The sequence below is a fragment of the Lactuca saligna genome, chromosome 9 (genome assembly GCF_052625555.1).
Source record: "Lactuca saligna cultivar CGN05327 chromosome 9, ASM5262555v1, whole genome shotgun sequence".
Taxonomy (NCBI): Eukaryota; Viridiplantae; Streptophyta; class Magnoliopsida; order Asterales; family Asteraceae; genus Lactuca; species Lactuca saligna.
The window spans coordinates 48729506-48801594 of NC_136425.1; the positions used below are offsets into that span (position 1 = coordinate 48729506).

Sequence of the window (72089 nt, forward strand, 5' to 3'; positions counted from 1 at the left end):
TATCTTGGTTTACTCCAAGACGCAGGAGCAACATGCGGAGCAACTGCGAGAGGACTTGGATACTCTGAGGACGGAGAGCGTGTACGCCAAGTTCTCCAAGTGTGAGTTCTGGTTGCGTGAGGTGCAGTTTCTTGGGCACCTTGTCAATTAGAATGGGATTCTGGTCGACCCGGCCAAGGTGAAGGTCGTGATGAGATGGGAGGTTTCGAAGTCTCCATCTGAGATTCGGAGTTTTCTGGGATTAGCCGGCTACTATCGGAGATTCATCCAGGATTTCTCCAAGATAGTTGTGCCTTTGACTCGGCTTACGAAGAAGGCCGTAGTTTTCCGTTGGGGACCCAAGCAACAGGCTGCATCCGAGACTCTAAGACAGATGTTGTGCGAGGCGCCGATCCTAACCTTGCCTGAGGGCGTAGAGGATTTCGTGGTATACTGTAACGCGTCTATTGCGGGTTTGGGTGCGGTTTTGATGCAGAGAGGGCACGTTATTGCATATGCTTCGAGGCAGCTGAAGCCTCACGATGCGAATTATCCGACACATGATTTAGAACTGGGGGCTATTGTTTTCGCCCTCAAGATTTTGCGTCATTACCTCTATGGGGTTCGTTGTACCATTTACACGGACCACAAGAGCCTGGGGTATCTCATGGATCAGCCAAATCTGAACATGAGGCAGCGTCAGTGGTTGGACGTGGTGAAGGATTATTATTGTGATATCCTTTACCACCCGGAGAAGGCCAACGTGGTGGTCGATGCGCTTAGCCACAAGGCAGCACCAATCAGAGATATCTTCATGCATATGACAGTAGTGACCCCGTTATTGGAGCAGATCCGAGATGCCCAGCAGGAGGGTATGAATGAGGAACATCGAAAGAGTGAGCATATAGTGGGTCAGGTTTCCTCCTTCGACTATGACAGCAGGGGATTATTGACACTACACCGCAGGGTGTGGGTTCCATATCTCGGAGGCATGCGCCAGGTTTTGATGGAGGAGGCGCACAAATCCCGATTCTCCATTTATCCTGGGGCGACGAAGATGTATAGGGATCTTCGTCTTGATTATTGGTGGCCCTGCATAAAGCATGATGTAGCATTGTATGTGGAGCGGTGCTTGACCTGCAGGAATGTCAAGGCCGAGCACCAGAGGCCACACGGCAAGATGTAACCGTTGGATATTCCCCTGTGGAAGTGGGAAGATATTACTATGGATTTCATCACCAAGCTTCCCAGGACCGCACAAGGAGTGGATTCCATATGGGTCATCGTGGATGGGTTGACCAAGAGTGCCCATTTTATACCGATCCAGGAGAGCATATCGGCCGAGAAGCTGGCCGATATCTATATTTGAGAGGTGGTGGCTCGACACGGGGTGCCGGTCTCTGTAATTTTTAACAAGGATGTTCGGTTCACTTCCAGGTTTTGGAAGAAATTCCACGACGAGTTGGGTACTCGTCTGCATCTCAGCACCGCATTTCATCCGCAGAAAGATGGCCAGAGCGAGCGGACCATCCAGACTCTGGAATATATGTTGCGGACGTGTGTGTTAGATTTTGGTGGTAGTTGGGATACTTACCTTCCGTTGGCTGAGTTCTCCTACAACAAAAGCTACCATGCGAGTATCGATTGTCCTCCCTTTGAGATGTTATACGGGAAGAAGTGTAGGACTCCGATATGTTGGGGCGAGGTTGGCCAAAGGGTCATGGGGAGAACCGATGTAGTGCTCAATATGACAGAAAGGATTCAGCAGGTCAGGAGCAGACTTCAGACTACACAGAGTCAGCAGAAAAGTTATGCTGATAAGCGTTGTTCAGACCTGGAGTTCCAGGTCGGGGATATGGTTCTCCTGAAGGTGTCGCCTTGGAAAGGCGTCATCTAATTCAGGAAGTGGGGCAAGTTGGGCCCCAGGTAAATTGGACCTTTCAAGGTCATAGCCCGGGTGGGCAGGGTGGCGTACCGGCTGGACCTGCCAGCCGAACTCAGTCAGATTCATAGTACCTTCCACATCTCCCAACTACGGAAATGCTTGGTGGATAACTCGGCTGTGGTGCCCCTAGAGGATATTCAGGTTGATGATAGCCTGAACTACATTGAGCGGCCTGTGGCGATCCTCGACCAGAAGTCGAAGGATCTGAGAAACAAAAAGGTCGAGTTGGTGAAGGTGCAATGGCAGCATCGGAAGGGCTTGGAATGGACTTGGGAGCCAGTAGACGAGATGATGGAGCATTATCCAAAACTCTTTCAGGATCGAACAGTTGACTTCGAGGACGAAGTCTAAAATAAGCAGGGGAGACTTGTAGCACCTGGTTCCTCGTATGTATTTCATTCTAGTACTTTGCATTTTGGCCTTAGACTCGGCGAGTTGAGGTCCAACTGGTCGAGTCGGAGCGTATTGGACGCAGAAGTTTAATAACCTACTCGACGAGCCCGCGTCCGGACTCGACGAGTAGGCGTTGTCCGGAAAAAACCCTAGATGAGGGTTTGCACCCTATTTAAACCACTATTCAGCCTCCATTTCGTCCCCAATGCTTCCAGGACTCCCCATAGCAAACCCTAGTAATTTTTTAGAAGAACTAAGGCGTTTTTTTATGGATCTTGCTAGTTGTTACCATAAGGAGGAAGGTGAAAGACTTGAGGAAACAAGTGGAGACCAGGAGAACCCAAGTTTGTGCATCTTCCACAGTTCATTGGAGGTATAAAGTTGTTACCTTGCTCTTTCATTTGATAGATCCCTTTTGGGGAGATTTAGGGCTTTTATAAGCCATTTTTGGAAACCAAACATGATTGCAAACATGTAAGGATTCAGAATCAGGTCATTAAGGGTGTCACAAGGCAGTTGAGGGCTACTTTTGCACCCATGTAAGGTCCCATGCATCATAAGAGCTTATTTTATGTCCTTTTGAGCTCAAAGTCCCATGCATGCACGTAAAATTTGTAACTTTATGTGCTAGAACGATTGAAAGAGCTTAGATCTATCTTTTGGTCAAGAGTTGTACGCTGGAAATTGAGAAATAACACTTGAACATGCTCGAATCGACGAGTCGTTCTTAGGACTCGGCGAGTACGAAGAAAAACTCCCCTTTGTTGTTAGGGTTTGAAGGAACCTAGTTGAGCACTAGAAGGGTTTTTAGAGGATCCAAGGGAGTGACCCGACGTATGGGACTTAGCCTTAAACCTGGAGTTCATGGAACTCGACGAGTGCTAGAACAGACTCGACGAGTCCAAGGAAATCTCCTTACAGTTGAAGATGAGCTCAACGAGTTGTTCATACAACTCGGCGAGTCAAGGACAGGACTTGGTTATCAGATGAAGGTAAAATCGACGAGTTGTTCATCAACTCTGCGAGTCGAATGAAGGTTCATTCAATGTTCATATAGAAGGGGAAATCGTCGAGTCGTTGCTAAACTCGACGAGTAGAGTCATGGATAAGGACGGGTAAAGGATTAGGGACTCGACGAGTTGGCGGCCCAACTCGGCAAGTCGGGTCAACTGGATGTTAACTTTGACTTGGATTTGGTTAAGGGTAAAATAGCCATTTTACTCTAAGAGTAGATATCAGATTCTAACTGAGTGTTTTGTGGGGATTATAGCCGGAGGATTACCGGAGCAGCAGTCAGACAGTTGCCGAGCAGTTTTCCAGCAGTCATCCTTACGAGGTGAGTTTACCTTCCAGAAGCGGTGGGTCTAAGGCCACAATGTCGGGCTACCAGTAGGAGTCGTATGTTAGGTGATTATCTTTGTGATATTCACCTAGAATAAATATTACCTGATATGTTTATATGCTAGCATGATATGTGTTTATGTGGTAGCAGTAGGGGTGAAATAGTCCCTGGTAGTCGGATGAAATAGATCGACGGGTACGTCAAGCACCCCAAAATGGATTGACCTGGGTACATCAAACACCCTAGAATGGTTTGACTTGGGTAAGTCAGGCGCCCCAGAATTGCCTGACAGTATATTGTATGGTATGTGGCACTGTGGGGGAACTCACTAAGCTTCGTGCTTATGGTTTTCAGTTTTGTTTTAGGTACCTCTTCAGTGAAGGGGAAGGAGTCGGTGCGGTAGCTGCACATCATACACACACCTCAGATTCCACACTATAAGATTCCTTGGGATTGTACTCTGACATTATCACTACTTTACATTTTGGGTTTTCAGACATTATGCATAGTTTTATGAGATGTTATGATTCGACAATATCTTCTACGAAATGTTTATTTAAATTAAGTAATTAAAATGAAATTTTTGGACGTGAAAATTGGGTCGTTACATAGTATTTTCTAAGTTTTAGAATTTATTCTTCCTCTTCTCTCGCCCTTTAAGCATCATGGACCCCGCTCAGAAACATAATAGGCTCTACCTAACATACATACAAAAGTCACACAGGCAGTCTATCATCCTACATAGTACAGTGAGAAGACTCACCTCACAAATACGATCGAAAGTACCAAAGCTCTCACTGATGGAAAGCTGGTACTACAGACCACCTAATGAACACACAAGGTTAAGCTTTAGTCTATCGTCTAAAACTACCCAGATTTCCAAATGTCAAGCAAGTCAAAAAGTCACAGTTAATAGTCATCACGCCATGGCCACAATGTGGCATCTAAATGACAATACCGCTATGAAATGCTCCTTCAGCACATCGTGGCGAGCACCTTGACACGTCGTGGTTTCTGCACTTGGACAACTTAATAGATTAAGCCCTTATCTCAAACTTTCCAGAATGCATATTTGGACCTAAAAGTTTCATAAAATCTGAACTTTATGGACATTCATGACACTAAAACTTCACAAGAGTTCAAATCTAAAACATATAAGGCATTTGGGACTCCTAAGACCCATAAAGGTTCAAGCTTTAGGGTAACCAACCATTCAATCTCACCAAATGGACCAAAAGTGCTTAAATCTAAAGTCTACAACAAACCAACCATTTATATCCATAATATATAGAAGACTTACAAAGGTATCGAAGTTGCTCAAATGGAATCCCTAAGCTTTCTAAGAGGTTCGCTTCACCATAAAGTTATTCTTCCTTCAAAGATCACTAAGAACACCAAAATGATCTTAAATAAGGAGTCAAGGGATTCAGGATTGATTTATAGACTTGGAGGGTGATGGAGGATGAGGGTTGATGAAACCCTAGCCATCACATCCTTTAAATAAGGCCTTAAGCCTGAAATATTAGGTTTTGATCATGGGACGTCACCACATCGTAGCCAATACATGACCATGTCGTGGCTACTTAAAATGATCGCGACCTAAAAGTGGTTTCCACATTGTGGTGACCCTCCCTACCAGGTCATGGCCACCAAAATTCCACAAGATTTTAGAATAAAATTCACACCTAAAAAACCGGGTGTTACAACTCTGCTCCACTTGAATCAAATTTCGTCCTCGAAAAATCCATTGCTACAAATAACTAGGGGTAGTGCTCTGTCATCTCCAACTCGAGTTCTCAAGTCCAATCAGAACCTTCTAGTGCTGCCATTGCACCTTCACCAAACCTACCACTTTATTGTGCAAGGTCTTCGTCTTCCTATCGATAATGGAAATCAACGGTTCTACATAATTCAGGTGCTCATCACCCTAAATGTTATCCAAGGGTACCACTGTGGAATCATGAAAGGTTTTGTGGATCTAACTAAGCTCCATAGTATGATCTTATCGATAAGTTGATAAGTTATGAGCATAACTACAAATCCTATGTATTCATGCAACCCTAAAATTTAGGATCTAGGTTTTCGCTAGTTGAACATGCAAACTTGAATACAAAAGAGAAAACCCTAGAAAGCTAGTATATAAGTCGAAATGTATACAAAATAGGGTTTAGATGTGTACCTTACTTGTTATGTAGTAATAACAAGAAAAACTTGTAGATCTTTAGCTCTTGAAAGCAAGTGCCTCAAATGTGACACCTCTAATGGCTTATAAACACTTTTTGCTAGAGGATGAGAGGAAAGAGGAAGGATTGCTCTTAGAAATTCGGCTCTACTAGGATTGTTCTTAGGTAGCCAAAAATCACAAGGCTAAGCCTCCTTATATATTGTAGGTTGCTTAGTCCCAAAGCTAGGGTTTATAGGTAGAAACCCTAAATCCTTGCTTAAGGCCTAAGAAACCCATGGATTCCTCTTCTAGAAGGCCTTGGAAGAATACTTATAGGGCCACCCTATAATTTTCATCCACTCCTATCCAAGGAGTCCAAGATCCCAATTTCACAACTATCAATGATTTGCAAAACAGGCCTTGTACTTTTAATTAATTCTTTTAATCCCAAAATCAATTCCAAATTAATTTCTGATTAAATATTAATTAAATAACATGATTTCTAATTAATATATTATTTTCATAACATATTAATAAATCATTTATATCATTTTATTATTCCAAATAATAAATTCAACTTCTCTCCAAAAGTCATCCTGTCAAGTTGCAAGAGTGAAGAAAACCCAAAAGGATTTATGCTTCTATCAATTCAAGTATATACCCATTATAGTTATGGGCTTAGACACTTAATCAAATAGTCTCCCACTTGGATAAGTTTAATAACTATAATTGCAAGTACAACTTCAAAAATTAACCTGCACATTGTAGCTTTCAAAAGTTGTTGTCAAACACTGACCTAGTCAGTAACGTGTCCTTAGATAATGGATCATATAATTCTCCATTCTACAAGATATCATGTGGACAAATGACATGGAATATAATCATTCTCGTTGCCCAACAGTTTGTTTCCCGGTTTTAGATTTGTAATGACAGAGAACTTAATTGAAGACATCAATTTAGTCCTGACTGAGCCCGACACATAACTCAACACCAAATCATCGAGGGGCCCAAGATATAATTTTTCCCCTTAGGGTAAAAGGAACAAATAAACTTTGACGTATATGCTTGTACTATTCACTCTTCAAATCACACACAATAATAGATTTTATAACATCAAGTTACTGATGCGTTTACGCATTATCAATGTACAACCAACTCATAAACAACTCGTATATCTCGGTTTAAAGACGATACAATATTATCGTCTCATAATTACTCGTGATAAATTCCATGAAGTAATTCTATGAGTGTGGGTTTAATCCAATACTTAAATCCCTATTTCAAAAGTACTCAACAACGTTGCAGCAAACCATTGCTATGTCTAAACACTTAGACAATCTACAAGCCAATTCATGACAGTCTTAATTCACTACTTACTTCCAAAGTATGATCGACTGTGGATGTTTTTAATAATCTGATTATTTGGGAAGTAAAACATGCAAAGTTGAAAAACAAAGATAAACAACTGACAAAAGGTAGTAGACAATACTCATAAACAAATCTCCATTATTTAATCATCAAATGTCAATTACACTTATCTGTTACAAGTCTCTAAATATTTATATAATAACTAAAATTAATATCATCTTTCAGACCAATGCTCCTCGCATGCTGAACATGCTTAATCCTACTCAGACCCTTCGTGAGGGGATCAGTAGGATTCTCTTCTGATGATACCCTCTTAACGACAAGGTGTCCTTCTTCAACTCGATGTATGACGAAATGGTATTTCATATTGATGTGTCTAGATCTACGATGATCTCTTGGTTCTTTGGTCAAGGCAACCGCTCCTTCATTATCGTAGAAAATCTCCATCAGCTCTTTAATGGCTGGCACAACTCCAAGGTCTCCAATGAAGTTCTTCAACCATATAACCTCCTTTGGCGCTTCGCGCATAACTATATATTCCGATTCACATGTTGAATCAGCTACGGTCTCATTCTTGGAACTTTTCCAAGTTAGTGATCCTACATTAAGGGTAAACACCCAGCCCGGCCGAGAATGGAAGTTATCTTTGTCTATCTGGAAGTTGGCATCGTTATAACCAGTAACTCTTAAGTCATCACTTCCACTAAGCATAAGGACACAGTCCTTCATCCTTCGCAGATACTTAAGAATGTTCTTAACCGCTATCCAGTGAGCTTTACTCGGATTTCCCTAATATCGACTAACCATGCCCAAAGCAAAAGCCACGTCAGGGAGAGTACATGTCATAGCGTACATGATTGAGCTAATGGTGGAAGCATATGGAACTCGACTCATTTCCGCTATCTCGGCATCCGTACCCAGACTCGTCTTACTCAGCTTGGTATTACTCTGGATAGACAACTCTCCTTTCTTGGAATTCTCCATGCTAAAACGCTTTAGCACCTTAGACAAATACTACTTTGACTGAGTCCAATCAGTCTTCTACCCCTATTTCTCAAAATCCTTATTCCTAGAATATAGGCAGCCTCTCCTAGATCCTTCATAGCGAAACACTTTCCAAGCCAGGACTTAAATTCCTGCAAGGTTGGAACGTCATTTCCTATAAGTAGTATGTCATCAACATACAGTACCTGGAAGGTGACTATACTCCGACTAGATTTTGACATATATACAGGACTCATCCTCACTCCTAGGGAGACCCAACTCATTGACTTTCTCATCAAAGCAAAGATTCCATCTGCAAGAAGCTTGTTTTAATCCATAGAATGATTCCTCAAGCTTACACACTCTATTGAGGTACATAGCATCCACAAAACCCTCTGGCTGATTCATGTAAACATCCTCAGCCAACTTTCCATTAAGGAAAGCGGTTTTGACATCCATATGCCATATTTCATAATCATTAAATGTTGCTATGGTTAACATTACCCTAATAGATTTAATCTTAACCACTGGTGAGAAGGTCATCATAGTCAACCCCTGGGGTTTGAGTAAATCCCTTCGCAAACAGTTGAGCCTTGAATGTGTGTACCTTTCCATCCATGTAAGTCTTCTTGTTGAAGATCCATTTGCACCCAACTATCTTATGACCTGGTACATTGTCAACCAAATTCCAAACTTGGTTGTCATACATGGACTTGATCTCCAGGCCCATTGCCTCTTTCCACTTGCCAGACTTAGGTACCGCGATGGATTCTTTGTAGTTAGCAGGTTCATCCAAATGGATGTGCATCCCTTATGGTAGATCTGAAGGGACCACACACATCCATGTGTATAAGATCCAACAATCCCTCACCTCTTTCACATGAATCCGTGAAAGGTGATTTAGTCATATTTCCATGCAAACAATACTCACATGTATCATCTGACCTTAAGTTAAATGATTCCAACACTCCATCTTCTTGGAGTTGGGCAATGTGCTTCTTGTTGACATGTCCAAGAAGACAATGCCACAAGCATGCTTTGTCTAAACCATTAGTCGCATAATTTTGTAACACACTCTTTCCTAAATTGTCTACTACCATCATAGTTTCATATACACCATTACAAGGTAATGCATCAAAATAAAATACACCATTATAATAAGCATTAATAGAACCATTAATACCTAAAACCTTGTCTGTACAAACCATGAAATGAAATAATACTCCTTGTCATTTCTGACGAGTAGCAACAATTATTTAAATCTAAACTTAACCCACTACTAAGCACTAGAGGGTAAATCTTAATCTTGGTAAAAAACGACGATCTCCTATTTCCCATAATTAGGTTCATCATCCCATTCTCCACATCCTCACTTCTTCTTAGTCCCTTCAAGTCTGAGCAAATGTGAAAACCACCTCCTGTATCAAGGACCCAAGAATTAGAATGTGATGAGTTTTTAGATTGAATAGTGTAAATACCTACCGAGGGCATCTTCTCTTCCAATGCCCCTTGCCATGGCAGTAGAAGCAGGCAGCCTCTTTTGGACCAGAGGAAGGGGCTTCGGAACTAGACTTGCCTTTAGGGCCATTACTTGACGACCCAAATTGAGACTTTCCCTTCCAGTTCTATTTTGAGGGAGCTTTCCTCTTCTTCCCATTCCCTTACCCAATGGCCAAGATGGGAGCAGCGGTAGTAGGAGTGGAGTCAATACTCTTTGTCTTCAATCCACTCTCAGCGATTCTTAGCAATCCTTGAAGTTGACTCAACGTGACTTCCTCTTTGTTCAAATGACAAGTCATTTTGAACTGATCATAACAAGGAGGTTAAGAGTGCAAGATTATGTCAATAGCCATCTCCTCATCGAATTTCACATTAAGTTTCAGCAATGGATCCACATAGCGATGTATGCGTTGCAGGTGGGTCGTGACGGACTCTACGTCCTTCATCTTGGTGGTTATGAATGAATTGACTATCTCATACCTTTCTTGAAGTGCTCTTTTATGGTACTTCTCCATCAAGTCCTTACACGCCTCATAAGGCCAATAGTCCTCATATAATCGTTGTAGCTTAGGATTCATATTTGCCACCATGATACATGACACTTTGGTCGCATCTTTGCAGTGAGCCATATATCAACTATTTCTTCATGAATAGCTTTTGTTTCATCTATCTCGTTCAGATCTTTGTTAAGGACATATTCCTTGTCCTTGAATCTCAAGGTCATCCTAATGTTGTGCATCCAATCATTAAAGTTGGAGCCATCGAACGTGACCTTGGCACAAATGCTCAAGAGCGAGAAGGTGTTCCTGGAGTTGTTGTTGGAGGAACCGCAAGCGTTGTTGGAAGTTGACATCTACAAAAGAAGAAAGACAATTTTGATTAGATAAGGAAATTCTTGATTTAACACCCAAACGAAATATTAAGGCTAGGACCCAACACAATAATTCACAATTCAAAAAAGGGATGTCGTAATCCAATTGTAAATTATTTGAAGGTATGTATGACGATTTACCAATTTCACCATGAAAAACGAAATTTAAATGAATTAGGTTTTTAAATGATTCCTTGCTCTTTTGAGATTCATTGAACTATTCAATGTGTGTTTAATCTCGATAATGCCCTTTCCACTTATGACTAGGATACCGAGGATCACAAACAAGGTATGTATAACCATGCAAATTAGTTTGGTACTCTCGATGTCATTTACCACATAATCATTGTGTCGGTTAACCACACACGCTCCATTGATCAATGATAATTTACAAGCTTCCCATTTCTACCCTTTATTAGTCCATATTAGTATGTCGGTTAACCACACACACTCCACTAACGACTTTTATAAAGTACAATGTGCAATTTCATGGATTAGTATCAAATTCACATTTTCCTAAAGCAACTAAGGTTGGGAATTTTATAAAAATATTTAGTTACTTTATTTACTTTAATATACTTATTAATGAGAGTTTAATGTCCTATCAAAACCGTTCGGATAACGACCATCCACTAGTCAAGAGAGCGGTGGGTAAGAATGGATACCCAATGGCGGTCATTTTATAGGCCGCTTCCTTAAACTCATCTTATAGACCAGCTTCATGAATGAGGCCTACTAACGGTAAGACTGACCTTTCTTATACATATATATAAACATTAACTTTTAATTTTACTATATATATATATATATATATATATATATATATATATATATATATATATATATATATATATATAAGGGTGTATTTAAACTTTTAAAATACTAGGGTTCTAAAATTTAACATTTCAAAATTAAACATACAATATCGTCGGTATCTTTCAACCGGTAACTTCCATTGGTATCTTTCAACCGGTAATCATCATCTGTATCTTTCAACCGGTAACTGTCATCGGTATCTTTCAACCGGTAACTGGGGACTATTCCACCCCCTACCACTAGCATGCAACATCAAGATATAAACATACAGTGAGGCATATCCGGGTACTGACCTACCCTTCGGTCCTAAGGACCACTGTTAGGGAAACTGATCCATACTATACACATAACATATCATACAGATAAATCTCATGACCAAAGCACATAACCAGACCAAGATAATTATCACAAAAACAATCATCTTCTAAATACCCCTCTTTGGTGGGCCGACATTGTGACCTTAGACCCACCCCTACTGGAAGGTAACTCACCTTAATGTTGTGTAGTGTTTGAACTATCCTCGGCGTACAAGTCGACTCCCTTCGACTCCTCGATCCCTACACGACAACCTTCAAGTCAGCACACAGAACGTGCAACCCTAAAAAAGGTAGATCAAGTCCAATCAAAGTCGACTTCAAGTTGACCCGACTCGCCAAGTTAGGTCGTCAACTCGTCGAGTCCCTAACCTTTTACCCGTCCTTATCCATGACTTGACGAGTTCCTTTTCTTTACGAGCATCGAATGAACCTTCATCCGACTCGCCGCATTGTATGAACAACTCGTCGAGTTCATCTTCATCTAATGAACAAGTCCTGACCTTGACTCGCCGAGTTGTATGAACAACTCGTCGAGTTCATCTTCAACCATAAGAAGATTGTCGTGGACTCGCCAAGTCTGTTCTAGCACTCATCGAGTCCCATGAACTCCAGGTCTAAAACTAAGTCCAATACGTTGGGTCACTCCTTCTGACCTGCTACAACCCTTCTAACACCCAACTGAGTTCTCTTGACCCTCAACAGATATGGGACTTAATGCCTTGGACTCGTCGAGCCCCAAGAACGGACTCGCCGAGTCGATAACGTCCACACCTTAAATTCTCGATTTCTGATGTACAATACTTGTCCAAATGATATATCCAAGCCCCTAAGTTCGATCTAGCACGTAAAGCTACGAACTTTACGTGCATGCATGATACTTTTGAGCCTAAAAGGCCCTAAAACGGTTCTTATAATGCATGGGACCTTCCTGGAGTGCAAAAGCAACTCCAATCTGCCTTGTGACTCTTCCCAATTGCTAGATCCGAAGTCTTGACCCCCAACCATGTTTGCAAATCATGGTTGGTCACCTTATATGGCTTAAAAGCCCTAAATCTTCCCCAAAAAGAGATCTAACAAACAATCAAGCAAGGTACAGACTTTATACCTTTCTAAGACTGCAAATGATAAACCAAACTCGAATCCTTTAGTCTCCTCTTGATCCTTCTATGCTCTTCCTTCTTCCTTGAGGTCAAAACCCACAAAAATCACTCAAAAGCCTTAGCTCTTGCACCAAAACACTTAGGGTTTGCTATGGAGGGTCTTTGGGAGCAATAGGGACAAGTAGTAGCTGAAAGAGATGATTAAATAGAGTGCAAACCCTCGGATTAGGGTTTTTGTCCAATCAGAGCCTACTCATCGAGTCTAGTCGCCGACTCGATGAGTCCGCCACTTAAGTCCCGTGTCCAAACCCACTCCTACTCGACAAGTTGGGCCTTCAACTCGCCGAGTCCCAGGCCATGAAAGCAAAATACATTAAATAAAATACATACCAGGAACCGGGTGCTACATTATGCTTACAGTGTTATGTGATATGTGTTTCAGGTACTAGCGATGATCGCGGGAAAACGCCAACATGATCCGTACACATTGGCAGAAGATTTATTTTATGATCTTGGGATTTGTTTTATCATGATAGCATTCGTTAAATTTGAAATTTAAGAATATTGAATGAGTTTTATGTTATTTAAAAAACGAAAAATTGTTTTGAAAATTCACGTTGTTACACATACATGAAGAGTTATGCTTTCACGATGACACCGTTATAAAAGCATACTTCATGCCATTTATTTACCATCTACTTAAAACTACAATGAAAAAGGACATCCAAACACCCCATTTGGTCACAAAGGTAAAAGAACAAACACAACACCTATAATTTCCCAAAAGAAAAGGCTTTGTTCAAGAAGAGTTGCAGCCACACACAAACAATGACACTTCCAATTTTTTTTTCTAAGACTACAAGATCCCTAGACTTTCACCCATTGAAAATCAGGATCAAGAACAATGAACAATAACAAAAACGACACCAACACATAACACCATACACTTTAGCCAATGTGTTTACACAATGATAGGCCTTGTTAACCTAACAAGAATGGTGTAGCTGATTCCAATGCATGCTGGAAACCTATTCCAGCATCGGGTGGCAATTTCTTTGACCCTTGTGACACTGGTAGAGTGAAAGAGGACCAAATGGGACACATTTGGATTTTGTAAGGAAGACACAATTCGCATCTTCATGGGATTTCCTTGAACATGATTTCTCTGGTAAAAATGACCTACAAAATATCGACCAAATCTGCTTTTAGTACAAAAAAAATGCAGTATTATCAAGCATATATGTTTAAAGATCCATAAAGATACTACCTTTAATCCTAAAATGTACAAGATTAAGCTTTATTTTAGAACTTTCTATATTATGTTTGATTCTTTTCGTTCTTTAAAACAAAAAGGTTGGTTTTTATTTGTGGAAGTCGGGGCCCCATCCCCCATGTGTGAAGGCTAAGAACCACAAGAACATTAGAAAATGCAAACAAGTAGTCCCCTCCCCTCCCCCCCTACCCCTACCCTACCCAACCACCACCACCACAAAATATCATATTCAACAAAGTCCACTCATGAAAAAATTGCCCCACCTGTGACACTACTGTAAAGGTCATAAAAAAAATCGAATCTCTGTTATAAAAGATCTTGTTGTCTATCTGTTTCATTGTTTCTAGAGGCTGAAACCAAAGTCAAAAATAGTGTTTCTTTTTTCTCATCAAGTCTTGTATGGGTAAAATGGCAGAATATCCAGATAAAGTGTTGTATACACAAGATCTGTTTCTTTAATTCCTTTCAAGACTGAATAAATGATCTGAATGAGACTACATGACCATTTTGTCCTTACATTCCATTTTATTCTTGGTGTTTTATTACATTAAGCCAGGTTTTCTGACTTAACCTATTAAGCCATTCTGTCCAGATCAAGTAAAAAAGAAACAACAATATATAACTGTCCAGATTAAGTTATTAAGCCCATTTAAGTCAAAAAGAAACATCCCCTAAAGGATCTTTCTCTTGTTGCCCAGTTTTTCAAATTTGTTAAAATTTAAAAAACTCATATCTTTTAATGGAATATTTGAAGAAAAAGAACATTAGAACATGGCACATCATGAAAGGCTTTACAGGCTTCATGGGCCCTAGTAAATTCTTCTTTTCATAAAGCAAACTCATGAGTTCTCCTCAATTATGAGGGCCAAACTGTATATAAACTCGTCCCCACTGTTCATATTAAGGGGAACACATGTATCATTGGCTAGATCTTTATCCAAAAGCTAATAACCTAATACGGGTAATTATCTTTATTTGAGACTACCAAAAGGCAAACAGAATCAAGTCTTTCATAAAGCAAACTCATGTGCTCTCTTTCTCTTGTTTAAAGAACTTCAAAGAAAACAAAAGACTCCTATAGGTATACTTCTATGTGATCAAAGAACCTTTTTTTAGGGTTCTACTGCAAATTCAAGGGCACATAAAACACAAAGTAAAAAAAAAAAAAAAAAAATTGCATTTTTTAATGAATATGAAACCAAGTGTATACCTCTAGAATGCAAAACGAATAATTTGCAAGGCTAGATTTGAAGCCCGCCACTCAAGTAGCAGTACTACCGTTCTTAGTCCTGCTGCAATCTAAGGATACCTGCAAAAAATTATCAAGAAAACATTACAAGTAGAAAACTGTTTCTTTTTTACTTAATGGGCTTAATGATTTAACTAGAGTAAATTACACGAATGGTCCCTATGGTTTGGGGTAATTTGTGGGTTTGGTCCCTAACTTATTTTTTTTATTTCAGAAGGTCCTTACTGTTTGTTTTTGTTATGTGTTTGGTCTCTATTGTTTGTTTTTGTTCCCATTTGGTCCCTGACTTACCTAATAAGATTATTATTTAAATATGGAAAAATGATAGGGTAGGTAAGGTAAGGTGACAGGGTGGGGTTGGGGGTGTGTTTATTTAAATAAATTAAAAAATCAATGGCAAAAGAGTCTTTTTAAATAAGACAGAGACCAAGCACGTAACAATATCAAACAATAGGGACCTTCCGAGTTAAAAAAAATAAGTTAGGTACCAAACATGCAAATTATCCTAAACCATAGGGACCATTCGTGTAATTTACTCATTTAATTACTTAATCTGGACAGCGATATATTGATGTTGACTTGTTTCATTTTGACTTAATGTTGGGCACAAAACTTACTAACTTAGGAGTTGTTTCTTTTTTACTTAATCTGGACAATTGACTTAATGGGTTAAGTCAAAAAAACTGATTTAATGTATTAGGACACTAACTCTTTACCTATTAGTCCTTCCTCTTTTTTCCTCCCGGATTCTCTCACGTAAAAATTATTGCATATTGTTAGAATTGATGAATATTGTGAAATTTGGTTTTTGGAATGTAAGGGTAAAATGGTCATTTAGTCTCAACTCTCATAACCGAACTCACACATACAGTACTTTATCCAAACAGAAATTATTACCCATTCAGACACTTTATCCCTTAATCTCATAAGCTATCTGTGAGTGTTTAATTTTGACATGATTAATAGAGAAAGTCAGGGAAATGAGGGTTTCCCCATAAAGTCCTAACTTTTTACAGTTTTCCCGAATTCATTTTTCCCTTTTATTTGGCAAGTATACAATCATTTTGTCATTTAATATTTAAACATCATTGATCCAAACAGTAATACTACTTGCCTTTTAATCAGACCTTCATCCTGAATTTTGGTCAGAAGCACCACCACCTTGCATGATCTGGGATGATGGAGCAGGGATTACAAATTGCTGTCCTTGAACAGGTGCTACAACACCTGATAACACCAAAAAAAAAAAAAAAAAAAAAAAAAAAAAAAAAAACTTTTTTACACGGATAATAATATTTCATATTTTAAAAAAGAATCTTTTGAAAAGAAAACACTGCCTGTTGGATATGCTGCTTGAATTGACCGAATGGATGAAGTAGTAGTAGCTGCATTTACATTTGGCCCACCGAATTGCACAATTTGATGACCTGGTAATGTATTATAACCTGGATAGGCCGTGTAACCATGACCACTTGGAGCTATTTGACCCATTTGATTGTATGGATACATGCTGGGCGGGTTAACTGCTCCGTATACTTGAAGATACTGCTGACTTGAATACGGATTGTATACGCCCTATTAATAAGTAAATAACTTGTTAAATTTGAATAAACTTCCTTTTGTCAGGAGCTTTGGAAGACTGAAGACTATTGAGTTTAACCTGTGGATAGACATATTCTGGACTATACGTTCCATACCTGCTACAAAAAGAACAACATTATCTCCTTAAACCCTAATTGCAAGAAATAGCAATGTACTTTCATCCTACTTTCAGTTTTTTTTTTCTTTTTAAGGCATCGTATTTTGACATTGCTATAATTCATCTACTCTTTTCAATATTTTCAATGATTTCATAACAAATTACCAATTCAATGAGAATGTTAGCATGTAAAATTCAAAAATGTAACTTACGGGTATGAGGGATACATTAATCCTTGTCTGTAGCCATAAAAAAGTGGTGGTTGTTGTTGGTAGCCATAGCTTCCTATAGAAGGCACACGAGCAGTTTGCACACCTCCTGCATAAGATATTGTTGGTGATACACGTCCTGAACATGAATAAAATCAATTTCAGCCATGATTCATGTAACAAAATTCAATTTTTTTTTTTAAAAAAAAGAATTAATACCAAAAGAAAGTGCAGGACGAGGGCGTCCAAGTGAAGCTAAATTACAATTCGCCCGTCTACCATCAATGACCGGAGCTGGATCTACACATGCTTTTGAAGCAGATTCAGGATCACGGAAAGTCACCTAAACCCTCCATGAAAACACCATCATCCAAAACAAGTCACTTCACGATAATATCATAAATTAAAACGAAGTGAATATGTATAAATGATTATAGATAAAGATGACACTCACGAAACCATAACCCTTGGATCGGCCGGTGTTTTTATCAGTGATCACAACAGCTTCAAGAATCTCTCCAAATTGCTCGAAGTATTGACGCATGGTTTCACTCTGAGTCTCCCAAGCAAGCCCACCAACGAACACTTTGGTGAAAGTCGTATCACCGAAAGGGGACTGAAACCCAGAACTCGAACTCGATCCCGAGCTCGGACCTGCAGGAATCGACGCCATGGACAAGACCCTTATGCTCTCTTTCTTTCTTTTCTTCTTAAATCGAATTGGGTTCAAGCATAAGGGTCGGAACCGAAAAGAAATAGAAGAAAGGAACGATTTTTTCACAAAATAATTGAAATTAAACAAAACTCTGTACAGAAATGGCGAAATTCTTTCGAGATTTACGAAATTGGGAAGATTATAGCACCCTAGAAGTTGAGGTGAAAAGGGGTAGTGGTGGGTGGAACAATTCGTTGTATAAACTACCCACAAAATGTCATTTTCGTGGGGTTATGGGGAAGAAATTTAAAGGGATTTCGAAGTTGAAGTTCTTTTACTTTCATGGGGTAATCGAAGAACAAGATTCTTCATTTAAACGACGATGAAAATGGATTTTCACCAAATCAAATAAATACACACAGTAAACTTCTTGTGGCATGATGATGATGACAGCGAAGGAGGAGAAAAAGTCGAATGGGGGCGAGCTGGCAAAGGGACGGTTTATCACAAACAAGAAACGGCAGTCAGAGAAGGGGAGAAAAGAAAATCGAAAACGGCTTTCTTTCGGTCCTTTTTCCAGGGCCTAGATTGATAAACGACAGTTAGAGATACAACTCTTAATGGATGATGTACATGCTGCAAATGCAATTGTGGTTTGGATTTAATACTTCTCTGGACTTTGGATTCTTTCACTTTTCCACCTCGTTGTTTCCAAGGTTGTCCCAATGATTTCGGAGAATTTTTATCAAATATATTTGAAAAAACAAAAAATATATCCTATTTTTAGAAAAAATTATATTTTAAGTATATAACTATTTTATAATTTAGTTTATTTTTTGATTTTTTTTTTAAATTATTAACAAATGAACAAAAAAACAAATAATTTTTTTAAATTATTAGATTTACATTTCAACAAACTTATTTAATTTTTTTTTTTTGAAATATATTATTATTAATGCTAAATATAACTAAATCTTTTATATATTATTTTATATATTTTAGATCATTTATCTTAGATTTTATTTTTATCAACTATTAGCTAATTTTTCAATTAGTTCGTCAAATATACATTAAATAAAGTGCAAAAACTTAAAACTAAAAAAATATAGTTATAGTGAGAGGGTTTGATTGTGGTTTAGACTATCCTCATTAACAACTCAAACAAATTTTTTATATAAAAATTATTTTATATTTTTTCCACTTATACAACTCAACCCAATTTAATTATTCACGCACAAGCAATCCAATCCAATTATATATATATATATATATATATATATATATATATATATATATATATATATATATATATATATATTGGTTTGTTTTGTAGAGAAAAATAAATTACATATTTCAGTATATGTTATTTGATTTCTTACCAAATATAAAGTGTGGTTTTTAACAAAATTAGATTTAATTATAAAAAATAATTTAAATCCATCTATCTAAAAAAACACCTGACTGTATAAAATAATAAAAAAGAAGTACTGCTTTGGTGAGGGCTTGTTGTGATAGCCTAGATCACCAAATATGTTTTATTTTTCCTTTTTTAAGGTGAGCATATCCCAAGAGATCATCAATGGGGATGGTTTTAGGTCCCTAGTAGGGGTGAGCGTGATACGGTTTTGGGATAAAATCGCATTACAAACTACATGTGTTGATTTTTGTAATCTTAAAACGTGATGCTGGGCTTTTTAAGTGGTGCTCTTTTGTAGTTTTTCTAACGGTATGATTTTAGTTTCAAACCTCACAATGAAATGTTGTGGTCCTTTTATGGTTGTGTGATTTTAAAACAACAAGAGACCATTCAAAGTTATTAAAAAAAAATTAGACATTAACAATTTCAGAGACAAAGACTTAAAAAACATTGATTTAATTGTAACAAAGAATGAAATAATCAAATTAAAATATATAATAATGGGCAACTATTATAACTTTTTTTGTCCGGGAAAAGGATAAAGGAACATGTAGAGTCTTAGGTGTGCATATGTAGTTTGGTCTCATCAATGAAGCTTGTATTGATTAATCATAAAATGAAGCATGTATGGTTTGGTCTTGTTATTGCAGAAGCATAATTGATGGCACGACAATATCTCTTTCGTAGAATCTGTAATGACGAATTTGAGACGGTGGCCCAGTAAGAGTGCGGCAACTTGACAAGCATTATGATAATGTTTCGTCTTCGAATCGAAAGAAAAAAAAGAATTTAATTATTCTGCTTCAGTTTAGTCAACGACAAATGAATATTCATAAACGAACAATATAATAAATCATATATTATTTATATAAATATTTAATATTTTAATATATAGTTATAGTGGTACAGTTCGGATTCTGAGGGTTAGATTGTAAGCTAAAACCATATTGAACATATTTTGATCGATTTTCTCAAATCAAAAACCACGTCGAAGGGTTTTGTATTCTGTTTTTGTTTGTTGTGGTGTTGGATTTTTTTTTATTAATTCGGTTTTTTCTCACCCATAGCTTAACTTTAACATTTGTTTGTTTTAATCTGCTAATTGTCTTAAGATAACACTTTTACCCTTCTTTGTAAAATTTATTAATTATTAAATTTTGTTATTATTTTAATAGGATTAAAAGAAACCCTAAGAGGTTCAGACACACTCATGTCCTCATAATTTCTCTCTTGTTATCTGATCTTTGTATCGTTCCCTCCCTCCAGTTTGTCACCGACGTGAGTGATGAGTTCAACACACAAGAACTTTCCTATGTGCTCATGCAAACCCTAATACTTGGATCTAGGTTTCTCTATTGTACATGCAATTCATCCAAGATTTGAAACCCTAGATCTAGCATACATAAATCAAAATTAACATAAAATATCATATCTAGATGATTACATATTCAAGAATGCTTGATCTTTCTTCTTCATTGAGCTTAGAGTTACAAGTGTAACTCCTCTAATGGCTTACAAACTTCAAGAAGCAAAAAGGCTATTATGAGAGAGGGAGGAGGCTCTAAATTTCGACCCTAGGGTTTCCAGATCAACAAGTACTGAAAACTGAAACCCAAGGGTTAAGTTTCCTACTAAACCCATTAAGGACTTAATCCATTAAGTCCAATATTGGTTATACTAATTTTTGCCAATGATTATTATTTAATATTTCAAGTTATTAAATAATTTTCGTGTGTCCCGATTAATCCCCCAAATTAGGGTTTCATTGCATTGGGGTTTCCCAAACCCATATTATTTCCAACCCATATTAGCCCATTATCAATTTGTTGGGCTTTTAGGTCAATTAGGGTTTTATTGGGCCTATTAGGCCCACTAGAATATCATTAAGCCCATTAGGGCTTCTTTGGGCCCATTAGGGTTTCAAGCAACCCAAACGAGTCAGCACAATCCGGCAAGGCACACCGCCACCCGACACGGCGATCGGTGGCGGCAGCCACCACCCTATAGTGGTGGTTTGATTTTTCCTTTCATCATTCCAATTGTTTTACAATTTACAATGAACTCACAAATAAACACACACACTACACTCAGCCACCCTATGGTGGTCGGCGATGAAATTTTGATGGACTCGCATCATAATTTCGTTCTCCCTTTGATCCATTATGTTTCCAAGCCCAAAATCCAACTATCACACATTTGACAGTTTAAGCCCATTTATTTAATTAATCACTTTTAGCCACCAAATTAATTCCTAATTAATTTATGATTAATATTAATTAAATAATATGTTTTCTCATTTAATATATTAATCTTATAATATATTAATAAATCATAATATTCTCTCTCTCCATAAATTACCTTGTCAAGTTGCTTTGGTGAAGGCAACCCAAAAATATCATGCACAATCGGGTCAAATACATACCAAATATAGTTACGGGCTTAGACACTAATCCAATAGTGAGAACTTATGAAACTTCCCAAAATCAAAGCAAAAATATTTATTTTTCAAATCCATAAGTTTTACAAAAACAATGTTTCCAAAATTCACAATCATATATCAGAGTATCCTATAATCATAAATTATATAAAAGTTCAGGATGATTTGCACAATCAAGCATGCGGCTTGGCCTGTCCTCTGAAGTACCTGAAACCATAAAGTCAAACTGTAAGCCAAAGCTTAGTGAGTTCCCCCAAAATACCACACGCATTAGGACAGATAAAACATGCCTCGACCCAATCAGTCATCCGATTGGAATTCCAACGTGCAACAGGTCCAGTCAGTCATTAAACTGGAATACCCTTGCCTAATCAATCATCATATTGGAATGCCCCGGCCCAATCAATTATCACACTGGAATGCCTCAGTCTGTCGGCTTACATACATAGCAATAAAGCCTCAACCCAGACTGCACTATGTCGATATATACAACAGATAAAACATATAACAGCAAACAAATAATCATGCATATCTAACATATCTCTAAAACATAGAAATATCCTATATATCGTGATACATAACCTAGTAGGTCGGTATTAGGGTCTTCAACCCACAATTACATTGAGGAAAACTCACCTCACAGTATGAAAAATGAACAGATCAATGCTCCAAATACTGCCTCTACAAATCAGATATACAATTAACAAGGACCTAATCTCAAACTACTATCTAAATTTCCCAAAATACCCCTAAGTCAAACTTTGTCAAAGTCAATGGTCGATGGTCAAGATTCAAAAGTCCAAAGTCAAAAATCCCACATCAGGATAAGTACGTCTGCATACTCCATCATTGCACATACCGTAGTGAATTCTTCCCTATATTACGGGGCTCCAACTTAATACTGTAACACCTGTTCTCAGTATTACCTTATTTAGTTAACTTTGGGGTTTTTGGTGCATGGAATCGGTGAGTTGAAAGTTCAACTCGTCGAATAGAGGCATTAATCATGGGCACAGATCGGGACCAACTCGGCGAGTCGAAAGGCCTGACTCGGTGAGTTGGTGCTGTAAAGAGAAAACCCTAATTTTAGGGTTTGCCCCCTATATAAAGATCATTAACCGCTCTTGTGGCCTCCCCCAGCACCTTAGCTCCCTACAGAAAGTGGTTTGTGGTTGTAAACACCCTTGAGTAAGAGTAAGAGCCTTTGGGACAAGGTTGAACATCGGGTCATGGGGAGCACTGAGGTAGTGCTCAAGACAACCGGACTGATTCAGCAGGTGCACGACCGACTGCAGGTCACGCAAAGCCGTCAGAAAAGTTATGTTGACCGACGGCGATCGGATCTTGAGTTCCATGTGGGGGATTTTATGTTGTTGAAGGTGTCGCTTTGGAAAGTAATTATCAGGTTTCAGAAGAGGGGAAAGTTGAGGCCTCGACTCATAGTCACGTTCAGGATCACAACCCAGGTGGGCAGATGACATATCGCCTAGATCTACCGGAGGAGCTTAGCCAAATTCACAATACCTTCCATGTGTCGCAACTTCAGAAGTGTGTCACTGACGAGTCTACAGTCATTTCATTGGGCGATATTCAGGTGGATGAGAGCTTGAACTATATCGAGAAGCCCGTCGCAATCCTTGATAGGAAGACCAAGGTTCTTCGGAATAAGGAAGTAAGACTAGTAAAGGTGCAATGGAGGCACCAAAAGGGCACCGAATGGACCCGGGAGCCGGAAGAGGAGATGAGAGAGCACTACCTGGAGTTGTTTGTGTCACAACTAGGAATTTGGTGCCTTGTAAACATTGACCAACGTTAACAAATGTGAACCAACAATGTGAAAGCATGTATGATGCTTATTCAATAACAACAAACTTCCATCAAACACTTCATACAAGCACTACAAATAGTCAACAAAGAATTTGAAACCCTAGAAATCTTGGTTTAAGTCCATTATGGACTAGGATTTCCTTATTGGTCCTAAATGCCTAATAGGCCAATAAGCTTCCAATTTGACTATCTTGGACTTAGAACTCTTAAATAGGCTCTAATTGGACCCACTTTCATTTATTTTAATATTTCGGGCCATATTGGGCCTAAAATGAAATAAAATACACTAATGGACCTCAATAAATCACAACAAGTTAAATTAGCCCTAATGGGTCATAAGAAAATCATCCTACGATTTATTTGGGTCAAAAATCACCTAATGGGTTTGTAATTTGGGCTTAAGCATTTAAGCGCCCAAATCTTTTTTTCCCCTCTCCTTTTCTCGGCCCAACTACTGAAATGGAGGAGAGTTGACTTTTGCTTGCCACATCTTTTTTATTTTGTGGATAACTAGGTATTACACTTCAAACAACCAAGCACACTCATGTTTCCATGCACTCTTTTCTCCCTCTCTCTTTTTCTTCTTTGGCCAAGAGCAAGATAATGAACACACACACCTCACAAAACTCTCTCTAAAACACTCAATACTCATTCATTCTTCTTCATCCATGATCTCGAAATTTGCTTGTGTTTCAAGAGGTTTTCACAAGATAATCATCATCTTAGGTAAGTTGATGCCAAAATCCATGATCTACTTACTTCATTTCATCAAAAAAATCTCTTCTTAACTCATTTAAACTCTTTATCACCATCTTAGAAACCCTCTAAGTTCGAAATCAACCCAATAAGGCTTGTTAGGGCCGAAAATAGCATCAAACTTCTCCCAATCTTCTTCAAAACCAAACCCACAACTCAAGGTGAGCTTCATACCCCTCTCATTTTGGTTTTTCATATGTTTATGGGGGAGAATACAAGAATGTGTAGATCTATGTGTATGTGTATGATATGTGTGATTTTGTGCATGTATGTATGATTTTATGTGTTTTTGTGATAAACTTGTAACTAAAAAGGGGTGTTAACTCGAGATCTATGACATGAGAAAGTAAACAAACATGATCTAAGTTATTTTACACCAAACAAGTCAAGAATAATAACTTATAAGATTGTGTTAAATATACTTCAACATAAAACCCATTTTTGGGCTTAAATTGTCAAATATACAAAAATTTGGGTTAAAAGTTGCCGGATCATGGTTTCTTAAGGGTTATAGAGTCAAAACAGATAAAATAATTGTTTTTATGAACATTAAAATTTTCAAAGGACTTGAAATGTGAATTTTTGGCTAATGGGCTAATTTTGGGCTTTTCGGCCCAATAGGCCCAAAATTGCGAAAAATGACATTTGGAAAAGCTGAAATGATAAATTCCTCCAAACAGGGGACAAAAAGTGTATTAAAACTATTTTAAGGGTTGAAAATGTTTTTTATTTCCAAAAAGGGATCAAAATGTAAAGTTTTTGGATTTTGGGCTAAAAGTGTAAAAAATGCAAAAAGTTGGGCTTTAGCCGGAGAATATCATTCTGGAAGGGTTGAATCTGTTAACAAAATCATTTTTGAGTTAAAAATATCATTTCAACCAATCTATGATGCAAAATTGTCAAGAAAATGTTTTAAGGACCTAAAATGACTTTTCTTTTATATTAAGGACTAAATTTGTCATTTTACAAAAGAAAGGGGCTGAAAAGGTCAAATCACTATTTTTAAATCAATTATGTTATTTATAGAAGATTGAGTCAAAAATATTAATCTACGGTTGACAAAAATTCGAAAGACAAATACACGTATAACTCCAAATATCTTATAAACAATCGATCGGTCTCGAGTCGATATAAAAACCAAAAACCGTTAAATCAAACCCTACAAAAGATAAGCGATACCTAAGATGAGTAATTATTCAAACTTTGGTCTTGAAAGTTTCAAATCATGCTTGTTGGACCTTGCAAGTCCATTAACATGATCTTTGGGCCCAAAGGGATAACGCTTATATGTTATTGAGCCTCCTATGGCCCAATTCCATATAAAGGGACCTTAAATGGCTCTCAAGTGCATTTGGGTCTTAGTGAACCAATAGTATTTCCAGTAAGGTCAAGGTAATCAAATGCGAGATGGCCCAACGAGTCTTTCGCATCCCCGATGGTCTAAAGTAAACTCACGGAAGTAGCAGGATTGTACCCCTCTTTTTCCTCGTTTGCTAGGCTTATGAGTAATCGAAGTAAACAAATTTAGGGTGATAATCGAGAGTAATCAAGGTGGTTGGATTAAGTGAGTTATAACGGGCGACGCCTCTAAGGATCGTTCGTAAACGGTAGTTATAAACTAGTCATTACTAATGCTTGGTTATAACAACTCACAAACCTTAATTAATCCAACACCACCCGAGTAATCAAGGAAGAGTAAATGGAATCATTCATTGTTGCGGTATAATAATTTGAGAAATCACTGAGTTTTATGTATTTGGAAAACATCGTGTTTTCCGGGGAAGTTCAACAATTTCACTTGTATGTTTAATACTAACTTCTTTAATGGTACATGTTTTGAAATCATCATGCATATTGTACGGATCTTCACACTTTTTTTTTATAAACAATGGTCTTTTTCAGAAAATATCAGATTTTTTGGGTTTTAAAAACTACACAAACCATTTTAACACAACATAGTTATGAACTCACCAACATTTCGTATGTTGACCGTTTTCAAAATAACTTGTATTCTCAGGTAATAGGTAAGCCGAGGAATAAGTACCAAGTGTGGTAGGGTGTTTTTTTTTTTTTTTTGCTTTTGAAATCTATCAAACAATGTATGTATAGATTTGAAATGTTAAAACAATGTACTTGATGTGAACAATTCCAGTTGTAATATATTGATGCATGGTGATGTTTATGTTATGATTCATGTATATTCATTGTGATGATATTCAATTTAAGTCACACGAGCCCTCACACGTTTCCGCCATCTGGTTCGGGGGTGTGACAGTTTGGGGCAGCAGACTTCGAGGACGAAGTCTAGTCCAAGTGGGTGAGACTTGTAACACATATTCTCAGTATTGCCTGATTTAGTTAACTTCGGGGTTTTTAGTGCATGGACTCGGCGAGTTGAGAGTTCAACTCGTCGAGTAGGTGCATTAATCATGGGCACGGATCGGGACCAACTCGGCGAATTGGAGCTGTAAAGAGAAAACCCTAATTTCAGGGTTTTCTCCTATATAAAGATCATTAACTGCTCTTGTGGCCTCCCCCAACACCTTAGCTCCCTACAGAAAGTGGTTTGCAGCTGTAAACACCCTTGAGTGAGAGTAAGAGCCTCTTGGATCATTTTTGGGGGATTTGTGGAGGTTGAAGGAGAAGGAAATAGGAGAGGAGCAGTAGATCCAACTTTTACATCATATTGGCCATCATTCTAAGGTAAAGAGTCGTGACCTTGACCTCTAGTTGTCTAGATCTCCTTCTTGGAAGTGACTGTCCATTTTTAGGAAGAAAAATGGAGTCAAGCTTGGATCTAGACTTATGGTTCCAGATCTGGACCTCTTTAGGTCCCCAATGGCATAAATTTGCTCCCTTTAAGTAGTTCAACCCTTCCCATCCACAAGAACCTTGTTTGAAGTCTAGTTTTGGAGTTTTAGCTTTAGAGGACCATGCATGCACGTAAAGTTTGTAACTTTACATGGTATCTTCACTATGAGAAGTTGGATCCAAAGTTTAGGACCTTAGATCCCTCTGGAAAGGCTGAACTTTAGGATGACTAAAGGAACTCGTTGATTCCCTTGGCTAACTTGACACGTCGAGTAGGGTTACTCGTTTACGATTGAGAGTTTACGGCCGCAAACATTAGGGAACTCGACGAGTCACTCAAGTGACTCGGCGGTTAACGAGTTATGCAAGGACTCGACGAGTGGCTGGCTATACTTCACAAGTTGAGGTCAACTAGGACTATTGACCTTGACTATTGTAACGCCTGTGTTTCCGGGCTTGCCATTTTTAGCAATGTAGTGGTCTAGGTTAACCTTTGTAACCCGTTTTGAAATAATATAAGTGTATTATTTGAGTATTATGTGTTTTGTGCTTAATTGCTTAATTATGTGGTTTGATTAATTAAGAATAAAAATAAGCGTCAAAATTTAAGTGTAAAATAAACTTGATATCTTTAGATAATGTTGTAGTCGTTGAAACAAGGTTTCCAGAGATATAAAGAATGCCAAAATCCGAGTTATAACGAGGAAGTTATGACCTGTCGAAGTTTCGCGACAGAACCGGCAACGCTGAATAACGTAAAAAGTGAAATTTACGTTAAAGCGATATTTAGCCTTAGTGATCTAAACGAGAATCAAAGATCTCGTTGTTAGCATCAAAGCGATAAAAAGTTAGGCGAGAACGGACGTCAAACGAAGAACTTATGAATTTATAACGAAATTTTCTGTCCCGGCCTATTAAAAATAAATAATAAAAATAAAGTCAAAATCAGCCAACAGAGTCTAAACGAAAGTCGTAGAGCGTAGTCTCACCTTTCCGTGGATATAAAGAACGTCGATAACGGAGTTCGTATGAAGAAGATATGAATTTCCGAAGTTTATTAATTAATTTGTATTTATTTTTTAAATCAAAATTCGGAAGCATTATCCGAAGGCGAGTCACAGGACTGATCCGACTTACGCGCCGCGTAAATGAGTACGCCCCGCGTACTTCGAAGAGTGTCGACACTTCGGATGACGCATGCGCTTACGTTTCTGAGGCACGTACGCCCCGCGTACGCATGTACGCCCCGCGTACGAGGAGCTCCCAGCCTCCTATAAATAGGATGCGAGGGCAGCCGGCCAAATTGCTAATTTCCTCTCGTTTTTGTGCCGAAGCTTTGCGTTTTTACCCCCGAAGCCATCCCGAAGCCCCGGTAATATTCCCGAGTCCCGAAGCGAGTCCCGAGATCCCGAAGATCCCGAGAAGTGCGGTTCCGAGCCGAAGCTCTGCCCGCGAGAAGTTCGATTTTCGTAGAGATCTTCCAGATCTGCGGAGGATTACTACTTCTGCAAGTCGTAGTGCTGTCCGATCATCTTCTGATCAAGTGAGTGTATACTACCTTTCATAAACGCAATAATAATACAAGTATGGTTTGAGGGTATTAAGTTTATTGTCGTTTATACGTGTGAATGCGTTGTTACTTTCTCCTAACGTATAACTATGGAGTATTTTATACAAGATACGTGTTATGTGTATATTTTGTTGTTACTTGTGTGATTGTATATTCACTTTCTTCTATCTTACAGATATGATTATTTCTACATGAAAAACGTGTTATGTGTGTGTGCCTCATCTGTTATATGGAAAATGTATTGATCAAGCATGCTATACAGGTTTTGAAAATATGTATAAAAATGTATGTTTTTATCTACTAATATGTTGGGTAGAACATGGGTAGATAGTTGGTGTGTAATAAACAGATGAGAGGCCTCGTTGTTGTTTGATCCAGTCATCTAGCGGAATTTAGATGACGACCACGGACTTTTCTAGACAGTCTAGTGGAACGCTATCAGGCTCATAACCTGTAGGTGTTAATGAACTTGGGTGTTCATTCGCTATATTCCATCCCCCTCATGGTTGCCTTATTTGACTTATATTGCTGAGGAAACCCCGCAGCATGTGTTGTCACCCCGATGAAAATATTCTTAGATTAGGTCCCTTGTGTTAGTTATTTTAGGGACATAAAGTGAGAATAACGGGAATGGGTAACTGGGTTATTGTTGGTTGATAATAATTAATTTAATTATTTATTGTGGGTTGAAAACCCTATATGCTCACCAGGCTCCCAAGCCTGACCCACTCAGTTTTATTTGTATTACAGGAAGTGGCGCAAGGGCGTAAGATGGATGAACCATCAAGTTGTTTTGTTTACAAGTCTGTATATGTATATATTTGTTGAATGACTTGTAATATTATCGTTTATGCTTATTGGTCTATATCGGAACATGACACCCCGAGTTTTGATTATATAATGAAAAATACATTTCTTTTATGAAATGCTTTAGTAAACATTGTTTTATCATGTTTTGTTTTTGGGAACAAATTCCGCAACTCTTTCAAATCAAAAGGATTTACTCTGAAAATATTTAAAAGCATAAATGAAAATCGGTCTTTTCTGGCCGAGATTTTGGGGATGTTTTAGGGGGGGATACAAGTAAATGCAACAAGTTCTAGTTCCTAATCATATGTGATTTATAACTTACAACCAAAAAGGATTTTCTATACTTTTAGCTATTTGTCAATAAAACTGTTTTAAATATTTATCAAACGCATTTTCTAAGTTAAATTGTTGTTAAACTATTTTCAAACTGTGTTTAAACTACTTTTCTTTTAAACTATATCGACATCAATATATGTATATAAATAAGACTTGAAGGACTTAGGACCGATAGCTCACCTTATTTCCTGTTCTTGTTAGATTGTGGTCTTAGGGTATATTGTTATCCGTCCGACTGTCGTTGATTTCTTAGTTATATATCATATATATTTGTGTTATATATGAAAGTCTTCATCCTATTCAATACCTTTGTAAATCAAAGGCATGCGACTCCACACTCTATTTTAACTATAATAGGTATAGTTAATACTATTGCTCGTTACTTCTATCACTATGATACCCGCTATAATTACTACTATCACGAGTTAAGACACATTTAAGGGGAAACTCTCTATACTATACTAAAAGTTACTATACTATAATACAAGAGAATACACTAATCTAGAATATAACACACTATCCCTCTATACAACACTCTACTACTTAAATACCATGTAACCAGGGCTTCCCGGAAGGAAAGCAACACTACATATATAGATCTATCCAGGACGGACGCTATTACATCCCGACTGTTAATTACAGTCCGAGCCGACTAGGCCCAGGGGTGGCACTACATCACTACACTACGGATGACCGGGAAGGTCATCGGGCCCTCTATAATCACTCAGTTTGGTTACATGAGAAATCAAACCCATATCCAAATTAACACACCAAGACTTAAAGTCTAAGCTAAATTCCCGAAGTAAATAAATATATATTGAAGTTTGCAACACTACTACAGTCAACCAACAATACTTTTACTCATCTACGTTACTTGTATGAAATTTATTACCTTATTTTAATACTGAAAGTTTCAATGAAAATACTTTTAGACACTCAAAGGATTTAACTTACAAATATACAATTATGGAAAATATAGGATTTTCTAAGGATTTCTACTACTCTCAACATTTATTTCAGCTTTTATATTACATTATTGTAAACACTTTTATACAAGCAATGACATTAAAATCTTATGAACTCACCAGCTTTATGCTAATACTCGTTTTCAAAATAACTTGTATCCTCAGGTCAAAGATAGACAGGTACTGGTGCAGCTTTTGAGAAGATGGAGCATATACAAGACCCATCTTTTATTTTTGTTATACTTTTGGTGTCTATAAACTGTACAGAACACTTTTGTATTTGCAATTACTATATTAATGCAATGGTTGTTGTCGCTTGTTTTTACTATTATGCAATTGTTATGATACTGTACATGACGTCCTCCACCCCAGAACGTATTCCGCCGTTCTCGGTTTTGGGGTGTGACATGCGCCTTCCTGCACTTGCCATAAGTGCGACTCCTCTGTCCTTCAGATCGTGAGTCAGCTGGCTTGAATCGCTTTGATGCATGTTATAACTGAATCGGAGCATGCCTATGCTCCCTCGTCTAGATCTCAATCTCAATCTCCCGCCTCCACGTGACATCCTGAAGCTCGAAGAGGGTACTGTATCCCTCGGTAGACACAAACTGATGGGTTTTAGGCATAACAAAACAAACTTACAACTCTTAAGTGTGCATGCAACCCAAAACAAGATTTGTGTTTTCTCTATTGAACCTATAACTAAGAACATCAAAATAAGAACCCTAGAAACCCTAGGTAGTTTTCGAAATTACTAAAGAAAAGGTTTAGAGTTGCATACATTTGAGTTGTTATATCAAACAACTAAAAATTCTCTTTGAAATATGTCTTGGAAGTAGGCACCACAAGTGTCATGCCTCTAATGGAATCACACCCAACTAGCAAGAGAATGACTTAGGAGAGAGAAGAGGGGGCTTAGAAGTTCGGATATCCTTTTGAATTGAATGGTGGCCGAAAATATAAGGGCTAAGGTCCTTTATATAGTAGTACAAGGAAACCCTAAATAACCCTAATTTGAATTAAATAATATTAATTCAAATTTGGTAATTATCTACTTTCCTATTATCCACATGGGATATTTTAGAAACCCTAGAATATACCTCTTAAACACCAAAATTCCAGACCCAGGTCATTGTATTCTGAACATGATTTTTGAATTCCGGACACATTTCAGACTAACAAAAATTAGGGTTTTTGTTAACGATGAATCATGTAGTATAAATGTATAAGTCTATGTAATCATATAATTGCCTTAACACAATTAAAATTCACAGGAAACCTTATAACTTCTATATACTAATAAAATAGTAGTTCTTTTGTCATGTGTCACCATATTAGATCTTTTAATTAATGTGTTGTTATTTGTCAATCTATTAGTTCTTTATTTTAAATTTATTAGACATTCTCATTAATGTGATGCTATTTGTCAATATATTTATTCTTTATTTTAAAATTTAAATTTTATATTATTGTTTTCATTAATTCACAAATAAAAATGTCTAATATATATATATATATATATATATATATATATATATATATATATATATATATATATATATATATATATATATATATTAAAAGTTAATTTTACATATTTATTTAAATCAACGATTATAATTTCACATAACTAATAAAATTATCTCTTAAATTAATAATTTATTTAAAATAATTGATTAATAATTTTGAGTTTTTACTGTAAAAGTTTAAATAATTTTATAACCGTGCTTCTTATGGGTTATAAACTAGTATCTATATAATTGTGTACAGTAAACATATTTTAACGTATAATCTAAAATAATGCATTTAAATAGAAACAAATTTGAAACTTACAAACAAAAATTGTATTTCTTCATTGCTATCGGAAGACATTTTCAGTTGTTGAGGTGTTCAGAATGAGATGTTGAAATGTAGTCCGAAATAGGGATGTCAAAGTGCAAAACAGGTTAAATGGTATTTATAAGAATATCATATTATCGGTTTAGAATTATCTGCCTATTTAACCGAATTTGAAATCTAGTCCGGAACAAACATTCCAACCCAAGTGGTCATTTTGCAAAATAATAATAATAATAATAATAAAATAATATTTAAAAAAACATTCAAAAAATAATTAGATTACTCAATTCCCCAATTAAAAAACTTAAATATAATAATGTTTCTTTACTTTTAATTAATTATTTGTTTTATTGACCAAATATTAATATGCTATCTAATTTGTTTTTCGTCTATATAGTGACTTCAATTTTAAAATTTTGTTCTAAGCATCTAAAGTGTTCCTATTTTGAGCTGTGATGCTTGTCTATGATTATCTTTTGTTTGTTGTTATCTAACCTATAACATACACATATGAAATAAATTAATGAATATTTTTTTATTTTCTATACGTAGCAGGTCATATAAATGAGCTATTAACAAAGTGGAAAATATTTTATGTAACTAATTTATTATATGTAATATCTGTCGGTCAATAATAATAATAATTATTATTATTAAAGAGGACCACCCTTAATTATTGAGACCATAATTACCACAAAACGCCACTCCTAATCTTTTTTTTCCTTAACTTTTCATTTTATCTACCTCCTTTCGGTTTTTAACTTTTGTCGTTAATATAATATAATAAATTTAATTTACTCATAAAAAATACAAGATTAATAGAAACCGATTTTTTTTCCGTTGTAGTCGTATATTCTAATAAATCAAATTTCACTTTTTAAAAACTTTTACAACATTTCATTATGTAAAATTGTAGAATTTCTTAATTTTATAATGTGATATATTTTTTTTTTTTTTATTGAAATCAACTCAACTAATTACTATATATATATATATATATATATATATATATATATATATATATATATATATATATATATATATATATATATATATATATATATATATATATAGACACACACACACACACACACTAGTCGTTTACCCGCACCAACCGACGGGTGCGAATAAGTTTTTCAGAAATTAGAGTCAATGTCTTAAAGGCTTGAAATCTATTGATCTTCGGCTTTTAATGACAATGAACTCAATCATAAGGAGCACCGATTATGTAGCCGTTCGAGTCATAAATATTGTCTTCATTCTTTATAGAGATAAAATACTACAAATAAATAATCTTTTTGAAAAAAATGCTCACACAACGAAATTATTTGATCGATGTAATTCAATTTTCATGGAAAAAAAATCAATTTGATCAATATTTCCATTCAAAAAAATTGTTTGATTAGTGTAATCAAATTGACGTGGAAAATGAGTAATTGGTTGAATAATTCATGAACCATTTTGTGTTGGTTATTTGGTAGTTCTTTTAGTATATAAATACTACATTTAATGTTTAAAAATTCAAAGTAGTAACCAACTAAATACATCTCCTAATTAGTCACTAAGCAAAAAGCCAACAATCATAAAATTAACAAAACCTTCAAAAATAATTGATTTGCCTTTTTGACATTACTAAGAGCAGAGTTAATTTTATTAACTCTAAAAAAGGTAAACTCATATTTAACAAATAAACCTTTCTGACTTTTACTCCTTTTATCCATTTTCCTTAATTTCGACCAAAATACATTGATCAATCTAATTCTACAACATTTTCAAACTTATTTGAACTTTCAAAAAAAAAAAATGATCTTTAGCATCACTAAGGAAACTCCAACAGTTCAGCATAATCTTGAATTCATACAGACCCAAATTCATGTATTATTCAGTAATGACCAAACTACCCTTTACAAATTAAAAACTTACAAAATAACTACAACTTAATTCTCAAATTTAGAAAAATCACAGCAAACTTCCAAGAGCTGATATGCTTTACTTTCTGGTCATTCATGCGGTTTCTCGATTCCTATAACTGTCAAACGAATTGTTCCGTTCCGACTTCGATATATACAACACATTAGTTAAAGCTAGAATAATAAATTAAGGTAGTAACGTGGTAAACACGACCTTCTTTTCAAAACCTATTTACTTTCTATAGGAAACATGTTTCATGTTCTAAATTTACCTAGTATAACTAATACATGTACTCATATCTTCTGACAAATACAATATGGTCTAGCCTCCTCGATGTTGTTACCTAGCAGCAGGGTAGGTAAACTAAGAAGAAAATCAGCAAAAAGAAGCTCGGGTAGAAGGAACTTGACTCTAAAGGAAGAAGGATCAATATATGATCACCTACCCCGGTGACAAAATAAGCTGCTAAAACAGCTAAAAAAAGAACATGTTTAAAGATTTGCATCATGTACAATATCTGGGATGCATGCAACATAAATCTTTATGACTCAGACCTCAACAGGTAAACTCCTTTCTAGTTCTCTCCATAGAGGTTCCATTTGGTCAATTGTCCTAGGGAATTGAAACTTTAATGGACCAAAATTATAAACTATATAAAATAAATTGCATCAAAAAAATATAAACCAAAATTTACCTCATTTTCATCAAGAGCAGCCCTTTCAAGCTGTTTTTCAATCTCTATTAAAAAACTGAATTAAATGCTAAATAATTCTTGTTTTTTGCAGTTTGTAAAGTGTTCTTATTACACCAAAGAATGCTTCTATAGTAAGATACAACCTTAAAACAACCATAAATAAAAAATTTACAACTCATTATATGTTCCTATTTCAAATCACATGCTTGAAAAATGTTCTTAAGGATGAATGTTTCTAGAGACACATGTAGTGTCTTAGAATTGATAATTCCATATAATAAGAACATAAATGCAATCAGGAACAAATTTCTTTTAAAAACAGAACATAAAGAAAGATTTTGTAGAGCTCATAGCCTCTTGTTATATTCTCTCTCAAGCATTTCTACAAATAGTTTATATGCAATTTCCTTGTTTCGCAGTTTGTCTTTTTCTTTACACCGTTTTCATAGAAGTTGGGGCTTTGAAGGAGAATATGGTCTGACGCTAAAGTTTAATAGAGATATTTCAATGTTGCAAATAAGTAAACCAATATGATCAAATTTTCCATCCATCCCCATATATATGATATGGTCTTTATAATGAAACCAGATGGCATCGTTTGATTGAGAGAAAGAGATAGGGGAATTTCATACTTACCTTTCGTGTTCACAACCACAGAGAAGGTGAGAGAAGATAAAGGGGGAAGGGAGCCAATATCTAGATATGAAGATGCTACATAAGATCAAATAATCAACCTTCTCTTAAAATTCAACTTTAAGAAAGCATTTCTTCCCAAAACCTAATAATTTGAAAGCATGAATTGTGATCATAACCTTGGAAACATAAAAATTTCAACTTGGGAATCAACGGAACAAAAATAAATGGTATTTAAAAAGAAAATAGAACAAATGATTAAAGAACAAAATGAAAGAATTATATCAATATGGGCATTCTTCAGGGCAACTCTTTTGGAAGAACAATATGAAAAAGCATTCCAGATGGTTCCATTTTGGCAATACAGTCCTTTAAGTTTCCGGTTGCAACATAACATCATTATTTGCTTATTTAATTGCAGAAATTAATGAAAGACATTACCTTTTCATTGATAATGATATCATCAAGATCGTTATTTTGTTTATTTAATTGTGGTGGTGGCGATTAGGGCTTTTTTATAGACAGAGATGGATGGCGATGTCTTTGGCTCAAAATATTTTATGGTCATGGAACAGGGGAGCTCTAAGAGCTCCAAGCTAGGGGTTTTAATGGAGATTATAGTGAGATAGATAGATAGATAGAGAGAGAGAGAGAGAGAGAGAGAGAGAGAGAGATGAAGATGTGTCTTCAATAAATACAGAGAATCAAAAAGTGCGTGAACCCAAAATCAAAGCAAAACTAAAGAAATATATATAAACTAAAACATAAATCGATTTAGGGCTCTACCCTGGTACTACCTGACAGGGGAGTGATGTTGCTGTTTCAACCACCACCACTTCCATAAACATTCTATTGATATCAACCAGCAAACCTACATGGAATCAAAGATGCACACATAAGAGAGGCATATATATATATATATATACATATATATATATAGAGAGAGAGAGAGATCACATCGAAATTGGAGAAAGTAAACACATAAATATGTAGTCTGTAATGGGAGATGACTTTGGCTTAGTGTAGCGACGAGTCTCTTAAATTTATAGTGTATTCCTGAAGAAGAGGTATTTTCTAAAAAATCGGAATGAGAAGTTGCCTTTTTGTTGAAGTTGTTGGGTAGGATAAGGAACAGGACCATGTCAAAATATGTAATTTGTAAGAGGACCAGGTCAAACGCCATCAACATTTAAGGTTTAAAATACACGTTAACCGGATAAATATGCAATGCATGACTTAGTTGTATATGATGTTTTAAGGATTGTACCTCTTAAAATTCAACAAAATCTTGTAAATGCTTTTTAAGGTATATATATAATATTCATTCTTGCAAATCAAACCTTTCAGATTTGTTTCTTTCATGCTTTCTAATCTCTTACATTTATCATATATAAATATTGGTTAATACATGCAAGAATATCGTTTCTATAAATAAGACAACAAAAATGTTTTAATCAACCCGTGTAATATATGGGTCTCACACATAATGTGTTTTTTAATTATTTCGAAGCACTACTTGGATGATCCATCGTTGGCACCAAATGTCATTTTGGGCATTTTATGACAACCCATCAAAACTTTGTATGTTTGAACGCTTTCTCTTTATTTTCCACACGAGTGTATATTGAGTGTTGCATTCAAAATGTTTTCATCAATTTGAACACATCAACAGATTGTGTAAGTTGTTATACATGAAAGTGAATCTCATAGTTGTTATGTCTCGAAATGTCATGGTTATATGGTTTTTAAATGGTATTCTTCACGCTCCATTTTGTTGTGGAAACACTTTCAACGATTGCACACTACCGACTACCACATCCTTTGATATGTCGACCCATGAACAATTTTCTTTGAACGTTTTCCATGGTTTTGTGAACAAATTTCTTGGTTTTTATTTTCCGTTAGGATGCTTTGGGTTGGGGAACGAGCGTGAACTTGGATTGGGAAATAGGAAATAGTTTTTATGCTCACTGGATTTGATAAAACGAATGCATCACCAGATAATGAAATTATGTGGGTAAAAGCATAGAGCTCTAGTTACATGCAATATGATGGTGGTGAAGACTTAAAACAAAAATATTTATAGTAGGTGTGTTGAAAATAGTATCTCACGATTGGTTTCAATTGGACGTTGCGGTAGTTTTGCTTTGAGAATCACTTGAAGCGACTAAAGGTGGAGAAAGGGTTGAAATAAATACAAAGTTGAAGATATAATGATTTGAGATGTTGTAAAATGGTTAGAGTTTTATTGGTAATTTATAAGAGATAAAAATAAATAAATAGATATCCATTGTTTTAAAACAGTTAGACTTTTGAGAAGTTGGGGGGGGGGGGGGGGGGGTTATGTTAGGTTTTATACACATTAAAAACACTATAAACTAGGTAACGAAAAAATCGAAACCACGATATACCTAAGTGTGCATGCAAGCTATGGATATATGGTTTCATACTAATTACATCTACCCTAGAAAACTGAAATACAAAGGAAGAATCGCATACCTCTTTTGCATCCAAAGATCTTAGTGTTTGACTCCTCGTGCGTGCCACCTTGTTTGGATGATGAGGATCCAAACTAGAATCCCTATCGTGGTTCACACACAATGAACACAAAAGAATAAAGTAAAAAAAATAACTAGGAGGGGATGAACTATAACGAGAGTTCTTTCACAAGAAGGAGAAAGAAGTGGCAAAAAAATCAAGCCAAAGAATGAGCAAGGAAGAATGAATCCCTAAGACCCTATTTATAGTCATGGATACCTTCTAGGGTTTTATACTCAAGCCCATGTGGGATGGATAACCCTATGAACGAAATTCCCCTTATCCAAATGGAATTTTCGTTCACCACCCTTCTTCCTAGGGTTCTGGAATATTCTTGATTAACCAATTATTGATTAATTGATATTTAACCCTTTTATTAATTAAACTGTTAATTAATTCCTAAGTTGTTTTTCCATTTAGTTTCTAATTAATTATTAAACTATAATAAGTAATAAACTAATTCCTTATTTATTTATTCCACTTAATTTGAGTCTTGAAGGCAACCCTCGAGGACCTTGTTGTTATTAGATATATTATCAATAGTTAATGACATTGTACACACTTTCCAATAGTCTCTCACTTAGACAAGTCATTAAATATATGTGACCCAATACTTCTCTAATAATCAACACAGAGAGTGTCATCCAATGCATCTGTTGAACTCTGATCTAATCAGTTTTAGCCCTCAGATAAGTAATCGACTATTCTTTCATCCTCATGATATTTGTATGAATTCAAGACATAGATAATGGTCGATCTTAGAATTCAAGATTATGTTTCCCGATAAATACTTGTCGTGACTGAATTTGACTACTAATTTGAACACATCAATTTCAGTCAAGACCCAACCAAGTATTCATGATGTCAACACCAAATCATTGTGGGGCCTATAGGTATCATTCCTCCTGTTAAGGCGGAAGGGACGAATAAACTTTAACTACATGGTTTCTATCTATTTTATCGTGTAATACATGGATATACCCATCATTGCTACCAGTTACGGATAGTGTTAGAGTACTCCAATATATAACAGAATCATAGAGCAAAACCCCACATGTATCTCGGTTTGAAGAACAGAATATATTATCATCCTAGAATTACTCATGAATATATCCATGAAGTTATCTCTAAGCGAGGGTTGTTCCAATACTTAATTATTCATTGAGTACTCATAAGTGTTGGCGCAATCGATATGTTATGCCCAATCAGTATGGTCGATCCACTAATACTCATGATAGTCTTGAATCACTACTTACTTCCAAGAGAATGACCGAGTGTGAATGTCACTACTAGAAAAACAGCCTTTTACGACGCTCATTGCGTGTCGTAAAGGGCTCAGACGATGCACAAATGCGCGTCAAGGAAGGCCCTATCATAAAGAAAGACGATGCGCATTTACGACGCTCATTTACGACTTGCAATTACGACGCGCGTTTACGACACGCAATGCGTATCAAGAAAGGCCATGTCATAAAGGAAGACGACACGCATTTGCATGTCGTAACCTTACGATGCGCGTGTTAATGACACGTAATGCGTATCAAGAAAGCCCCTGTCAAGAAAGGCCATGTCATAAATAAAGATGACACACATTTTTGCGTATCATAATTTTAAATGTTTAAAAAAATACTATTTTTAGATTTACTAATTTTCAAATTAAATTTGTATTCAATGTCTCATAATAGAAAATAAAATATCATATACAAAAAATACAATCCATTGCATAAAATTTAATGTCTTACAAATAATCATATACAAAAAATACAATCCATTGCATAAAATACAATCCCTAACTATCTAACCTATTATTACATTGCTATTAAGAGACACCTTGTTTAATTTTTAATCCAACCTGTCTTCTGGTCTCCCAAGAGCAAATCATTAATATCACCCCTCAGTCTTACACCATCAGGTAAAGTCTGTAGAAATAGAGGAAATGAGCTCCTAAATGATTAAGTACGTACAACAGTATTTAAGGGTAAAGTTGGCATTATACCTTCCTTGATCCTCCAAACAGGAGACAAGCCACAACTTTTTTTACATAGTCACTGCCAAATATGGAAGGGGCAATCTTGGAACATATGGTTTCATATACATTGCCTTCTACTGCAAATCTCTTGAATTCTTCAACAACTTTAACTGATCTCTCATATCCCAAAACCCACCTCTTTTGGTGCCCGTAACAATTTTTTATAAAGAAGGGACAAAGTGGGCAAACTGTTGTACCTCAAAAGTTTGATGTTCCTTCCTCTGCCTGCATTACAGACCTAAAAATAGCATGCACATCACTAGTTAGATGTTTTAAGAATGTATTGTGTATGCATAACCTAGACCTAGTTCTTGCTCTTGCAATGTATAGATGCAAGCGATGACCAAATAAGGTATGATGTTATACAAGATCATGCTTTGCCATCATGATTGAGTGATGATGATAATTTATAAAACAGAAGAGGAAAAATTCACGCTGGTGGAACTTGTATCCAATCCTCAGGTGATAGCCCTATGGCTGTAATGTTTATGGGCCAAGCATTTTGCATGAGTACATTGACTAATATGAAAGGGATTAATTTTACTTACACTAATAGCACAACGTAAAACAATCTCTGAAATCTTGTGAATAATTGGTGTCAACTGTCTAATCAGCTTCTCCTTATGTCCAGGCTGTAAGTACCAGTTGATTTCTCTCTCCTTTTCAGGGCCTAATAGTGTTGCAACTGCCAGTTGGCTAAAAGCACTCAACATTGACCTTTTTTAATTTAATGTCTATTCATGGTATTATTATTTATATACATAAAAAAGATGAATCACACCTTGATTTCCTTGTTTATTTGTATGGTCATTGTTCTCATTTTCTCAATGTATTTGAACAATGGGATAATCTTATGCCCTTATTATCCGATAACTCAATTTCCATGTCTTCAACTCATGTATGTGTCAACAACAAACATTTAAACAAACTGCCACCAAATATTTCAAAATAATGATCTGTGAACATACCTGAAGCAGCAAATGGTAAATTCTTGTAATAAAATAGGATTTTATCCAGATAAACATTATACAACATTTCATTATAAAGTATTTATAGTTTAAAAATAAATTTAGGGAATGCAAAAAAATTAACCTTTTGGAATGAACTAGTGTTGCCTGCTCAAACAGACAAACAAAATTACATCAGATTAGCCCTACAAATATCATACATACACATATACTTGCTAGATTACTTGATTATTACTCATCTCCAAAACAATTGACTGCAGGTGGTAATTTTGAATTTGACTCCTTACAACATGGGATAAATCAATGACTTAAATTATGGCTTCCAACATTAACAACCTGAAAAGAAATATATATCATTATCATGACATAACTCAACATTTGAGAGAAATAGAAGGATTTCTTACATATAACATTCTCTCATGTCCTGATATCATTAACCGAGAAGAATCACAAGTAAATATAATGAACTGGGCAGAAGGTCTTCTTTAGCAAAATACACCTAGCAAGGGATTGCCTTCTGTTCTTTCAGACACACAATACACCTGGTGAATCTCTTCTTTAGCACCATCATCTCAACTGCAACTTCCATTTGCTTAATTTGCTCATGTAATTTTGAGAAAGTGTAGAAGGGTAAAATAGAAATACCTTCTGAGCGTTTCACATCATCTCAGCTGCACCATACTGTAAGAGCAGCTCAATCATCCAAATATCTGCAATTTCACAAGCAAGATGGAGGAGGGTGCACCCATGGAATTCCTCCATGCCAAATCCTTGCGCTTCACTTGTGCTTGCTGCGGCTGCCATTGATGAGATTGAGATTGAATCACTATAAAAAAGAGAAAGAACAACTGTTAGATTTGGTAAGCAGGGTAACATTGCCATTTACTTGATGGATATGAAAAGCATGAATAGTTACTTAAGGTGTTGCTTCTTTTTTTCGTAATGGATGAAAAAAAGTTCTCTTTTTATGGTTTTGCTCATCTAATCACAATTTATTTGGAAGGGTAAAATTGTCATTTAACATTTCATCACTAAAAGGCAAAACATCAAGATTCAAGATTTTGCTTACTGCAAGCAAGGTGGGGACATAATGTTCATCTGGGATGCAATTCTGCTGCTGTTGCTCTTTCTGCAATATAATAATAAGAAAGTAATATAAGAAATGGTAAATGTTATAAAGTAAAATAATAATGTGTAAGAAAGAAATAAAAAAAATAAAATAGTAATGTTTGTTAAAGATTGGGAAAACAACATGATCATATGCAACAACCTCTGCATGCCTCCTAAAAGTCTTTATAAAAACTTATATTAGAAAACTTTAACCAAAAATAACAATGTACTTATGCTTTTTACCGATACTGGATGTTTGCACTTTGCATATATCACTTTATTGAAAAAGTTTGATTACTATTGGTAAAAAAATTTCAAGATACAATGAAAAAGTAAGCTGTTATAATACACAAATATATGTAATTTTAAGGGGCATTATGGTCATTTTGGGGTTAAAAAGGGTATACTACAATTTCTTTCAATAAACCATGAGTTTACATTTAATAAAATATGGAATGATTGTTTTGGTCCTTTGCATGCCTTGTGGCACTTTAATATAAGTTGGAGCAGGAAGTTGAGGATTTGATATTTTGATTATATTTCATAAAAAAGATTGGTTAATCAGTTTATCAAAGATAGAAGATTTAATAAAAGGAACGACTATTTTGGACACTTTTGGGGAAAAAGTAAAAAAAAGAAAGAAGATGTTTTAGGCCGAGAAACTTCATAAGCAATTAACATTATTGGTTTCCTAAAAGCATCAGGTTGTTATAGGGGTGTTTGTATGAAGGGTATATATATATATATATATATATATATATATATATATATATATATATATATATATATATATATATATATATATATATATATATATATATATATATATATATATATATATATATATATATTTGTCATTTTTTAGGAACAAAATATAGTAGATGTTTTTTTGGTTTTCTTCCTCTGTACCATCAAAATTGACGGCCTGCATTGGTTTTCTTTCTCTGTACCATTAAAAATTGACATCGTATGTTGTAAGAAAAGACTATCGTGCCCCCTATATCACTATCAACTACATGTTGATACACGAGATTCCCTTTGGTGGGAGAAGAGTGTGTGATGGATTCTTTTGCACATCTGAAAATATGTCGACTTCTTTGCCTCTTAATACAAATACATACCTGAATTTCATTACTGAAGGATTTTTGAGAGGTTATTATGTAAGTTCAATATGAACCTTCTACCTTTTCTTCTAAACCGGAGAGCAAGACTGAAATCTCTTATGAGTTCGGGTGACATTTATGGTGATTAAGCTGAACCGAAAGTGACTTCAGTTCTCCATGAAGGCTTGATTTTACGTCTTCTCGCCCTTTTCTCTGGTTATGGTAATTCAATTGAGTTAGAAAATATGACTCAAAGTAGTAAACCAATAAGAAGTTAACAAAATTATGGGAGAATATAAGGTATTCTCACAATTATCTGCAGGGAGTTGAAAATCATCTATAAAGAGTTGTCAATTTTGTAAGGAGTTGTCATGTGCAATCAATTTCTGAATGTAAACAAAATAGGGAGACATATGTCAAATATTAGTTACGATTATAGTACAAAAATTTAAATACACATTTTTTTTTCAAACATGACTTTTATTTTTATGAGATAGATGTACTTACTATTCATGGTTAATTCTTTTGATCTTATTGACATTTATTTCATCAGTCTGAAGAGATTCCAACACAACCCAAACCTGGTTAGTGAACTGTCTATTGTTTCTCTCCTATGTTCAAGTTCATCACTCATCTGACCTGCCCATTCATTTCAAAGCATCAAGAAAACCATAAAGCTCAAAGAAAAGTGTACACTTCAATACATCTTACATCTTTGCTCTAAAATAGAACCCCATTTACGGATTAGACCCGTGGAAGATCTTGATAATGGCATTTGAGTTTCTTCTGGGGATTGATTAACTGGGGGTAGGCATGAAAATATTTACATATAAGTCTCTCTTTTGTGAGAAACAACCAGCTACAAAGATTTTTAGATGCGGCAAAATAAGGAAACATTCATAAAAAAACATGTGAAAGTAGGTTAGGGAATACTTTAAGAACATAAATATTTGATAGCATACGGATTTCACTTTACCGAAGGGTTCTTCTCTTCAAACAGACACACAATAACATCAGATTCAGAAATCCATTTGCCAAAACTGCACCAGAAAACAAACAATGGTAACTACATTGCTATTTTAGATATTTTCCCATCAAATCTTTTTATTTCTTAGACATACATTGATGTTGACCAACAGGAAAATATGGAAACTACCATCTATAAAGTTGTTAATACTTTCTTTTCTCAAATTCAGAGTTTTATATGATATAAACATTGGTTTACATAAAACCTGATAAAATGTTTTAGGGTCTAGGAGGGATATTTCACTTAGGCATTCCATCAAACACTTTGTATGCATTATAAAATACATCAACTCCCACATCCTCATTAACTATTACCAGATAGAACCATCCAATCAAATGAAAAACTAATCTAAATAAACATTGTGATGGGTTTTGGTCATAAGACATCCTATGTGTTCATACAAACCCTAATGCTTGGATCTAGGTTTCTTTATTGTACATGCTTTGAATCCAAAACTATAAACCCTAATTCTAGTATATGAAATCGATATTAACATATGAATAGGTTTAAGAACATACCTTGATTGTTATAGAGTAATAACAATCCTAATTCCTCCTTGAATTGACTTTAGAATGCTTAGAGTCACAAGTATCACTCCTCTAATGGCTTACAAACACCAAGAGCAAATGGAGAAGGTATAAAGAGAGAGGAGAGAGGTTAGAATTCGTCCTTAGGACTTCTTGGGAAGGGATACACAAATTCATGTGCCAAGGGGTGTTTATATAGGTGTTCAGATAGGGTTTCAGTCATTATCCTTATCTAGATGCTTATCCACAAAGCAACCCATAAGATAATCTTTGAATCCTTATCATAGTCGAATTCTAAGGCCTTATCACCTCAAATTCGTTCACCATATATTTAAGATAATCCTTACCTTATTTTTTAACTATCACATAATTACAAAACAGCCCCTCTAGTTTAATTAATTACACTTGATCACAAAATTAATTCTTAATTAATTATTGACCAATATTAATTAAACAAATATGATTTCTCCTTTAATATATTATTCTTATAACATATTAATAAATCATAATAACCTCTCTCTCTATTTATTTCTCCAATCAAGTTGCTTTGGTGAAGGCAACCCAAAAGGACCATGCACCATCGGGTCAAGTACATACCAAAATAGTTATGGACTTAGACACTAATCCAACACATTGAACATGACAAAAAGGAAATACAAATGTAAAAGAAGCAGATCATTCATACCTTTGAGGTGAGTGGTGGCCTTTGAGTGCAAACCAGATAGATAGATAGAAATGGGGTGCCTCTGTGTGGTGAAAATTTAGTCTAGGGAGTAAATGAGTGTGTGCATGTGTAAGAGAGAGAGAGAGAGATAAAGAAAGAGAGAGAGAGAGAGAGAGAGAGAGAGAGAGAGAGAGAAAGAAAGAGAGAGAGAGAGAGAGAGAGAGAGAGAGAGAGAGAAAGAAAGAAAGAGAGAAAGAGAGAAGTGAAGGACAAGGGAAGGCATTGGGGGAACAAGGGAAGAGGCAAAGGACATATAATGGATTGTAGTTGACCTATAATAGGAAAATGGAGTTATCTTGACCAAAAATCACGGTCCACTGGATGAATATGCTTCACCTTCGACATGCCATATGTTTTTTTTCTAACTTTTCATGCTCGTTCAATAGGTTTTGAAGAAGAAACAATCGTTTTGGGATATAGATGTTTTGATGGATGATGGATGCGGTGGGATACATGTTTTGAATCGATACCACAAGCCCTAATTTGAGAAGGCGGTCTGATCTTAGGGTTTCAAAGGGGACAAAGGTTCGTAGATAGGAGATGTAGGATTCCGAGTCGAAGTCAGGGATTAGGAATGAGGAAAGTGAAAGCACACAGAAAGTGTGTTTGTATGTGTTTTCCGATAAGGAGCAACAAAAAAATCAGTTATATTTCTCCTTTGTTCTCTCGGCTAGTTAGAGATATCGACATCAAAGACAGGATTCAGAGAGGAATTTACAGAAGGCACAGAGAGAGGGGTGAAATAAGATCTAATGGTCATTGAACTCTCGGAATCAAGCCCTGCGACTTCTGATCAACACAAGGAAGACTACGTTATTGAGAGGGAGGCTTGTGCGAGAAAAATCACAAAGAAGATCTGATAGTCGTTAAACCTGACCTAGGGCTTGTAAACTTGAGCATGTGTGGCGGTCTCCATCGAGGTAAGGTTAGCCCAAGCTTGCTGGCGAAAAGAGATAAGTCGAGATTGTTGGTAGATGAGGTGAGCCAAGGTAGCGAATGTTGCAGAGAGCACTCCCATCTTTAAAAGAACCCTAGAATGATCCCTTTGATTTTTTTGATAAAATAAATAGTCTGGAGGCGCGTTCAAGAATTATAAAGCGACATACTTACACGACACGCCTTTTATGATGGGTGCCCTCCATGTTTTTATTTTTATTTTAGTCTGACACAAATTTTAGGGCACGCAAAAATGCACATCCAAAATCCTTCAAATTTTTGTAGAGATAACGTTATTTTTACGTCACACACTTTTGCGTATTGTAAATTTGTGCACGTCATAAATTGCGCGTCATTAAAGGCCTTTTTTCTAGTAGTGTGTTTGAGTAAATTAACACTAAGGAAGTGGGTTCTAAACATGCAAAAGTGAAACATAGTAATAAATTAACAAAGTGATAGCATCACTGGCACTTTATTAAGTCTCCAAAAAATAAACATCAATTCAGTTACAAATTCATACTGCAACATGTTTCAAATATTATCAAACTAAACAATTAAAAAAACTACACCATAACATTTGTAAATCTAATGCATATAGCTCTAGTATGACTATCATGATTGATCCTTAATAATGGTTTCATGAACGGATCGCTAGATTCTCTTATGAAAATACTCTATTCACAATGATGTCTCCATCCTCGACTTAATGTCCCTCATAGTGGAACTTCCTAAGTATATGTCTTGAGTTCCCATGGTCCTTGGGTTCTTTAGTCAGTGCGACTGCACCCTCGTTGTCACAGAAGATTTCCGAAGGATCATTAATTCTCGAAACTCCACCAAGATCATCGATGAAGTTCTTCAACCATGTAGCTTCTTTTGTAGCTTCACTAGCCACTATATACTCTAACTCACACGTAGAGTCTGCCACTGTCGACTGCTTGGAAATTTTCCAAGTGCCCGTTCCTCCATTAAGCAATAACACCCATCCTAACTGCGAACATGAGTTATCCCTATCAGTTTGGAATCTCACATTTGTGTAACCTATAACTATTAATTCATTTTTACCCCATATACCAAGAACATGTCCTTTATTCTTCTTAGGTATTTCAAAATGTTGTTTACTGTTGTCCAATGAATGTTGCCTGGGTTGTCCTGAAAATGACTCACTATGCTCAGAGCAAATGAGATGTCAGGTCGAGTACATGTCATGGCATAAATGATCAATCCTATAGTAGAATCATATAGGACTCGACTCATTCTTTCGTGTTCATCACTAGAACTAGGACATTGAGTTTTACTCAATTTGATGCCATGTTGCATACATAGAAAACCTTTATTGGAGTCATGCATCTTAAACTTCTTCAAGATCTTATCCAAGTAAGTACTCTGGCTCATTCCTATTAGACGTTTCAATTTATCTCTATAGATCCTTATACCAAGTATGTACATAGCATCTCCTATATCCTCCATAGCAAAATAACTCCCAAGCCACATCTTAACACCTTGTAATGTCAGCATGTTGTTTCCTATAAGGAGTATGTCATCCACATACAACACTAGGCAGATTACAATATTACCACTAGCTTTGATATATGCGCAGGACTCGCCTTCACTTCTTGAAAATCCAAAATCTTTGACCTTTTCATGAAAACAAAGGTTCCAGCTTCAAGACACTTGTTTTAGTCCATATATGGATTTTTCAAGCTTACACACACTAGTTGGATATTTTGGATCTATGAAACCCTCTGGTTGTGCCATATACACTTCCTTTGCAAGCTTTACGTTAATGAAAGCATTTTTCACAACCATTTTCCATACCTCATAATCATGAAAAGCTGCTATGGCAAACAATATCCTAATAGATTTGATCTTGGCTACTGGTGAAAGGTTTCCTCATAATCAATCCCCTGAGTTTGAGTATAACCCTTTTCAACCAATCTAGCCTTGAAAATGTACACATTCCCACTCATGTCAGTATTCTTCTTGAAGATCCATTTGCACCCAAAATTTTTGGTGCTAGGTGTGTGATCAACCAAATTCCAAACTTAGTTATTGTACATGTACTAAATCTAGCTTTCCATGATTTCCTTCCACTTCGTAGGCTCAGGGCATGTCATCGCTTCCCTATAGTTGGAAGGCTCTTCCATATTAACTAGTGTACGATCACTGATTAATACGTCTCCTTCTATGCTTATATGAAAACCATAGAACCCAGGATGAAGACAAACTTTATTGGATCTACGAAGGGGAGGTGAAGATATATCATTTTGTTCAACAGGCTGCACTACCTCAGGTTGTGGTTCCTCAACAAGTTGTTGCACCTCAGGTTGAGTGCTAGTACCCACTAAAGGTTCTTCTTCACCTGAATTTTGAAGCTCTTATAGGTTAATATGGCTACTACTATCCTCTTTGGAAATGAGATCCCTCTTGAGGAAGAATCCCCTTCAAGCAACAAACACCTTATTCTAAAAAGGCTTTTAGATCAAGTATCCAAAAGGACTTTTGTGGATAAACAATGAAGTAAAACTTCTATTATATGGGCCCGAGCTTATTATTCGCCTCACGAAGAACGAAAGCCTCACAACCCCAAAATTTTATATGCACTATAGAAAGACATGTCCCACTCCACATCTCATAGGGTGTTTTAGCAACCTTATTAGTGGGTACGAGAGTTTAGGATATAGGCATATGTCTCTAAGGCATACCCTCAAAAGTATATCAGAAGTGTAGCTTCACTCATCATAGATCGATCCATGTATAACGACTTTCAATTTCTTCTCACAGCCACACCATTCAACCGTGGTGTTCTAGGAGGAAACAATTATGAAACTATTTCACAGTTCTTAAGATTATCGTAGAATTCAAGACTTAAATATTTTCCACCCTTATCAGATCGGAGCATGTTGATCTTTCTGCCTAATTGGTTCTCTACTTCATTTTGAATCTCTTTTAACACCTAAAAGGTTTTTGACTAATGCTTAATTAGATAAATATATCCATATATGCTAAAATCGTCAGTATAAGTCACATAAGTCACAGAGTATCTTTTTCCATGTCTTGTGGCAGATTTAAATGGTCCACAAGTATCTTTGTGGATGAGATCCACAAATCCTTGCCTTTTTCATAGTGGCATGTGAACAGCGCCTTTTTCATCTTTCCAGGTAAGCAAGATTCACATACATCATATGAATTAAGGTCAAATGATTCCAAGATCCCATTCGATTGGAGCTTGGTGATGTGCTTCTTGTTTATATAACCAAGTCAACAATGCCACAAACATGATTTATCTAATTCACTATTAGAATAACCAACATTCATTAATAGTTTATCAACTTCACCTACACAAACAACACTTTCATACACACCTTTACAAGGACTAGCTTTGAAAATAAAACAACCATTCTTAGTAACCAAAATGTCACCATTATCATTATCAAAAGAAAAATGACAACCATCCTTATAAAGTGCATGAAAAGAAATAATGTTTCATTCCGTATCATCTGAAAAGCAACAATTTGATAAACTAAGATAAACACTACTACCAAGCATGAGCTCATAGTTCCTAATCCTTGTAACAGCTGACTTGTTTTCCCATGATCAAGTTGATCTCACCATGCCTTAACTTCCTACTTTGTCTTAGTCCCTGCATATCAGAGAAAATGTGAGTACCACATCATGTATTAATAATCAAAGAGTTAGAAGTAGATGTGCTATGGAGTTCTATCATAAACATACCCGAGGTGCCAGTCACCTTGACTTTGGCCTTCCTAAGATCCTCTAGGTATTTAGGGTAACTACGCTTCTAGTGTCCCTTTGACGTGCAATAAAAACAAATGGCCTCACTTGGATCAACAGAATAAGCTATCTCATCTTGGACCTTTCTCTTAGGTCATTGGTTAGACTGTTCGACCTTACCCTTTCCCTTTCCTTTGGGATGGGAAACCCCTTTCCTTTTAACAAAACCATGATCTAGGTCTAATGTGGGGTCAATGAGTTGAATAGTCTCTTGTATACTAGCTTCAGCTACTATTAACAAGTCGTGAAGCTCCAAGAGGGTCATATTCAGATCGTCCATTTTTGTCCATAAGGAACTCAACAAATAAATCTGGAAGATAGCACATGATCCAATCCATGATCTGCTCCTTCATAATCCCAACACCCAAAGCAGTCAGTCTATCAAAGTATGTTTTCATCTTATGAAAATTCACACTTATAGATTCCCTAAATTTTTATTTGTAGTCCATGTGACAACTAGCAAATTTTAAGTCAAGCAAAATCTAAAGTGTATTATGTACAAGTAAAACCACATCTTAACTTGGTTGCGATAAATCATTTATAGCCTACAAGCATCAATTGTATAAGTATTTATATATGCTCGTAATGAAACTTTTAAAGCCAACCAAATAAAACAAGTCAACTTAAAACAACATAAGATAATACAAGTCAAAAGAAGTCAAAAGATTCAAACCACAACCACCATGGGATTCCGGTTGGCACTAGGCCAAAATCACATGTGATTTCGATTTGAGCCAAGACCGAAATCACCATGTTGATTTCGGTTTATGCCAAGGCCTAAATCACAAAGTGGTTTTGGTGGGTGTGGACCGAATTCGCCTTTGATTTTGGTATTACCTTGGCTGAAATCACCCACTTAGTCCACTAGTGTTGCAACTTGATTGGTGGATTAGCTTCCCAATGAGATAATTACACTTACCAATGCATATATCACATCACCTTCACTCCTTTATCCACATATATATAACCGAAATCCCCTTCCCATTTCCTTATTTACACTTTAACACTTCTCAGATTAAACACATTTTCACCATATTCCTCTCAAGCATAGAACTCAAACCTTCATATATTCTCTAGTAACACCTTCAACCATATCCAGGGAAGCAATATTCAAGATAGTTCGTAAGCATTATTGTAAGCATTCCTTTTTTAATCTATTGTGTTTACAAATATTTTCATGATAATCCATCTTATTCACACACATTATTATGTGTTATAAACTATTAGGATCACGACTACCTCCCATCGTTCTAATTTAAAGATCATCACCCTCATTTAGTTATCAAACCGCAACCGCACATAAGGTGAGTACATACCCCCACATTTTCCAAGATTTTTCTATGTTTTAGGCGGGGGGGGGGGGGGGGGGGGGATACAAGTAAAACACAAGAATACGTATGTAAATATACAAATGGCTTCTTATGTTTTCTTATATTTTATGTACACTTTACGTGAAAATGCTAAATAATGTTACTACCAAACCTATAAACTCTTACATGCAAAGTCGTTAAATTGCACAGGTTGTTCGTTTCAACGGAACATACATTTATAAACTATAATAGGTATAGTTTGTGGAACATTCATGCCATTTTACCCTTTTGGGATAAAGAAATACTTATATAACAATATAATTATTTTTACGTTATATAAACACCATGAAAGGGTAATACATACATTTACAAGAAAAAGGGGTTTTCATACGTAAACCTGTTGATACAAATTGTGTGAGACATTTAGCTTCACCGTACTTTTAGGTACATAACTTAATCATTTTATTATAACCAGAGTCTCTTGTAGGGAGAGCGTGACACTTGCGTATAGATCTATACGGGGCTGACAATCCCGCACCTAAGTTGTTAGCTACAGTTAGACCGGCAGGTCTGGGGTGACAAATGTCATAAAATTTTGACGCCTAAATAGCGTCGTCACAAGCCAACTAGTCGCTAACATGGTTATAATAACTCACATGGGGTATTAACAATACATTTTGGTTTACGAGTCTAACAAACATTTAAATGGTTTTTGTTGGGTTTATGAGAGTTGCATCATTGGGCCTAACGCTTTTGTCTATATTGTATACCCGGTTTGGGCATGTCCAACTGTGGATTATTATTAGGGTTAGCTTATATATAATGCATGCATGTATATCATTAGAAATAGAACACTTTTCATTAACTGTTGCATTGTAACCCTTGACACCTCTACAGTCAAAGTTCTTAATCGAGCTCTTTTGAGGTGTTGAATATTAATCATTCGACATCGTTTGATCCATTCTTGTGTTCTTTGCTTTATTATTATTAATTATCTATTTAGAATCTATCGATCTTATTAGCATATTATTCTCATCAATTGGTATCAGAGCAGGAGACTGTGTAATTATTACGCATCTCTTCTGTTGGAAGAATCCTTTAGGGTTTCCGCTTTTATCAAATATATAGAAGTCGTCTTCTTCTGGTCGACGGTGTCTCTTGTGTTTAATAAAACCCTAAGTTCATCTTTACAAGTATGATTCTAGCAGATATTACAAGAAGCTCATCATGTCTCATGACGACTCTCAATCCAATCCCATCTACATCTCCAATAGCATTGGATCCACTACTAGGATTCCTATTCTCTATACTCAAGATTATGAAGAGTGGACGCACCACTTCAAAGACTACGTTGTTGGATCTGAAGATAATGACTATCTTATCTGAGAGGCGATAACATTGGGTCCGTTTGTTTACTCTGGAACGAATAGAGCTATCAAGACTCAAAAGGAGTACAATCAACTCTTGATAGACGTAGAAAAGATCCCTCAAGATGGGAAAGACAAGGTGCTATGTAATGTTAATGCCATGAGAATGATCAAATTCGCTTTGCAAGATGACACCTATCGTCTAGTAAGCCCTTGCACCACTGCAAAAGAAATCTAGGATAGGCTAAAAGAATTATATTCTACTAATGAGGATCTAGAGCACTCAATTCAAACCCTGTTGCTCTCTGAGTTCGGTGCTTTCGAACAAAAACCTGAGGAGAAACTCATTCAAGCATTCGATCGATTCAACCACTTGCTTAGCAAGATGATCAAGCGTGGAATTGGAAAGGAAGTGATCGAACAAAAAGTTACATTCATGAATGGGTTGATGCCTGAATGGATGGTTGTGGTCTCAACTGTGAAGGCACACGAGCAATTTAAAAACTATTTACTGACGAAGCTAGTTGGAATCCTCAAATCACATGAAAGCTTGGTGTCAAAGGAAGCGAAGGTAGTTTCGGGTGTGGGAACCTTGGCTCTTCTCTCTAAGGGCAAGAGTGTAACAAAAGAAGAAGAGGAATCGGATATGTTAGAATGAGATCTGACTAGTGAAGAATATTCAATGACGGTTACAAACCCAAAGAAGTTTGCTCGTAAAAAGTTCCCAGTCAACAAGAACTGAAAATGGAAATAGAGCTACAGCTTAGAGAAAGCGAAAGAGGAAACCAAGAACACTTCTCAAAAGGAAGACGAAAAGAATGAGAGCAAGCTTGCAGGAGACTCTGGGTATGATTGCAACTACTGTCACGATAAGAACCACATTGCCAAGGATTGAATGCTAAGAAAAATGGCTGAGAAGAAGGATGGTGAAGATGAAGAAGCTTATTACATGCGTAAGATGGAGGAGATAAAGAAGAAGAAAGCAACTAACAGTCCTATGAATTCTTTGATTGTGCAGGAGAACATAGGTGATGATGAGTTCGGTGGAGTAGAGGTCTGGTCTATTGACTCTGAAGATGAAGAGGTGCGTAGACCTACGCATGGCAGAGAATTTGTGGTGAAAGAAGACCTTACCAAGTCAGCAGGAAGATGCTTGATGGTGACAGCTGGAGTGTCAATGATGAGGGGATATACAACCGAAGGTGAGCATGATGATGCAAGGCTGATGGAAGACAAATGCTTCGCTACAAAGCCTGTGAGTGAAAGGATCAATGACTGCGATCAGTTGACCAATAAGGTACAATCTATCCTTGAATCACATAAAATACCAGTTACAAACTATGGAAAAGAATTAAACAAATTAAAAATTCAAGTTTTCTAACTTAAGTGGAAGTCTAATGCAAACACGCCTAGCAAATACTAACCAAACTGATCCACTCAGCAGGGTAACTTCCAAGAGTGAGGAGAGAAGGATGTGGATAGAGCTGAAGGAAACAAAGTTAGTTAGGGCTAGGGACGAACTTATTTATTTGAAACGTGACAATTTGAAGTTTTTGAAACAAAGGAATGTTTTTTTGTTTAATAGCTAAACGTCTATACACAAACATCACTCAGTTGCATTTAGATTGTGAGATTGGTAGGAAGATTCATAAAATTATTTTGCCCTTCCTTGAATTTAAGGAAGACGAAGTCATTACTGAATGTGAATCAATTGTGTCGTCAGATGAGGTTTCAGAAACCTTCATATATGGACTAGACAAAATTGAGACATTTATTGAATCCAAAGAATATAAATGCATGCTTAGGAATTTATTGGACGGAAATGACAAATTAAAAATCAAGACTGAGACCATACAAAAGTTTGACTCATCAAATGCCAAATTAAATTCAGAAAATAAAATGAATATAGAAACCACTTCTGAATTTGATGATGACAGTGAGATGAGAGAAATCTCAATAGAAGACGTTGCTGATTGTTCAGAATTTCTTACGAGCGAACCTGAGTTAGCGAAACCACTCATTACTGAAAATCATGTTGAGTTTGCTCGCATATCCAAGGACAAGTCCAAGGTCCTAAAAGAAAAGGCGGTTGTTTATCAAAAGGTGCAAACAGTGTCGGACCAAGTGTATGTCATTGAAGGAGTAACAAAGAAACAAACGGCAGAATTGGTATCCATGGTAGATAAAGATAATGTTGAAGGTTGCGAAAACTTCTTCTGGTCAGCTCCAATTGACAATGCATATGAAACGGTTGGTCTATCGGAGCGAACCTCATGGAGGGTCTAAGGAAGATACGAGGTTGAACCCATAAATAATCCTTCAAGTTTCGATAAACCAAGCTCAAGTGGTACGAAAGAGATACCAAACGAACCAACAAAAGCATCCGGTGTATCTTAAACTACAACCGAAGCTTACGAAGAGAGACCGAAACCTAGAGCGAATATTCACAAGTCTCAAGAGTAACTCGTTGAACCAAAAAGGCAGAGGAACAAGAGTTACAAGAAGAATCTCAATGAGAGAATAGTTTTGGCAGTCCCAAAACCCTAATTATGTTCACTCAAAAAAGGCGACCAATCTCAAGGAAAACGAGAAATCAAGAGCCAAATCTCCTTCTTGCAACCACTGCCAGTCATGCAGTCAAAAGGGCCGAAAACTAAAAGGCAGATTCGGTCCTAACTCTACCAGTGCTCAGAACCGAAAGTCCAGTTTCGTTCGTAAATCACATCCTCCTCATTTCTCATCAAAACCGAACACGGTGAAGGATATCAAAGGAAAGTGAAAGCTCAACTCGAACAATGAAGCTCGCATTAAGAAAACGTCAACTAACCCTAGAACTCACACGATAAATTCCACTAAAATTCCAACTAAAAGTAAATCATCAGAATCACCACAACCAAAACAAGATGAAAATAAAATCAAAGTCTATACCCTCAAAAGAAAAGATGAAACCACTTTAATAAAAAAGAACATATATATGGTTGATCTTTCGATTGCAATTCCCTATTCTGTAAAAGACTCACGAGGACCCAAGGAACTTTGGGTTCCTAAGTCTGCTTAATTTTTGTAGGTTATCAGTGACAAGCAATTTGATGATGAATGGTATATCGACAGTGGCTGCTCTCGTCACATGACAGGAAGGAGGGAAGAGCTAAGGGAGTTTCGGTCCCTTAAGGATGGTGGATGTGCTAAATATGGGAATAACTCATATGGCACGATCAAGGGGTATGGTATGATCACCAATGGTGAATTTTCAATACAAAAAGTAGCCTACATGGAGGGATTGCAACACAATCTCATAAGTGTCTCCCAACTGGTTGTGGGAACTGACTTGAAGATTTCGTTCGATGATGAGGGTTCTGAGATAATCGAAAAGCAAACGAAGAAAGCTCTATTGAAGTCTAAACACAAAGGAGAGATGTATCCTATAAATCTTAACCCAATACAAGGAAAGCCAGCTATATGCCTACTGACGAAGGCAAACTCAGATGAAAGTTGGTTATGGCACCGAAGGCTCTCACACCTGAACTTCAAAGATATTAACAAGTTAGTGCTTGGCGATCATGTGCGAGGACTTTCCCTTCTGAAGTTTGATAAGGAACACTTGTGCGCAACATGCGAAATAGGAAAGCAAAGTCCATCCTACTCGTATCAATACAAAGTCATCGAACCTCTTGAACTTCTACATATTGACTTATGTTGACCTTCGGCTATTGAAAGCATCGGTGGCAGTAAGTTTATACTTGTTATTATAGATGATTTTTCACGCTTCATTTGGGTTTTCTTTCTTAAACAGAAATTTGAAGCCGCTCCCAAGCTGAAAGTTTTTATCAAACAAATAGAGTTGCAATTCCGAAAGGTGGCAAGAAACATAAGAAGCCATAATGGGCTCGAGTTCAAAAACAAAGATTTCGAAGACTTTCTGGTTGAAAAGGGAGTAACTCACAATTCCTCTGCTCCCTATACTCCACAAAATAATGGGATCGTTGAAAGGCGAAACCGTTCATTATGTGAAGCAGCCTGAACCATGTTGAGCTTTGATTCTCTTCCACTGTACTTTTGGGCTGATGCAATCGCTGCTGCTTGTTACACTTAGAACCGATCCTTCCTCAACAAATGATTCTCCATCACACCATACGAGATTTTAAATAATTGCAAGCCAAATGTGAAGTTTTTCCATGTGTTCAGTTCAAGATGTTTCATTTTCAACTCTAAAGAGAACCAAAACAAGTTCGATGTAAAGGCCGACGAAGGAATCTTTCTTGGTTACTCGCTTACTTCAAAGGCATATAGGGTTTTGAATAAACGCTCAAAGAAGATTGAAGAAACCTACTATGTTACTTTTGACAATAATTACTTGAATAAGATTCGAACAAGCGAAAGTTCAAAGGAATAAATCTTTCCAGAATCAGGTTAAGTCTCGGTTCCTATTTCCAATCTATTTGAAGAGTACATGATACTCTTTGATGAACCAGAGAAGGCAGTTTACTCGGAAGCGAAAGCAACAGATAATAAAATCGACAACTTGAAGAAGATTATCGACGAAGCTGCAAAAGACATGGAAAGCGAACCTCAAGTCGAGAAGCAGACTCCAAGCGTACCTATCGAATCAAGCAAAAGTCCAACTTCAACTGAACCTCCAACAGAAAGCTCTATATTCCAGGGGGAGGGTTCGTCTAGACCAAAATCAACCGAATTGCCTTTCCAAGGGGAGAATCCATCACACACCTCAACACATGAAAGTCCAACCGAGGGGGAGCATTCTGAACAAGACATGGGATATGCTTCCCCATTTGAGGGGGAGAATGAAAATACAAATGACGAAGGCGATCAATCAGAACTTGAAGAAGAAATTAACGCTGAATTGGATCCTGCGTATGATCCAAATTACCCTCTCACAAAATGGACAAAAGATCATCCAAAAACTCAAATAATTGGTGAATCATCTGAGGGAGTTCTCACTCGCTCTCAATTAAAAGTGAAGCAAACTGCTTTATTCTCTCAAGTTGAATTTTGCATGTTTAATTCGTTCGTCTCCAAGATTGAACCGAAGACGGTAAATGCTGCTCTTGATCACTCAGATTGGGTGCAAGCTATGCAAGACGAACTCCATGAGTTTGAACGAAATCGTGTATGGAGGCTGATTCTCACACCAAAGGATGCATCTGTAGTCGGTTTAAAATGAGTTTTCAGGAATAAGTTAGATAAAGAGGGTAATGTGATTCGCAACAAAGCGAGGCTGGTGGTAAAAGGATATTGTCAGGAAGAAGGAATAGATTATAAAGAAACCTTCACTCTGTAGCAAGGTTGGAATCAGTAAGAATCTTCATGGCATATGTTGCACATAAAAACTTCAAAGTTTTCCAAATGGATGTAAAATATGCTTTCTTGAATGGAGAACTAGAAGAAACGGTATACGTAGAGCAATCACCTGGATTTGTGAACGAAAAGTATCCCGTCATTACTATATTCTGGATAAATTAGTCTATGGTTTGAAGCAAGCCCCGAGAGCCTGGTATGAAACTCTAACACGCTTTCTTAAAATGTCGAAATTCAAACAAGGTTCGGTTGACCTAACCTTCTTTCGCAAGAAATATGGCGAACACTTAATGATAGTTCAAATTTATGTCGATGACATCATCTTCGACTCTACGAATCCTAGCTTGACAGCTGAATTCAGGAAGTTGATGGAGACTAAGTTTGAAATGAGCGCAATGGGTCCAATTAACTTTTTCCTTGGACTGAATATTAGACAGGGACCAGAAGGCATATTTATTAATCAGGAGGCTTACATGAAAACTCTGTTGGAAAAGTTCGACATGACGGGAGATTCCAAAGTGAAGGTTCCAATGGCTTTTGGCAAGAAGTTAACACCATCTCTGGATAAATCGGTTGTTGATGTGACACTCTATCGTCAAATGCTAGGGTCTCTTATGAATCTAACGGCTAGTAGATCAGACATAATGTTTTATGTCTGTTATTGTGAAAGGTTTCAAGCGAATCCAAGAGAACCTCATATGGTTGCAGTGAAAAATATCTTCTGGTACTTCAAGCGAACCTTGTCTCTCGGGCTCTGGTATCCTGCTAAATTCGGATTCTTTGTTCAAGCCTACTATGACACTGATCTTGGTGGATGTGGTCTAGACCAAAAGAGCATGAATGGCGGGTACCAATTCCTTGATGGTAAACTCGTCAACTGACAATCTAAGAAACAAACATGCATGTCTCTTTCCATAGCCGAAGCTGAGTACATTGCTGCAGCATCATGTACATCACAAGTCATATGGATACAAAGCCAACGTAGGGATTATGGCTTAAGCATGAAGAAGATTCCCCTCTACTGTGACTTTGAAAGTGTGATTCGAATATGTCACAATCATGTGCAACACTCTAAGACTAAACATATTGAATTGAGATACCACTTCATTAAGGACCATGTTGAAGATGGTAATGTTGAAGTTCACTTCGTTCGGTCCTCAGATCAACTGGCTGACATCTTCACTAAGGCCTTACCAGAAGCAAACTTTAATAAAATTCTACAAGGATTAGGAATGATGGAAGCTGAGTTGGTACCGAAACCCCTTTCATCTCACTAAAATTGGAGAAGAGAAATAGAGAGAACGCTCGTTCTATTTCGGTTCCGGAAATTTCGGGGACCGAAATGAACCGAACGCTCGGTCCATTTCGCTTCATCTATTCCAACATTCGGTTTCGATTGTATATTTTTGTATATCTTTTCGCTTGGTGTTCTTTCGTTTTTGTCTTAATTTTCAAAATCCAAAAATATTTCATTTTCTGTTTTTATTATTTTTTCAGAAATTTCAAAAATCCAAAAATATTTCATTTTCTTTTTATTATTTTTTCAGAAATTTCCAAACTCCAAAAATATTTTATTTTCTGTTTTTTATTCTTTTTTCAGAAAAAGCCAAAACTTCAAAAACATTTTCTTTTTGTGTTTCGTTTCGTTTTTTTTTTTTATTTTCTTCCTTAGGTTTGAAGATCACGAGTTGTTACATAATTTGGAGCTAGGGCAGGTATATCTTTTTTTATCTATGTACTAGTTAAGTGTCCCTAGAAACATGTTGTTGTATGTCGACCGAAGCCTCCAAGACTCTGAGTGAAGCCTTAATGATTCGATCGACACCCATTGTTTCTTCCCAATTAGGCTACTACATTCACTCTAGTCATGAGCTACATTACTCTTCTCACATTGAGTTAAGAGTTTCCTGCTTTGTCATTCTTAAATAGCAGAGGTACTTTCAATTCCTTAACCACCTTATCAAACTTCTCCATCTACTTTCGATTTTGTCTTAATTTTCAAAATCCAAAAATATTTCATTTTCTGTTTTTATTATTTTTTCAGAAATTTCAAAAATCCAAAAATATTTCATTTTCTTTTTATTATTTTTCAGAAATTTCCAAACTCCAAAAATATTTTATTTTCTGTTTTTATTCTTTTTTCAGAAAAAGCCAAAACTTCAAAAACATTTTCTTTTTGTGTTTCGTTTCGTTTTTTATTTTCTTAGGTTTGAAGATCACGGTTGTTACATAATTTGGAGCTAGGGCAGGTATATCTTTTTTTTTATCTATGTACTAGTTAAGTGTCCCTAGAAACATGTTGTTGTTTGTCGACCGAAGCCTCCAAGACTCTGAGTGAAGCCTTAATGATTCGATCGACACCCATTGTTTCTTCCCAATTAGGCTACTACATTCACTCTAGTCATGAGCTAAATTACTCTTCTCACATTGAGTTAAGAGTTTCCTGCTTTGTCATTCTTAAATAGCAGAGGTACTTTCGGTTCCTTAACCACCTTATCACACTTCTCCATCTACTTTTGCTCCACCATCGTAACCCTTAAGACTCTCAGCAATTACCACTGAGGTTTATGGTTACACAACATTTGTGTTGATGATCTTAGATACGTTCACCGCGTGCTAAGCGAGACCCAAAATCCAACACCTTATGTGAATTAACGGTGAATGCTTAAATGTTCAAGCTATTACTTGTTACCTCGAAGAAATCTCCTTTTATTTTTGTGTGGTCTTTATGAAATTGTCTAAAACCAAGATGTTTCTTCCCATAAGATCCTGTTTCATTTTTGTTTTTTAGATTTGTTATAATCACTCAGTCACTACATAATTTATCAAACCTACTTGTTCAACAGACCACATCGATCTCACAAGTACTTCGTCCTACTCTCGGTCTTATCTTAAGTATCGAAGTTTGGATGAAGATAATCCAACCGTTAAAGCCTATATTTGAAATAAAAATGCATTTCAATGTTTCTTAACAAACATTTGATCGTATTTCAACGGGAAACCAACAGACACTTCTAAGTCTCTCTTGACTTTGAAGGACGAGATTCGTGCCCGGGATCCTTCGTTTCATGTCTTCATTGACATCACTTATATCCCAAACACATTTTGCTTTATTTCTTTTCTTTGACACACTCTTGCACGACGATCTTTATGATTTTTCAAACTCTTATTTGTGGTCCTAATAGCATTTTTTCATATTTGTGCTTTCGGTTCTACAAGAAATGGTGTTTCACTTTATTATGGAGGGAAGGTTGTTGCACATGACAAGAACGGATGAGTCTTGTTTGTAGCTGCCTGTAAGGGAATTTGAAACATTTTCAAATTTGAAGAGATGGTAACTGGATAAGGATTCAACATGACTCACAGGATAAGACTTTGAATAGGCGCGTGAATTTGAAACGGTTCCTAAACCCATGCCTAGTGTCGTATATCTAGGGATACCCAGCTGTCAAATCACGCTTTTTCAGGCGCCGTTTCAGGGTTTGTATCATCATCACATCCGATTCTTTATCTCTCTTGGCAACGGTATAAAAGGGTTTCTCACACATCCTGTACCTCTTCATCACCTCCAAATCTCTCAAGAATACAAAAGGCGATTTCCATTGTTCATCTTCTTCCTTTCAACAACCATGGCAGAATCCTCTTCCGTCCAAGAACAAACTGCTACTTCATCACTTCTGACCATCAAACCTAATCAGAATATGATTATCGAACCGAACCCCTTTGTCTATGACTCCTACTTGCTTCATGTGGTTGAGTGTATGAAGTATTCCCCACCGGTGGTTGCGCTCACTCAAGTTGAGTCTGTTCCAATGTATCTACTATCACAGGTCTATTCCTCAACTTCTTATAACAAACGCAAGGACCATATCTTCTTTGAAATCTTCAATCACAAGACATCTGTCTCAAAAGCTCGCTTCTGTTCTCTGCTAAAGCTTGCTTCAGATGCTTCTGTTATCTCTCTGGACTTCCTCACTACTACTCAGCTCTTCACTATGTTCTATGAGATGGGGTACACTGATGTTCTCACCACGGTGACTATGTTCAAGAAGTCATGCTTACCACCGCAATGGAATGGTCTTTTCACACTTATATTCAAGGGATTAGTTGAACGAGTCGCTAGATCAGATGGTGCTAGTAAAGGCTTCATGACCATTCTTTATGGTCTCTATCATGGCATTAATCTAGAATATGGCTCTCTGCTATGGTTTCAGTTGGTGCAGAGTCTCAACTCATCGTACAAACACTCATAAATCTCATGTGGATGCTTTTGGACTCTGGTGACTCACAGTGAAATTGAGCATTTTCAGGTTCTGGTTATGGCGGATGTAATGTTGTCTTCAATCGCGGCCTTTCACATGACAAAGATCATTGTCTCTGATCCCACAAAGTTTGCGTTCAATGGGTCAATTCCTGAAACCATGTCCCGTTGTGTTTCAAGTGTGAGTCGTGTTATGGTCGATTATCGAAAGCTGACTCCTTCATGGCCACAACAACTGACTCCAGAGATACAGTCTGCTTTGGATGTTGTTGAGAAACAACTAAGAGGGGAAAGAAGCCGGAATCAAAGAAAACAGAGATCGAAGGTCCATCATCTACTGCTAAGACAACCAAAAAGCGTAAAGCTGACAAAGCAGTTCCTTCCTCTTCGAAAAAGAAAAAGGTCAAGAAAATGGCAAGAAAACCGAAGGCATCTTCGCATGCTAACTCAGATGAGGAAGAAGATGTTCATGTTGAAGACTCACAAAGGGAAAACACACCTCCACGATCTCTAACTCATGAGGTACAACCTCCAGTTTCTGTTCCTACTCCTCATCCTTCTCCGAATCCTACTACAACACCAATTTTTGTTGCTCCAATACCACCACCTGTCTCTTCTCAACATACTACACTGCTCCACTTCCACCTCCAATCTTTTCTCAAGCTATAACAACCACTACAACCGAAACTCCGGTTCCTGTCAACGTATCTAATACAGGGGCACCGACCGGAGACATTAAAACCCCTGTTACCACTAAACCTCTTTCACCATCTCCTTCCATTGATTTTGAACCTATTCTTGGTGGTGAAAACTTTGATTTTGACTCTACTTACTATAGTCCTTATCGGCTTCCAAGTGACGATGATGATGATGCTCCGGTGACAAGGCACCATTTAAAGAGTCTTAATGATAAGCTTGACAAATTAATTGCTTCCCCGGAAACTTATTATGATGTGGTTTTAGAGGCTTTTCTCGACACAACTCTTCAGCAGTATACAACCTCAATCAACAAATCTACAAAGGCTATGGATGCCTCCACATCTTCCTGCAAGAAAGCAACAACCAAAGTGGCAGATCTTATTCATGATTCGAAGATTTTCTTAGACTCATTCAAAGGCCGTGCAGACTCCAATGCTGCCAAAGTCAATGCTTCTGTTGATTCACTCTCCAAGTCACTTTAAGAGGAGAAAATAAATTTTGACTCTGTTTGTTCGGAAATCAAAGTATATCACACTTCTCTTCTCACTTATCTCAATACTCGCCTTGATAAGCTTCAGGATGATCTTGATATAGAAAACAAGATAATGGATGAACTAGCTCACAAAACTACAACGATTGAAGTCTAGACCGTTCAACTTGATCAAACGAAGAAGGAAATTGACTCCCTTAAAACTGACCGTGTTGTACTTAGGAGTTGTGTTGGTGATGTTCTCTCCATTTTGGGTACTCTCGTCAATGCCCATGATCTGGTTCTCACTCTTACCATCCCGAATCACTTAACTGCAAAGCTCCTTCCAACAATTGAAATCTTGAATCAGATGAAGGGTGTTGGGGAGCCGATTGTCACTCTGCACCAAGGGGGAGAAGGTGTTCAAGATCCTCCAATTCCAACTAAAGTTGTTATCAAATCTCAACCGAAAGAACCGAAGGATAATGCAGCTTCAGGTTTTGGTGAACTGGAAAAATTAAAGGGTGTTTTAGATGAGAGTGATGAGGAAGATGAAACGATTACAGATGCCTTGAAAAGAAAGAAAAGGGATAAATAAATCGATAATTATCTTCAGATAGCCAGACAAGAAGTAGAGAAAGAACGTAAGCAAGAAAGAAGAACAAGATGAGCTGATCTGCAAAAGGCTCTCTTTCCCCCTTGGACTCGGGAAAGATTGCTTAAAGAAGCGATTGAGTCGCCAAGCACTCACTCGTTGGAACCGCTTGCTTCATTCTAGTGTGTTAATACGAAGGACTCTCAGTTTGATATGCCTATTACTTGCAGGGCATTCGTGTTTCATTGTTTTGATTCAACAGTTGAAGTTCCTTCTCCTCACCCATAGGTTGATCAAGATCTTATTAACTATTATATTGAATTCGCTCAACCTCAATACTTGACATGGAGTGCTTAGAAAATAACTTATGTCAAGGTATTGAAACCCTCTTCTGCTGGAAAGTTTCTCAATGTTTCATTCAGGGTGACCTGAGGTTCAGATAACTTGGTTCATATGATTTCTTTGGCTGATCTTCCAAACTTGAATCCACATGATTGGATTTTGTTGTTCAACATTTTTCTAATCAATCAAGAGTCGTATGTACTAATTCTCGATCATATCAAAAGAATGTTGGCTTCCTACATCCATGAAGTTGCTAAAATGGATAAGGAGATTGCAAATGTTTTGAGGAAAAAGCCGACAGTGAAGCCCATTAGGAAGCCGAGTGATCTTAATAAAATGAATATGGAAAGATCAATCCAACACATCATACTTTCATGTTCACAAGAGGCGAAGGTGAAAATTCCTTTTCGCTCTTGTCGACAAGCACCTGTTCTCCACAACTTGTTTGGAGCATGTTCTTGACATAACTCACAAGTGTAAACACAATATCATTTCAGATAAGAAGAACTTCTCAGACATGCTTCAATGGTATATTGTTTTTCGTCAAATTCTATTGGCCATTATACCAAAGGTGTTCAAGACGGTGAAGAAGTCTACTGTCACTCAACCGAACTAATCTCTCGCCTCAATTGACGCAAAAGGGGAGATTGTTGGGTTTATGAGAGTTGTGTCATTGGGCCTAACACTTTTGTCTATATTGTATACCCGATTTGGGCGTGTCCAACCATGGATTATTATTAGGGTTAGCTTATATATAATGCATGCATGTATTGTTAGGTTTTATACAAACAATCCTATGTGTGCATACAACCCTAGTTTGGATCTATGTTTTCACTATAAGACATACAACTATATGAACACAAAATAAACCCTGGCATGCTTCTATGATTTTCGGAATTTACATAGAAGTGTAGAAAAACATACCTTTGTTGTTATATAGCAATAACAACTAGTTTCCTTGATCTCTTGAACTCTCTTGAACTCTTGAAAGCAAGCACCACAATTGTAGTGCCTCTAATGGCTCACAAACACCTTGAAGCAAGAAGGCAACTAAGAGAGAGGAGGGAATGAAGCTAATTTCGGCCCTAGGGTTCCCTTGGAATCAAGTGGCCTTAAATTGAAGCATAGGGCATGTATTTATACTATAGGGTGCTAGGGTTTCAGTCAAAACCCTAATGGACAGCTTAGCCACCAAGCAGCCCAAGGAACCTTCTGGAATGAGGCCTTGGACGAAAATATGATGATCCTTCATCATAATTTCGTTCCCCCTTAGTCCATTAGGTTTCCTAGCCCAAAACTCAACTATCACACAATTGACAGTTTATACCCCTTTATTTAATTTGTCTCTTTTAGTCACCAAATTAATTCCTAATTAATTTATGACTAATACTAATCAAATAAATATGATTTCTCCTTTAATATATTATTCTTATAATATATTAATAAATCATAATATCTCCTCTCTCATATCAAATTACCTTGTCAAGTTGCTTTGGTGAAGGCAACCCAAAAGGACCATGCACACTCGGGACAAGTATATACCAAATATGGTTACTGACTTAGACATTAATCCAACAGTCTCCCACTTGGATAAGTCTAGTAACTATATCTCACGTATTACTTCCGTACCCGATGGCAATCGTAGCTTCCAATAGCTGCTGTCAACTCTGACCAATAATCTGTCCTTTAGATAAGGGATCGTATAATCCTCTGTTCTAGATATCATGCTAACAATACTTATTGTCTAGCATTTTATTTCTTGATCTCTGATTTGTTCGACATAGAACTCAGTTGAACACATCAACTTCATCTTGACCGGGCCCGGCACATAAGTCAAACCAAATCATCAAGTGGCCGAGATATCGCTTTTATCCTCATAGAATAAAAGGAATAGAAAAACGTCGACTAATATGCCTTTATCATTTACCAGTTAAACCATACACAATAATGCGTTTTATGACATCAAGTTACTGATGCGTTTTCGCATTATCAATGTATAATCAACTAGCAAACAATAACCATATCTCTAGGTTTAAAGATTATATGATATTATCATCTTGCGATCACTTGTGATGACATTCATGAAGTAATACCAGCAAGTGTGGGTCTGTTCCAATGCTCAATACTAATTTCATAAGCACTCATAAACTTTGCAGCAAACCTTTGCTATGTCTAAAACTTTTCAGACAATCTACAAACAAATTTATGACAATCTTTCTTCATATCTACTTCCAACATATGAGCGATTGTGGACTGTTTGAATAATCTCATTATTCAGGAAGTCAAAACATGCAAAATCGGAAAAATAGATAAATAATCAACACATGATAGAAACTTTCTTATAAATAACACACTTTTATTTAATCATCAATTGTTGAGTATGACATTATCTATTACAAGTTTCCTACCTATCTAATCTAAACTAATATCGTCCTTCAGCCCTACGCTCCTAGCGTGCTGAAAATGCTTGACCCTACTCAGTCCCTTCGTAAGGGGATCTGCTGGGTTATCTTCTGACGATACCCTCTTCACAACGAGGAGTCCCTCTTCTAACCGATGTCTAATAAAATGGTATTTCCTGTCGATATGTCGAGATCTGCCATGATCCCTTGGTTCCTTGGTTAAGGCAACCGCTCCTTCATTATCACAGAAAATTTCCATGGGCTCCTTTATGGATGGCACAACTCCAAGGTCTCCAATGAAGTTTTTCAACCATATAGCCTCCTTTGACGCTTCGCTCGCCGCAATATACTCTGATTCGCACGTTGAATCAGCTACGGTCTCTTGCTTGGAACTTTTCCAAGTCACTGCTCCTCCATTCAGGGTAAAGACCCAGCCTGACTGCGATCGGAAGTTATCCCGATCCGTCTGAAAACTAGCATCACTGTACCCTCGTACCCTTAAGTCATCACTCCCACCGAGGACTAGAAACCATTCCTTGGTCCTCCGAAGGTACTTAAGAATATTCTTAACTGCAATCCAATGTGCTCTACCAGGATTCCCCTGATATCTGCTGACCATGCTTAAAGCGAAGGCCACATCAGGGCGAGTACAAGTCATAGCGTACATGATAGAGCCTACTGCGGAAGCGTAAGGTACTCGGCTCATATCAGCTATCTCTGTCTCTGTACTCGGGCTCTGAGTCTTACTCAGCTTGGTATTGCTTTGGATTGGCAACTCCCCTTTCTTGGAATTTTCCATACTAAAACGCTTTAGCACCTTTTCCAAGTATGTATCCTGACTGAGTCCTATCAGTCTCTTTTCCCTGTTTCTTACTATTCTTATTCCCAGAATATAAGCAGCTTCTCCGAGGTCCTTCATAGCGAAACATTTCCCAAGCCAGGACTTGACTTCCTGCAAGGTTGGGACATCGTTTCCTATGAGTAGTATGTCGTCGACATACAATACGAGGAAGTTTATTATACTCCCACTGGCTTTGACATACACACAAGATTCATCTTCGCTTCGCAGAAAGCCAAACTCTTTAACCTTCTCATCAAAACAAAGATTCCATCTGCGAGATGCTTGTTTCAATCCATAAATAGATCTCTCAAGCTTGCATACTTTATTCGGATGCTTCACATCGACAAAACCCTCTGGCTGATTCATGTAGACATCCTCAGCCAACTTTCCATTAAGGAAAGCGGTCTTTACGTCCATCTACCATATTTCATAATCATGAAACGCAGCTATGGCAAGCATCACCCTAATAGACTTTATCTTCGCAACTGGTGAGAAGGTCTCATCATAGTCAACTCCGGGAGTTTGAGTAAAGCCCTTCGCAACCAATCGCGCTTTATAAGTATGCACTTTCCCATCCATGTCCGTCTTCTTCTTGAAGATCCACTTGCACCCGACTGTCTTACGACCTGGTACATTATCAACCAAATTCCAAACTTGGTTGTCGTACATGGACTGAATCTCGTTGTCCATAGCCTCTTTCCATTTTGCAGACTCTGGGCCTGCCATGGCTTCCTTATAGTTGCTAGGTTCATCCAAATTTACTAGTGTACTATCACTAATAAACGTATCCCCTTCAGTAGTAATATGAAAACCATAAAACTGGGGTGGAACACTAGCCCTAGAGGAACGTCGAAGAGGTAAGGACACGTCAACAGGTTCAACAGGAGTTTCCTCCTCAAGTTGAGTGCCAGTGTCAGAGGTTCCTTCATCGCTTTGATCTTGAATTTCTTCAAGTTCAATTTGCCTCCCACTGTCTTCTTGGCCTATCAATTCCTTTTCTCGGAAAACTCCTCTTCTAGCTACGAAGACAACATTGTCACTCGGTCTATAGAAAAGGTAGCCAAAAGACTTCTGTGGATAGCCGATGAAATAACACTTCTCACTTCGAGGTTCAAGTTTGTCGTGAGTCTCTCGTCTTACGAAAGCCTCACAACCCCAAACCTTAATATGTGCCAACGAGGGAGCCTTCCCTGTCCACATCTCGTGAGGAGTCTTGGAAACCTTCTTAGTGGGAACTAAGTTAAGTATACGGGCGGCAGTCTCTAAGGCATACCCCCAGAAAGCTATTGGTAACGAAGTCCGACTCATCATAGAACGAACCATGTCCAACAAGGTCCGATTACGTCTCTCAGCCACACCATTCAATTGTGGCGTCCTCGGAGGCGTTAATTGTGAAACGATTCCACATTCTTTTAGATAGTCGTGAAACTCAAGACTTAGGTACTCTCCTCCTCGGTCTGACCGAAGCATCTTGATTTTCCTGCCCAGCTGATTCTCCACTTCACTCTTAAACTCTTTGAACTTTTCAAAAGTTTCCGACTTTTGCTTGATCAAGTAGATATATCCATATCTGCTATAATCATCTGTAAAAGTCACGTAGAAGCGGCAAGCATCCCTTGTGGTGGATCTAAAGGGCCCACACACATCAGTGTGTATGAGATCCAATAAACCCTCACCCCTTTCACAAGTGCCAGTAAAGGGTGACTTGGTCATCTTCCCAAGTAAACAAGATTCACATGTATCATCGTCCCTAAGGTCGAATGATTCCAACACTCCATCCTTTTGGAGTTGGGCTATGCGTTTCTTGTTGACATGGCCAAGGCGACAGTGCCACAAGCATGCTTTGTCTAGACTAGTAGACGAATCAATATTCAAAACATTATTTCCGAAATTATCAACAATCATCACAGATTCATAAATCCCATTACAAGGTAATGCATTGAAATAAAAGACACCATTCAAATAAACATTAATAGAACCATTACTATTATCAAAAGAATATCTGAAACCTTGTCTAAACAACCCGTGAAAAGAAATAATGTTTCTTGCCATATCTGGCGAATAACAGCAATTCTCTAAATCTATTCCTAACCCATTACTCAACACTAAAGAATAAACACCGACTTTGGTCACAGGCGATGATCTTCTGTTTCCCATAATCGGGTTCATCTTCCCATGCTCCATTTCCCTACTTCTTTTTAGGCCCTGCAAATCAGAACAAATGTGGTAACCACATCCTGTATCAAGAACCCATGAAGTAGCAAATGATGAGTTATTAGATTTAATAGAATACATACCTGCAAATGTGGGCTTGATCTTCCCATCTTTAATGTCCTGCAGATATTGTGGGCAGCTTCGCTTCCAGTGGCCCTTTTGGTGGCAATAGAAGCACTCTGCTTCTTTAGGATCGGAAGAGGGTCTAGCGGGGCCTACTTTGGTCCCACTTGAGGACGAACCATCACAGGTTTTCCCCTTATGGTGGCTCTTACATGGAGCCTTCCTCTTTTTACCCTTTCCTTGACCTATCGCCATCACAGGAGCGGCCACAGCAGGGGACGGTGCAACGGATTTGTCTTTGAGGTTGCTCTCAGCAGTCCTCAAGAGTCCTTGGAGCTTGCTCAAGGAGACCTCCTCTTTGTTCATATGGTAGGTCATCCTAAACTGATTGTAGCAGGAGGGCAAGGAGTGGAGGATTATGTCAATAGCCAAATCCTCATCAAACTTAACATTAAGTTTGAGAAGACGATCAACATACCTCTGCATTTTCTGCAAATGAGAGGTTAGGGATTCTCCACTCCCCATCTTAGCGGTGATCATGTTAGTAATGATCTCATAGCGCTCTTGCCTCGCGCTCTGGTGATACCTGTCCAGCAAATCCTGATGCATTTCATATGGATACATGTCCTCATAGGACTTTTGGAGTTCGAGGTTCATGGTGGCCAGCATGATGCAGTGAACTTTCGTGGCATCACGCTCGTGGGCCTCAAAGGCGGCCAATTCCTCAGGAGTAGCAACATCTGGGATGATCTTCTCAAGCTTTTCATCGAGGACATATTCTTTGTCCTCGTAGCGTGTGATCATGCGGATATACCTCATCCATTCGTTGAAGTTTGAACCATCAAATGTCACTTTCTGACACAAGTTCATCAACGAGAATGACCCAGAAGCGTTGTTGTTGTTGTTGTTTGCAGACATCTGAAAAAGGAAAGGAACAAAGTTTGATTAGAAATGAATCCCTAATTAAACACCCAAATGAGTAATTAGGGCTAGGATCCAACAACATTATTTACAACTTAGAAAGGGATGCCGTACTCTAAAAGTAAATAATTTGAAGGTAAGTGAATGACGATTCACTAATTCTCACCATGAAAAACGAAAAAGCAATTTAGGTTTTAAATGTATTGAAAACTCCTAGATCTTTGAGATTCATTGAACTTTTCAATGGCATGTTTAAATCTCGATATGCATTTCAAATTTGCGACTGGGATGCCGAGGATCGCAAACAAATTTGTGAATAACCATGCGAATCAACGCGGTGCACTCAATGTCTTTATCACCTAATCAATGTGCCGGTGAACCACACACGCTCCATTGATCTATGACAAACATCGAGTCACCCTTCGCTACCAATGTCATCCCCAAATTGATGTGCCGGTTAACCACACGCGCTCCATCAACGTTTGACAAGGGTACGAAGTGTAATTCCATGGATTAGCATCATTTTCACATTTTACCCTAAAGTAACTAAGAGTGGGAATTTGCAAAAAAATGTAGTTACTTTAATATTTCCATTATACTTTTAATGAGGAATTAAGTGCCCTATCCTATCCGTTCGGCTAACGACCCTCCACCAGTCAAGC

The 72089-nt window shown here is 37.0% G+C and overlaps 1 protein-coding gene and 1 long non-coding RNA gene across 4 annotated transcripts; both read right to left on the reverse strand.

Annotated features, from left to right (window-relative positions):
* Positions 1 to 13529: 13529 nt before the first annotated feature.
* On the reverse strand, positions 13530 to 18349 carry LOC145015239 (RNA-binding (RRM/RBD/RNP motifs) family protein). Of its 3 annotated transcripts, none has more exons than XM_078973697.1 (8): positions 17664 to 18349; positions 17429 to 17552; positions 17228 to 17348; positions 16962 to 16998; positions 16639 to 16876; positions 16416 to 16528; positions 15263 to 15361; positions 13530 to 13958 (listed from the first exon to the last, which is right to left on the reverse strand). In XM_078973697.1, the coding sequence occupies exons 1-6, from the start codon at positions 17880 to 17882 to the stop codon at positions 16431 to 16433; spliced, it is 837 nt and encodes a 278-aa protein (XP_078829823.1). In that variant the 5' UTR covers positions 17883 to 18349; the 3' UTR covers positions 13530 to 13958; positions 15263 to 15361; positions 16416 to 16430. The 3 variants fall into 3 exon arrangements, with proteins under 3 accessions (XP_078829823.1, XP_078829821.1, XP_078829822.1); XM_078973695.1 differs by having other exon boundaries at positions 16962 to 17001; positions 17213 to 17348; XM_078973696.1 differs by having other exon boundaries at positions 17213 to 17348; positions 17664 to 18347.
* A 21838-nt stretch (positions 18350 to 40187) lies between these two features.
* Positions 40188 to 41376, reverse strand: LOC145013981 (uncharacterized). Its single transcript, XR_013665358.1, has 4 exons — positions 41219 to 41376; positions 40986 to 41122; positions 40405 to 40675; positions 40188 to 40327 (listed from the first exon to the last, which is right to left on the reverse strand). It is a non-coding gene; the product is annotated as an uncharacterized LOC145013981 (long non-coding RNA).
* Positions 41377 to 72089: the final 30713 nt, after the last annotated feature.

What these genes read in the sequence shown, in the direction of transcription:
- LOC145015239 (XM_078973695.1), bottom strand. Translation starts at nt 17,882, where the DNA reads ATGGCGTCGATTCCTGCAGGTCCGAGCTCGGGATCGAGTTCGAGTTCT. An exon ending in TCGTCCTGCACTTTCTTTTG is followed by an intron (nt 17,349 to 17,428) that starts GTATTAATTCTT and finishes ATTCATGTTCAG; the next exon opens with GACGTGTATCACCAACAATA. An exon ending in TTAATGTATCCCTCATACCC is followed by an intron (nt 17,002 to 17,212) that starts GTAAGTTACATT and finishes TTCTTTTTGTAG; the next exon opens with CAGGTATGGAACGTATAGTC.